General features: G+C 33.0%; 1 protein-coding gene across 1 annotated transcript; it reads left to right on the forward strand.

The window, feature by feature from the left end:
- Nucleotides 1-551: 551 nt before the first annotated feature.
- Nucleotides 552-53874, forward strand: LOC150107418 (gamma-aminobutyric acid receptor subunit beta-like). Its single transcript, XM_090391844.1, has 9 exons — nt 552-562; nt 11902-12005; nt 30572-30639; nt 30875-31095; nt 42551-42633; nt 45873-46004; nt 46282-46434; nt 48801-49024; nt 53506-53874. Exons 1-9 carry the CDS (start codon nt 552-554, stop codon nt 53872-53874), a joined length of 1365 nt encoding a protein of 454 aa, XP_090247970.1.
- Nucleotides 53875-72089: the final 18215 nt, after the last annotated feature.

A 72089-nucleotide genomic window follows, 5' to 3' on the forward strand; every position in this document is an offset into this window, starting at 1 on the left:
ACACACCGGGAGGTATAGGGCCAACCACCCTATTCTCGAGGTCGTTGTGAAGTCCACAGCTAAGAACCTTAATGGTTCGTGGAAGCTTAAGATAAGATTATTAATTTCTTAGGGTGTCGCACATATGAAATAATACCAACTAGATGATACTTTTTTATTGTGTTGAATTTTTGACTTCTTACATAATGAACCTTTTACAAATTTTTGATGCCTTTAACACAAATGTTTGTATTTATAAGTGAAAATCAGTGAGTGATGATGAAAGCAATAATAAAGAAAAAACTGAGCTACGCGGGGGGGGGGGTCGTGATGTAGAATCGATTCGACAAGGTCATCTATTTAAATGTAAAATATCATACTTTAAAAAGAAACCTTATATTACTTATCGGATATTTTTAACTCCTCAAAATTGAGATAACTTTGAGTTCTAAAATCCAGTGTTATTTTCGGAACTGATTATTCACACTGCATAGAAATTACTTTTTTCGAATTTTTAAATCTGAAATTTCAATGAATTTTTAAACAGACCAAGCTTTCCAAATTAGATTGGAATGAAGTCAAGGTAAGTTTAAATAACTTGTGTTAGTCATTTTGATTGCCTTTTATCTGATATGAAATCCGATATTGCACAAAAGAGACATAAAAGATTTGTGAAACGAATGCAATCTCCTTGCTTTTTTATTGGGGGTGGAGCATCAGAATTAGGACACGATTTACCAAACGATGGATTTCTTTTTTTTTGTCTTTACTGCAGTGTGAATGTATAAATAGTGTCTTCCTTTGATGATGATATAATCTGGCGTATCTAGCATATAATATATTTAAGTTTTCTCTGTTATAAAGAATTATTCAATATACTGAATAAGTGAAAAAGGTCATGATTGTTGCTATTTTCATATTGACTACCCATAGGAAAAGTTATAAGCGCTATTCCACATCAAGGGCCGAGAATATGAACCAACTAGCTATAAAATTATTATTTCAAATGATATGTTACGATTTAGCACCGTTGCTTCAGTGATGCAAAATGATGAACCGACAAAATTACGAATTCAAAAGTCTCGGATTTTCCTATAGCATAAATCCAACCATTTGTCAACTTCCGGAGAAATGCAATAATATATAGCAAGATTATAAATTACAGAATAAAATATATTCTTAACAATAAATCCAAATCCAATGCTTCCTCGTCATGAATAGTAACTTAATGTCGGATCGAACTACAAGCTAGTTATTTGGTCACATTGATGCATAACTATTATTTCATTAGGAGTGTGACCAGCTCGAGATGTTCGGTTGTAGTCGAATACTAAGCTATTGGGCGACCACATAATCTGTGATTTATTGTAATGGTTGTAATGGGAGGTCTAACCAATAAACATTGTGACTGATTTTCCTCCCTCAGATTACTTAATCCGCTTTCCCAGTGATATCGCATATCATGCGTCTGAACAATTCGTCATTTATTATTCGATGATTGTGACCATTACTGAAAGTCGGTACTCTGCTGCTAAACGTTGATATTCTTGATATTTGACAAGCAGACATAACATTTATGTGGTGAGGGTTTATACAAATATTGATTTGATATCAATTAAAAACTATTTTAATTCATAGATAATATAAGAATATAGGCTTTAAGAGTAATTTGTACAAGACCAAATTACAAACTATCATTTGTTTTTGGATGTTTCGTGGGAAGAAGAAAACCACCGTCTGCGGAATACAAAAGTGTATATCCGGTGGACTGAAATTCGTATATGACAATCCTGTGATAATAATTCACAATAAACCACAATGCTTCGATTTACTATACGAAAGCATTCTGCTTATTGGAGACCTGAATGGCTTGAAAATGTTTGAAAACATCAAAGTTTCCCTGATATTTAAATTATGGTGAGGAATTCCAGATTTCATCGACTGATATAAAACTCTACACTGATAAAATATCGAATTATGAACTACTTACCTAATATTATGTTAAGATATTGGCCTGTGTCACCGCCATTAGCTATCTAATGGTGCCGATATGGATTTCTGGCTACACAGTTTTCAGTACATCCTGATTGTCCCTGAATGGAGGCATGTATGGTTTATGTCTCACTGAATTTTCTAGAATATCAAATAGTTGTTCAGCTGGATTGCTATCTGATTAATTCACAGGAGATCGAAGATGAGTGATATCTTCCATGTGTTCTTGAAGCAATTCCTCAGCGGGAGGAATTGGGCCAGGGAGATGCCGTGGATGGAGGAAACTGTACACAAGGGAGCCCATTAACCTGTATAGTTTGCATCATAGGATGAGAGTACAATTGCATAGTGTAGTATCTCCGGCTCGCTATTTGCAAATGTAGCTACTGATTATGATTGTCTTCGGTGAGATGACTTTGTCTTGTCAAGCTTTGACTCCCAAACACCAGAAGCATAGCGGTATGCCTTTCTGAAGTTTTGTCAGCGGATAGTAGTTTCTCCTGTTTTGGGTATTCTGTGTATAATTTAATCACTGGGAGCCATTAGCAACTAACGGTTGATATTCGACCATGATGTTATTTTCGAACTCTATGATATTGTTACTTCTTCCTCCCCTCCCCACACAAAAACTCTTTTTTGATGGTTTATAAACATTCGAAAACCTTACCAGTAATGTTTGTTAAATGTTACCTAAACTATCTTTTTTAGCGCTGTTTACAGTTTACCGTAAAAAGATTGAAACCATGCGGAATTTTGTGTGGAATCTTTCAATTTCAGATAGTTTTATTAAATTATTGAACTAATCATTTTGGATGAAATCGTAAACCACTCTTGTAGTGTTTAGTGACGATGTATTTAAATAGTTTAAACTATTTAAATAGTTTAGACCGAAACAAAAAGACACTGTGGTCGAATTTGTACTATTTTGCAAGAACAGGTCAAGGAAATCATATAATACATGAGATATGAGGACATCATATGAGACAAATCCTAGATGTCTCATAATAATTGAGGGGGGATATTCACATAACTTCGATGAGGTCTAGTGATATATCTGAAGGGATGCAACCGCTACAATTTACAGATCTATATTTCAGACTATGCTAATATTACATTGGCTTCATGTCTCGTAAAATGCGACGGATAGTTTCGACATAAATCTGCACCCATGCATTGAGCCAGATATTGTCGCATTATTTAATTAATATCATGGGAAAGTAGTCATATTTCCTTGCTAACCCAGTTTCTTGGATCTCAATTCTTTCCCGCTGCTGAGATTTCTTCACATTTGCAGTCGTTAAACTTCTTTTTCTGGCACCCTAACATGAAAAATTCCCACTAACCAGTTCATAAAACCTACTGGAATGGGTGAAATAATTCATTATAGTTAAGTTTCTTCAATAAACTTTTAAAAGAGAGTGGCTGTGGACATTCTACTTTTATGTTAATTTCCTAATTTTTAATGATTTCTATTCAGCGTTTTCTGGCTTAAGAAAAAGGCTGATGAGTCACTAATCTTGTCCTACCATCTCACGATAATTCTGGTTTCTTGTGTCATATGATGGGTTTGGCATTTCCATTTTTTTTTTTTTTTGATATCGCATACGGGTTATTTTCTAGGCATTTGTTACTGACATAAATGGCCACCTCTTTATTTTACAGAACGATTTTCATGTGACCTCTACGCAGTTTCTCACTTTTATATACCGTTTTGGTTGGTGGAGTGGTTAGCGTATCCGATATCCTGCGAACAAGTCGGGGGGTTGAATCACGCCTTGGGTATGGTTGTTTGTATTTATTTTTAGGTGGGGAGATGAATTTAATTCACCTGATCGTTAGCCTTACTTATAAGTGGATTGATATTAAAAGCAGAGTTTTGCTTTTAAAATTAATATTCGTTTACTAGTTTTAGAACAAAAGAACAATGTTTAATTACGAAGTATCACAAATATTTTTCTCTTGAAATTTAAAAATCGAATACATTTTAAACTGTGTAGTGAGTTTTGTTGTTGAACATAGATTTCATCACTAAATTAGCGCTCAATAAACAGACAAAAACATTTCTTTTATTGAAAAAATTGGAAACGACAATTTACTATCTATTTAAAATATCACTTTCTACTTGACGTGTTTACATTTTAAGGAATAAAAAAAAATATTGTGTTTCGTTTGGGTCGCCTATTTTGTGATTTTGATTCACTGATTGTGCATTTTAAAATATGTTTCATTATTAAATCTCAAGGTAACAGTATATTATACTGCAATTTATGGGCCTGGTTGGCCGAGTGGTTATCGTACTCGCTCTCCAACCAACACGTCGCGGGCATGGATGTTTGTAATTGTCTTTAAGTGGGAGATGAATTGTATTGCCCGGTGAGAGACCACCTACCTGCTTATTGGAGGTCTGAAATGGCTTAAAATGTTCTATGTTTGGTCTCTACAGCACGGTTTCCGAATTATGTAAAATTACAAAAAAAAAAATCTTAATCCACTCACAGTACAAAATGTACTATAGATTTATAATAACCTTTCGTTGGTGGGAACCACACACAAAACATTAAATTAAAAGTTATTTCCACTCGACAGCAAAGATAAATGAACTATTCATCTTAGCTCTTATTGTAAAATCTTTTCGAATCTCAGAAGATTTACGATAGCTTTTTAATTGAAAACACGTTAACTGGTCTCTAAAAGAGGAGATACCAGAGTATCCTCAAAAAACCTGCGCTTCCCTTTCCCCAAAGCAAAACATATAAACCGGCCGAAGAACACACACACACACTTATTGGCAGTTATAATGACTACAGTTCAAAATGACTTTCCCAAGCTAGCGACCTGCTAAAGTGCTACGAATTAACCGTTTACGGATGGAAATTACAGAGGAATCAAGAGCAGAACTGGGCAGTACCAAACTTAGCAAAGAGTTATTTTTTTAAATATTGTCAGGGAGTAGTAAACGTACTGCTATCATTACAGAACTAACAATAAATTTAAAAAATAAACCATAAAGGTTTATGATGAACTGTGCTACTTTGTACATCCATGGAATAATTTCTTTGTGCTTAATAAGTAGCACTATATTATTAGAAATTATTAACAAAGATGATAAAAATTGAAATTGTTTGGTTCCAAGGAATTTTTTTCCAAAGCGTGATCTATGTTTTCTGTTTGAAACAATTGCTTGTTTAATACATATTTTATTTACTTATTTATCTATGTTATACTCTTTTAAGTTTTAATTAAATTTGTAAATTTAACTAATTTAATTTACATAAACAAACAAACTTAATGATTACTTTGAAATATTTCATAAATTTAAAAATCTCTTTTATGTGTTTAATTTTTTTTAAGATATTGCTTAAACACACGTTTAATCTTTAATAATAATTTTATATAAAAATTTATATCCGACGAAATGGATTGATTCAATCGACGTGAAATGCGGTCGATTGATTCATCCAATCCAATACCCTTGGAGGGTAATGGATGGCAATGCTGTAGCCAGTGAAGTTCTAACTGAGGCTTGGCTAATGCTGTTACCCTCCTGCCATGATCAGAGCTTTAATAGCTCAATAACACCTTATCCAGACACTGTCCTCTACAGATAACGGGGAATATGAAAAGCATTCTCGCTTCGCCCCTTTAAACTAGTCCTTATAAGGACTATATAAGGAATGGATTGATTCCAGAGGGTAACAGAAGGAAATGCTGTAGCCAATGAAGTTTTAACTGAGGCTAAGCTACGGCTATTATACCCCGCCATGACCAGAGTTTATAGCCCAATAACACCCTATCCTCTACAGATAACGGGGAATATGAAAAGAATGCTTGCTTTACCCATCTAGTCAAAAAAAAATGTTGTGTTAGAATAACATCATATAATAATGTTATTAACATCTTAATATAACATTAATAATAAACTGACAAATTGAAGCTTTCTTTTCTCTCCTTTTTTGTATCTCACTCTATGTTCTTTTTCTATTTCTTTCTTCTCTGCTGAACTCAGCGCCACCACAACAATGAGAAACTTGTAGCTCAAAAAATCTGAAAAGTCAAGATGTATGATTATTTGTTGTGCGATTTAAAAATAAATCATATTATTTACGATGATTGTACTTGTGTATCTAAACATAAATTTTATTTAAAAATAAATAATAATATTATATAATAAAATCAGGAATTATTATATATTTTTAAACGAATGGAAAAATTTGTTATTCTGTCGTCCATCAGTACAGTGGATGGGCTAAGGATCAGATACTCCCAGAAACCCTAAATTAGCATGGAACTTTCTTAAAGATTCACGGCACCTAATGAGCAGGATCAATGTAATATCTAAGTGAGAAATGAAACTCAATTCATCACCCACTTTACATACAAGGCATACACAAGAATCCCTGCCCGCAGCGAATGCGAATCCTCGACCTATCAGTGGGATAGCAGAGATGATTGTGGAATAGGAGTCGAAGTTGATATATTGTGAAATCTGGCCATTCTTTTTCGATGAGCTCATTGTCAGTAGTGAATCTTATTTAGCAATGCTTCAGAACCTTTTTATTCCCAAATTAAAAAAATTAAATCTTATGAATAAAAACCATTTTCCAACAGGATGGGGCACCCTGTCACTATGCGACACAGCTACGAAAGTTTATGGATGACGCTTTTGCAGACAGATGGATCAGTGCTCTTGCATGGCCACCTGACCTGACTCCGTTACACTTTTTCTTATGAGTTCACATCAAAATAGTTGTGTATGCTTCAAACTCTGCTTCGCTTGATGACCTTAAAACTAAAATTACAAACGCAATCAATGCAGTCACTGCTCAGCAACTACTAAACATTTTCCGGAACTTCGAAAATCACCTACATACACGAATCGCACAAGATGGCGGTCATGTTGAGCATTAATAAGAAACAAATCATTGTAGATAAAACTCAATTATAGACTCTTTAAGTTATCTACCCTATATATATAAAATGATAAGCCTTTATATGTCACGTTTTTTGAAACGTTTTTTAAAACTCAGGGGCTACTCTGAGTTTCGAGTCTTCAAAATTCGAGTCATCAGAATTCAAGGAGAACCGGCCTACCAGTCCGGAACTCGGGGAGTTGGACGCCGTAGGCGCCTAGTTATATACTATAAAACTGTAGCTTTTATAATGTTGGACCTATTAAAGTTTAAAACTGCACTAAGAATTAAGGGACTCCCTGCATATGGAAAATTTCTGGAGGTGGTATAGAAATAAAATTAGACATTAAATATATGAAATAGATTTTATGTATATTGAAAAATAAACTTGTGGATTATAAAATTATATTATATTTTCATGATAGCAGAAAATTCAGCGCATAAAAGTAGTAATCTTCAAAAAAAAAACCTTCAAACACTCCACATGGATGCACGGAATTCAGGTAATATAGAAATTAATCAGTCCAATGACTAAACTACACGATACCACTCGTTTATGATGTCTTCCCTTCTAAGGTCAGTATCTTATGTTTATTAAAAAATTTGTGAAAAATTTTCAAATGAAAATTTTTCCATTTTCATTTGAAATCCATTTACGATATAGAAAATTATCTTTTGAAAGCCAGCAAAAGACTTTTCTGCTTAATTAATAAATATGGATTGTTCGGAAATTTTTACAAAACTCTAGTCAGAGCTGAGTTAATAAGCTTCATGAAAAGAAAAGAATATTTCCGTTATACTTAAAGTCACGCAGTAGCTGTTTGCACGTAAAAGTCCATGCCACCCTACCAGAATTCCACAGTATCACAGTTTTCATTTTTCCGGTTATCTACAGAGGTATCTTAGAATTTCATTACTGCTCAGTATCTGTTATAGAACTTTAAGGTGATTTGAAGTCAACTTCCAAAAAATGGTTAAATGACTGATGTTTAAGACACATAGTTTAATATACAACTCTATTAAATTAAAATTTAATAAAATTTTATAAAATATTAATTCATGTTCTTTTAAAACTTTCATTTTATAAGTATAATTACGATAATCATCTAAAATGTAAATAATGTTGGTGTAGTTCAGTTTATTATGATTTTAAAGATTTGGATTTATGTTTATGTTATGTGTTTAGTGTAATAAACTACTAAATGAAATTATATCGATGACATTTAATTTTATAGATATAATGTAATTTTATAATGAACTATATGTTCATTATAAATGTATATTAAATTATTATTACAAATTAAGTTTTTTTTTTCAAACACAAAATAAGTACATTTGAAAAAAAGCAACAGCTTTGTTGTATGCAATTTGCGCATGCTGTTTATTAATTCATTATATGTAATGCTGATTTTTTTATACTAAAGCAATTTCGACTTCTGTATTCTTAATACATTTTAGGAAGACTTTCATTATATTTGATAGATTGTTTAAATTAAAATCTATAGTTTTTAAATGCTAGTTTCATAATTTAAAACGTGAATGGGCCTCAGCAGTTTTTGATTTTGATTCATTATTCCATGGGCCATTGATGTTTTACTCTACAAAGATAATATTAAACAAGCAGACATTGCATTGCCTAACTTGAAAGCGAAATGCAGTACAGAAATGCCAGAAAATCTGTCTATAGATTCTTTTGATCATCTCTCTCTCTATCCCTCTATATGTGTCTGTGTTTCTTATTTACTGGCATCATTCTTGTCTGTCATGTTTTTTTTTTTTATCTCCACTCCAAAGTGTTTTATGTGGAGGTTCTGAGAGTCTTAATATAGGAATGCGATCTTATTTCGAGAATAAAGAGAATGGCTTAAAAATGGAATGCGTCTATTTTAATTTTTATTAAACATTGAATATATTTTTACGAAAATTTATTTTACAATATCATTTAATATGCTTAAATATTTATCTAATAAAAATAATCGGATAACTTTAAATGGAAAGCAGAAACATCCCCCTCTTACATCAACTAGAAAAATCTTTAAAAAATAAAAAACATAAGATTTCTTATTTAAAAAACTGAAACATAAGGGCTATGATAAAGTCAATAGCTTAATCCTACAACAAATTCAAGTTTTACTAGATTTTAAGATCGAATAAATTGTTTTATTTTCTATTTGGTACATTTCATTCAGACTTCAGGTTTCAATAATAATGATTCAGTTAGATTACAATCTATTATCCTACAGATCGTAATTTATATGTTAAACCATCTCGAAATGACATTTTTTCGGTGAAATATTATATTTTAGGAGTATATAAAACCCCCTAATATAAGTAACCCGAACCACACTCTATCCTAAAACAACATTATCGCACATGATATACGAACCTCATACGTAGACTCTACGACATGTTCTATAATTCCAAATAAGAAAAACCTTAAGGCTTTGAGTACCGATTAAAATTACAGTGTTTTTATTCAGTCGAAGGAGGCGATGTATTTTAGCTATGGCAAATCCGAAGTTATCTTAGAAACAAAACTAATTCAAAACCAGGATTACTCCCATTAATTACCTATAAAAGATTCACACCATAAAATAATATTATGTTTAATCAATAAGATATCTTTCCGGATTTAAACCCGGATATAAAGGTAATAAAGTTGTCATGAAAGTTTTAAATTTAAGTAGCTATTCAAGATTGATTTTTATTTGAACTGTAGGGTGCGAATGTTTTCAAATATTTTATAATGCTACTAGTTTTTCTCTTGTCTATATAAAACTTTCGAAATTCTAAAGATAATTTCCATCTTTTATGATGAAAGAAGAATTAAATTTCCTCAAACAATTGGCAGAATATTTCTTCTCGAAGATAGATAAATTAATCACTCCCACACACTCTACCGTAAATTGCGTCATATAATAATCCCATCATATATAATAAATTCCTATTTTCGGCGGCAAAACGACTGCGTAGAACTAGTAATAGGGTAGCTTTAAACTTTTTATATAATTTCAACACATAAAAGATCACAGAACCAAACACAGCAGTATGAAATGTATAAAAAAGTAGTTAAAGGAAGAAACCCACTTGCGGAAGACACTTTCAGAAAATAGATGGTGCATGGAATGAATGAAAAAGAAGTCTAACAAGTTGATTAAGAAAATTTGATACGTAAACGTCTATGCCAGATCTGGAATAAGGAAGCTGAGTGCTGTTCTTTCAGTCATCTCGAAAACAATGAGAGAAGTGAAAAATATGCCACTGTCATTTTTTTTTCTTTTGGACGGGCAACCAAAAAGTTGCTTCCACGTTATCAGGTAGATTCCAAACATTTTTTAACACTTCACTTTTTAAAGTCTGAGTGTTTTCCTATGATAAAGTTTACATCTAAAATGCCATACTCTGGCAATTTTTACTTGTGGCACTCCAGATATGCCATTTTTCCCTTCAACTGCTTCGGACACTTCTTCGAGAGCCATTCAGATAGTGGTCGGAGTTTTGCGTGTAGTGGGGAGGCCAACCAGAACTGATACAGCAATTTGTACCAATAATTACTAATAGAAAATGCTTCGATGTCTCTTCTCTTTTCAGACTAATCTTGATTAGAAGGAGAAATGATCGAAGGTGAGCCACCCAAATAGCGCTCATCTTCTTAAATGATGTTTAATCTTTAGAAATAAAGAATCAAAGAGGGATAGATATTAGAATTCATTAGATATTAAACTATATATTAGAATTTGCTTCCTGGAAGCAAATTAATAACACAAAGTGTTTCAAAGAAATTTTGTATGAGGCAGTGTGGTTCATAAAGAAGGATGCAAGATTTACCCTTCTGTAACGGGAAATGTTAAATTTTCTAATGATGCACACATGCTGCTTTTTTACCCAACGAATTGTTGTTGAAATTGCCAGTTAAGACCACTTCAAGTCTCCAGTCAGTAAGACAGTTGCGTTTCACTGGGAAACGAAAGTCATCCACCGGTATAATTAATGTTTCCTCCAGCTAGAGAGCGATGCCTTTACGTTGTCTAAACATTTTAAATACTGTGAATGCAGTTTAGATTAATTCACTAACTTGATTTCATTTACATCATGCTCAACCCTCTTTAAATGCATTTTTCATAAATTTTGGAAAACTACTACCGAAATGGAAGTAGAAGTCAGTTTAAATCCAGTCTTCATCCATATTAGTGTTATAAGACAAATGCAAAGCAGATGAATTTATTGGCATTCAGAGGAAAGAGGATGAGGAAAAAAAAAGAACGAAAACGCAGATGACTTCATTATATATCAAAACGATTTAAGGACTGAATTACGCAGGTTTAAATATTAAAATAGTGATCACTGTGGCATACATTTCACGATGTTTTTTCTCAATTTTTCCAACTCATAACCACATTGTTCAAATGCGTTATTTAGTAGCTTTCATGGACATCAACAATAATCAAAATTTTAAATATTGGAAAATCTGAATAAGTTAGAAACATTTAGAAAATTTAAATTTTAAAGTGATTTACATTTTTATGGCACCAATTTCGTTCCGTTTTTTTTAACATTTCGACTATTTCACTACACACCATCAATAATTCCAAATGTCCTACTTTCCACTCTCTGCGATTTTCACCTGTTTCAAACAACCGATAAATTTTTAGCCTGCTACCTTTTCCGTAAATGTGGGACAGAACTGCTAGTGAAATATGACGTCATTCTGAGCATGCGTATCTCAGAGAATTACAGTTTCTTCTTTTCCTAAACGAGGAATTTCCGGAGGATGTGGCACCAGTTGAGAATCTTGACGCTTCGGCAAAGAGAAATCAGAAATGATATCAAACGCTGTGTTTTCATTCCTGTACGTTCTCGGTATCGCTGTGTCTGGGTAAGTATCGATATTCGTCCTTCTGTTCTCTTTGTGGCCGTAGTTGAGATCCCTAAGTCAACGGTGTCCATTTGTGTGTTAGCATCGCTATTATAGCTTATGTACGTAGGCATGTTTTCCCTCACACATTTCCCCTGCTTACAGGTTCTGTCACAGTCCCAAGTCCAGGGACCAACTAGATAATGTTACTGACATTTTGAAGACGATTTTAGACGGATATGATATTCGACTTCGTCCAAATTTTGGAGGTAAGAATTAATTTTATATATATTGCGCTAACATATTAGTTTATAATGTAATTAATATTAATTTATCTTAGATAAATAAACGAATAAATAATCGAAGTTTACGATTTCAAAAGGAAAAAAAATAAGAGAAACTGGATAATAAAACGCAATAGAAACGTCTATGAATTATAACCAAGGTCGCTGCTAGTGCCAAATTAGACGCTACCTTTTAGCCGAGTTGTTATCGGCAGCAGGAAGCGATCGATGTCGGCTCCAATATGGAGACACCGGTACACCAAGCACACAGCGCAGGAATGCATTCACTATCGCTATTAGACACGCAGAAAAAAATCTTTGGTAATATGGAAGCGTTCTCGAGCCGTTTATGTAGGTCAAAACAATCGAAAATTTATAGAATTTATAAAGTCAGTATGTAGTTTAATGTAAATAGGTCGTTCGTTGATACCTGTTCGTATATAGGTGAATTACATAGCTACGGATTGTTTTTATGGCTATCAAATGCACTCTAAACAATATATATATATATATATATATATATATATATATATATATATATAATCAACAAAACTCAAAGAAACTGAAAGTCATTATTCCTTGCCTTGCAAATAAAATACACCATATTTTCTCCTAGATAGTACATTTTTAAAATGATTGTTAGCAAATCCATGTACCATGTATACCATGTACGTATGTGTATTGTAAGGCACATCCTTCTTTACGAAAATAACTCCATTTTTATTCCTTGTTGTAAAAGAATGAATAAATTATTATTTTTTTCTCGTAGCTAATAAATTACTAAATTTGTGTTTTTGCAACAGATAAGGAATCATTAAATTCTATTGGTAGCCAAACCACATTACATGAAACTACAATGAATATTAAATTTGATGTTAACACAATGAATCTTTGATCTACAATGAATTTTTTGCATTGCAGATTTGTCTAGTAACTGATTTGATTGCTGGATAACGATTTATTAAATTTATTCGTAGTAAAATTACATCGAGTACATTGTGTACTCGGCGACTCAATAATAACTACGTGACTAATGATTAATAGACAATTATGATCTGGACATAAGAATTATCTTTTAATTGTCATCATAAAAGTTTTATGATGATGAGAGAAAAAATGAAGGTTTGGATTTTTTTATTGTTTATATACCTTTATATACTTCAGATACACATTATGAATTTCAACAGTTGAGTTTTAATGCTTCGTCTGTTGCTTGGTTTGTTTCATATCAAATGTCTAAAATACATGGTTGTCTTCAAGAAACTTGACAAAACTGCTTTGTTTGAATTTGATAAAGCTTAATAGCAGCAAAAGGAAGCCACAAAGAGCAGCAAACAGAAAGGGAGAACATATGGTAACATAGCGTTTGAAAATAGCTAGGAAATATAATGGTGTGTGCGTGCTGGTGTAAAGCTCATATTCAAATGTAGTGAAGTATTAAACATAGAGGATATCTTAAAGAGTGGAGAAATAGTCGTTTGAGGAAACAACTGCAATGTTTAGTTATAAGAAAATAAGAAGTGTTACAGAAAAAAGGAATATAAGGAAACACATCGAAGTGATCTTCATTAGGATTCAATGATAGACAGATCAGACTAGTTAGATAATATTAAGAAGAAAAATCACAACGAGAAATCAGTGTGGTAAAAAAAAAAGTAAAGAAATATTTTCCTGATCTTTCTCCCATTTAACCGTTACTGTTTATACGGGGAGATAAAACAATAATGAACTAAACAAGAATGATGAACAGAAAGGTAGTAAAAATGGATAAATTGGAGTGATCCGAGAAAATCTGTTAAAACAAAGATGTCATTATATATAGGAAATAAATTTTAAAACTTAATTTATATTTATAAATTATATCTAAAGAAAGTTCAAAAACAATTTAAAATTGATTTGAATGCTTCTTAATGAAATCTTCAAGTCAGTTTACATGGAAATTGTTATCCCAACTGAATTCTTCATTGCGATCTTACACTGACTTTACGATGACGTTTTATGATGATGAAGGTATTATGATAATAATCTGATATTATGGTAACTATAATTTGCAATGCTTCCTTTGTGATTGTCAGATATTGTTCTTTCATTATTGCTCCGTATAATCTTACTCTGGATATGCACGGATATTCGTTGTATGTGCTATTTTTCAATAGCGTTCTTGATAATAAGGACATAATTAGATTCTCTCTTTCTATCTTGTTCGTAGATAGTATAACAGAATGCCTTTTGGCTGGAAATAACTGGGTTCGAATCCCATCTAGTATTCGACAAAGCTTAATAAAATATTTTCATCTGAGGGTGAGTTAGTCCGTCTCATATGGCACTGAAAGAATTTTCCTTCAAGAAATCCCGGTGTTTCTTCTCACAGAAGAACACATGTAATTAATAGACGTAATGCACTGACCTCACACCCTTATATAATTAGGACATAACTTCAGATAGTTAATTTATAAAACAACAACATTATTGAAGTAAACTAGAGGTATGCATGTTTTGTTTTGATTCTTGTACAGCCGGCAGCATATTCGGATGAAAAAAATTCTTGAATCGAATGAATACCTTCAGTTGAAAAGTGTACCCCGTTGTTTCATGGGAAAGTAGCAAGGAGTTTCCTTTCAGAGATGTGCGTATCTTTATCTTTCCGATAAATAAATAAGTCAGACCGAGAAAAAAGGCAATGGCTACACAAACATTCGACTGATCACTAGTTTTCTAGGCGTATTACTGAACGACACCGACGAGGGTTGCTTTCTATGATTAACTGATGTGAAGAAAACACGCTTTCTGTTAATAATACTTTGAAGATGAAACTCACTTACAATAAGAATATTTGCGTAATTTTTGTTTTCATTTTCTTGTTCTATCCTGCTCATTTTTTATATAAAAACCAACATTCAAATGGTCATTTCTGAACTTTCTACAGTAAAACAAGAATTTCATTATTAAAATTCCTCTGTTCAGGAAACTAAGCTTCAGTTTCAAAAAAATATCACTATTTATTCGTTTATGAAAGCAGCATCACTAATATCTTAACTCAGAGTAGACTCTTATGCAATGACCTGAGGTGAAGCCAAACCAGTGAAAAGGAAGTTCCACCCATCTATCATCATTTATATTTTTTATTCTGAGTAGATTTGGTGCAGCAGTTTCACATTTTGCGTGAAACTGCTGCAGCAAATTGCTGATTTTCCTGAACATAAATACGAGTGACTGATTCAATACTCGTAATAATAATAATAATAATAATAATAATAATAATAATAATAATAATAATAATAATAATAATAATAATAATAATAATAATAAATAATAATAATAATAATAATAAGTTATCACAATTGTTTTTGTTGCTCTTCTTAAGTTTATTTAACTAAATGAACTGAATGGACAATATCTATCAATAAACGAAGTTGCGTAAAAGCGGCTTGAAAATTTTTTACCACAGATTTTTAATTAAATGTTGAAAGTTACATTCCATTAAGTGATGGTATAAATGTTTATTCATTAGTTTTGTGTATTTAGAGTAGGGTTGGAAAGAGAACCACAAGCTGCTCAAATCTTTGTATAGACAGTTGATCTATTTGTTAACTGGTCTTATACAGTTAAGATAGCTATTACAATAAAATAGGACAGAAGAGATATTTAACTAGGAATAGCTATAGAACCGAACTTCGTACAATAATAAACAAAACCCTTACATATTCCAAAAAGTTTACATCAGCATGAAAGCAACAGTATTCGAATAGATTGTCAATGATGCTAGTCGGAAATTGCACATATATTATCTAGGTGTTTGAATCAATCATGTTGCACAGATGTACGATTCAATCCAGAAGGATGTTTTCACTGAATAACTTTGGCAAAGATGATGCATCCACACAGCTGTACGCTTAGAGGCTAGAAAAATTATCTTTATCGAGAGAGCTAACTTCACGAGTGGTTTTATTATACTGATATCCGAAAGCTAACGAAGAATTACATTTTTTACCTATATATGAAAATAATTTCATATCTAGAGTCAAACGCGGGCATAAATTTACTGCCAGCATACTAATACATTTTATTACACAAAAATGTGTTATAAATTTCGTACAAATTGAATTGCAATACGTTTTTGGCACAAGCTCCAAATTTCCTAAGGCCGCAGTTAAGTAATTAATGCACAGTGCTTACAGAAAATTATGTGGAGAGACATTTCAGTATGGAATGTCCACCCCAAACTGCGATGTAGCTCTCGCAACGTTGTATCATACTTAGAACGAAGTGATTCAGGAGTTCTTGAGGCAAACTGACTCACTCACTCCTACTTTCGAGAAGGAAAAGGCCTTGTTTGTTTTGCATGCATCTCCCTATTGCGTCCCAAACGTGTTCTATGGGTTGAGATTTGGGCAGCGCGTTGGCCGCTCAATTCTATTAATATTCTCGTTCTCCAGAAGTAACTCCATTGATCGTGTACAATGTGGTGTGACATTTACATCCAATAAAATGAATTTTTCGCCTACAGCACCAAGGAACAATCGAACATGACATTGCTGAACTTCTTTGCAATATCGTTCACCAGTCATAATAATTTTCCTACCACTTTTAGCTCGGTGCGTCCATTAAGCATAATGCCTTCCCACACCATGACCCCAGCATCGCCGTATCTAACCCTTTCAAGAACATTCTCGCGATGGTAACCAGTACCACTTTCATGCCAGATCAAGTGTCGTCTAGAATCGGAGATAAAAGTAAAACGATCCTCATCTGTAAAGCCCATTGGTGTCTTCTCCAATTTTTATGGATGCACCACCACCACTGAAAGCGTGCTTTACGATGATTACAGGCCTCCTAGCGTATAGGCCTACTTTTCGCAGACGTCTTGTCACAGTTTATCAAAATATCCGCATGTCTATGCTTGAATTCAGCCAACTTGAAAGCTGACCTGCGGTGTTGGTTCGACTACATGTAGCTGTTATAACCAAAAATCTGTCTTCATGCTCCGTAGTAGAGTGAGGGCAACCTCTTAACAAAAGTGTGGAACGCATTCAATTGGTTTTGAAACGCTAATAAGAGCCTGGATACAACGCTATATGAGATTCCAAACTCCCTGGAAATATCAGTAATTCTGAGAACTTATCCAAGCTTTCCAATATTTCTTCCCTGCATGAAATTATCCAGATGATATCTTTGAGATATTACAAGGCATCCAAATTTGCGACTTTATTCCTTCACGAAAAGAGCTTATTTCAAACCCAATACGCTTAGCGCAACCGTTTGCTTTTTATCCTGTTGAGTGCTACCACGTGACCCCCTTTGTGCGCGATTCGAAATTTTGAATGTGTACGCTTTTACTCGAAATAGTCAGTTATACAATTTTCCACAGGGGTGATTTGTCTGAATTTGCGATTGTAATCTTCAGAACTAGTGTTCTTCCTAAGGTTTTTGGACACCAGCTTGTATTTTTTCTATAAAGTATAATATATAAAACACAAATCTGACTTCAAAACATACTTTAGCATATTTAGCATAAATTCGTTCAAGTTTTTTTCATCTCTATGTCTGTGAATAAAAACGATTTTTCGATTCCAATTTGGTATTTTATGTCAAATTTCCTAATAATTGTAAAGTACATCCCCGGGAAGATGATTTTTTTCCTTTATTTTTCTTTCCTTCCTTCTTACTTGGTGGTGAAAAAGCCTTTTAATTTTGATTCCCTTTTTGTCAGGACTTAAATATATTTAATCATAACCGGTTGATTTACAGATTACAGATTCTCCTTTAGCGCCGTTTGATCTAAAAATAACTCAAAGTTTATAAATTTTCACTTATGTAATCATTTTTCCTTCGCTGTGTTTCCATGAATTTATCACTGGAGTCCTTCGTTTCTGTACATTCATTATTAGTACAGGAGTGTTAGGAACTGCACTGATATAATGTCGATATTTCGTTGGCCATACTTTCTGTGAAGCAACTGATTGCTTTAGAGTAGATTCCTATCCTATCCTCATCCGTCTAGGACGGGTGAGTCCCCCCTTCCTAATGAATGGTTACTAGCATATTAATGCAGCCGGTTCGCCACTCCTCTGCTGCATCCGTGTGTGTTCACGGGGCCGGTTTGCCTACTTTCAGGATGAAAATCCCCAGATAAACTGGAAGGGGGGGTACCCCTAATGTCCACCCCCAAAACCGGTTAACATGGCTATGGCTGAGGAAGATCCTTAAGCTCCTTACGTCGTCGATGGGAATCGAACCTAGGACACTCCTTCCCCAGGCAATAACTTGGTTATAACAGTAAAATGTAGTCGACCCAACACCGTAGGTCAGCTTGCATGTTGACTGAATTTAAGCACAGACATGCGGATATTTTGGTTGCGAAGCGCATAACTACTAGGCTAACCGCGCGGACTTCAGAGTAGACTGCATCTTAGATAATTTTACATTTGGCATGTGGGACCATGTTGTCTTTGGTTTTTCGTATGAAATTTCTAATTGTCGAGTCCGAAAAACTAACACAAATTATCTGCTATAATAGTAATGGAATAATATGGACGTATATTTGTTGCTTTGTATACTGATCATAAATGCCTGCGTGAAAATTTATGCCAGGCCTTGGAACAGCAACCTACTAATTTCGTAACAAGGAAGTAGTTAAAAATTAAATGAAGTTCATGGATCTTCAAATTTACTACTAAGCGGATAAGTATCGATGCATTTGTTTTTATTCTAGGGACAGATGCATTCATATCAAAACAGTACACAAATAAATACTTAAGATATAAATACGAGTATATAGTAACACTTACCTTTCAAGTTTTGTATGGAAATATCAATTATTTAATATGTCCTGTTTTAAATAACACAAACAAATAACGCAGTTCGTATCTCTACAAAATGACATAATCGAAGGAGAAAGTGATACACACCTAACATTCGAGTGAGAAATATTCGTGTTACGACCCCATAATACGTGATACCGAAGTCACTCTCTCTCTCTATTCAAAATTAAGCTAAAGTCCAAAGCTAAAAATTATTTAGTTCTTCATCGCATGAATAACAAAATACTGGACATGAGTAACAGAGATTAATTTTACATGATTTAAACACAAACCTTATTATTATTATTAATTTGTCAAAGTAAATAAGCTTTCTTTATTTACGTTAACATGGAATTCCACTCACGATAGGAGTTTGTTGAGAAACACTAGTATAGAACTCGGTCGGAAAAGTAACACTTCGAATCAAGATTTAAAGAAGACATTATAATACCCTAAATCATATGGCTAAATATATAGAACGACTTTGTAACAGACAGAATTTAGAAATGTTGGAAATCCATTCCAATTCCTTGGTACGAGTCCTGTGATTAGGAATAAATATTTTTATTCTTACGACCAATGATCAGTCTCCGAATGATAGACAGAAACAATATTCTGAAAATAGAAATTATCCACCGTTAAAACTTCTTACAGAAAGTTATTGTTAATTCTTGTACACTTTCACCAATCTGTTTAAGATATCGGAGTAGGATAAACAGTTTATTCAATATTTATTACTTAAAACGTTCTGTGATTTGCGAAATATTATTTTAATTTTTAAGAAAAGCACAAACTCTTTTTGATGATACAGAAAATTTAAGCCTACATGTGTTCTACCAACATCCACAGCGTACTCTCGCTGAAATAAAGACCTGTATGTTGTTCGATGTTTTGAGAAAATGTACCCTAGATATATATTCTTAGAAAATACACATAATCCTTCTATTATGACTGCAAATGATTTTTAATGGCTTTGCTATCCTGTTTTTGCTGAAGGTGAACTCAGAAAGAAAGTCAAATCATCAAACCATACACTATCTGAAATATTTCTGCTACATTTGTGGATGCTTTATTGTATAGTGGACAGTACATCTGCCCTACAACCCATCAAAGGTCTGCATTCCGATTTGGAATGGATACTTCAGTATATCTTGAGGTGGTCCAGATTAGCTTAATTGCCCCCATGGTGGACCACTACTTCGATTATTGAACAATTGAGCTATGTCTGGTGAAACCTTTATCAAATGGACTAATAAAAGTCGAATATACAGACGCTTGGGCAGCGCCCATGTCTTTTAAGTAGTCCATATTAAGGCAACTTGGGGATGCGAGGATTGTATTCTTGTAAATTATGAGGTCGACTTACGAAACTTTCATAGTTTCTGCAAACATCTGGCTTTGAAATAATGTTGGGTTTAATATACACTTTGTTTATGTAATTTTATATCGCCGAAATGAAGCCCTTTGGCTCTTTCTTTTAGTAATTAACTGTGATTGTTCTTTTAAGCAAAGCTACAGTATTATCTAACTCTCAGTATTTAAATATACTTTGTATTTAAAGTACAATTTGTAACATTTTTGTCTACGTTAATTACTTCAAGCATTAAAGTGTCTTGTAGAACTTTCAAAAATCGTTTCCAAGAAGTTGAAAATGTCTTTGTTACTTGGACTTATCCATCCATTTATATAATTTAATTGCAGGCGTGAAAACAGAGTTTGTTTCATCTAATCAAAAGGAAAATATAAAAAAAGAAAAACAAATTCCTATGCAGACCTAGTAACCCAAGAAAATATGATATTCTTGACATTTAATGTAAGAGAAGAATGTAAACCGTTTGCGAAAAATAATATACAGTGGAGAGAAAGCATACTGTTTGTGCTTAAGATATTCAATACTTAATCACAAAGTTATTTATACCATTTATAAATGTCGATGTTTTTGAACAGATTTTGCACGTTGCGAATTTGAATTAAATCGAAAATTTTATACTAATAGATATATATTTGATATAATATAATAATTCATATTAAAAAGGCTTTGTGAGAGAGTTTTTGATATTATTAATGTACTGGAAATGATGTGTTATGAGAATCAAGAAGCGGTCTTCAGAAGTGAAGATATTCATAATTGCTATATTTCCATAGGCCTTCATAAAATCTTACATAAAATGTCAAAGAAATTTAATTAAAAATTAAAAACCAGAACGAAAATAGTAGCTTTTTTGTGCTCTATTGAACATTTAGCCTCTGTAAGTGAAGTTAAATGATCTGATTTCAGATTGCAGTCGCAAGTATTTATTATTGTTATTATTAGACCTCCATGGAGTAAAGAGACTCATCGCGAGAGGTCCCACTTACAAATACGTAACTATCATATCTCGACTTAAATGTATTCACTGTCTCTGTACTCACCACATTTCCAGGCAATGCATCCAATAACTTACCACTGTCCATGCAAAAAAATCTACTCTTCATCCCCTTGTTCAACCCTCCTTATAGAGCTTCCAGGGATGATCTGTCTTGTTCTTTCCCTGTCTCCAGACATTTTATGAAAAATCTCCTCTACATTAATTTTGTAATTAAGTATGTGTAGACGTAAGTGGATAGAAGGAGTAGGTGGACGCGATCATGACCTCCTCACCCCCTCCTCCTCCTTCTATCCACTAGGCTCTCTAATTTGCATCCTCTCAATCTAGTCTCATACTCCACATTTCAGAGACCAGAAACCAACTTCGTCAATCGTCTCTGAATGATCGACACCCTTACATCCTCTGATTTACCTATCCGAAATTTTTCTTCCACTAAACACACAAATAAACCAGCCTAAGAACGTTTACAGTCGAGTCGATAGGCACAATCCATTTCAAGTTGTATAAAGAAAACTCCATCATAGTAAATAATATTCATGTTTATAAATAATTACCAACAATATATATAAATATCTCCTTAGCTGCAACAAATTAGTAAATCTTCCTTTCCATCTGAATTTTAATTAATGACAGCGAATTCAAAATGAAATATAAAAAACAAATCTGATTATGTTTGATCATTCAACTAAAATGGTCAGTGTTTCAAACGTTAAACTTTTCTAAATTCTTATTATTAAAGCCGATATTCCAATAATTTACCTACATGAAGGTTGAATAGAAGGAAAAGGTGTATTAATATTCTATAAAATATTTCATATACCAAAACGGTAGCAATTCTTAAAATGTAATAACAATTTTTAACTAATAATGTGCGTTAATGATTAATAATATTAAAGAGATAAATATAAAAAAAGTGTGGAAAAATACTAACTCTCATTGCCTATTAAGCATTATATTACCAATGCTGTGGCGTTGTCAGAATGCAAAATTAACCACGCGTACGCACGCACGCACGCACACGCACACACACACACACACACACACGCACACACACACACACACACACACACACACACACACACACACACACACACACACACACACACACACACACACACACACACACACACACACACACACACACACACACACACACACACACACACACACACACACACACACACAAATACAATCTTCATTACGATAGTTCTAGTTTTGCAGGATTCGTGTCTTCATATCTGGCAAAAACAATCTTGGCATTACAGAATATATGTTCTAAATCTTTGACTATATATTCTGGATATGAATAAACTCATACTTTTCCTCTGATGCTATTCTTCTCACCAGTTTTATCATTTTTAACTCGTATTTTGCAAAATAATTTTAATAAAATCATGGTTTTCTTCATAGATCATACGCTTTGAAAACAGATTTAAAAGAATGAAATATATACTGATTTTTTATTGATTTCCTATTTCGCATTAATATATTTAATATATGATATTTATTTTAGACATACCTATTATTCCTCCATAAAGTAATATCTTAAGTATATGTGTGGGGGAGATATTGAATCTAGGGAATGTATACTAGCAATGAAGAAATACCACTGAAGAGCGTAGTATATTATATTTCGTACCCAAAAGTGCGTACCAAATGTCCTGTGAACTATTTAATTTATGTCTGGAATTTTTAAATTATCCTCCTTGTAAATTTAAAACATTACTACCCTAGTGGGTAGAAAGTTGTAAAAAAAATGCATTCCATTGGATTTGAGGGGACACGAGCTATACTCCTTAGAAAACAGATAGGAGTGGAGACTGTTCCGAAAGGGGTTATAGAAGAAGAAATTAATGCAGACGAAGAATTTTTTTTCTGAAGTTTAGAGTAGATTTAAGAAGAGAGTGAATTATTGATTTCGATTGAAATGAACTCTATCCATGGAAATATTTTAGAAACTCAAACAGAAGAAAGTGAACGTCTGAAGGTGAATGGAGTGAGCTGGTGAGAGACAGTTCTTCAGCAGAAATAATTCCCACCCCACTTTATGAAAGTTGCGTTTAAATTCTTTTTCTAGCTTTAAATGACCTGTCTATATCATCGATGAATGTTTTAAGCATGATTATTTAAATTTGTTTGAGATTTTTATTGAGTTAACTATAATTTGCAAGGAAAAAATCTATGACATCGCAATTGGTTGTTAATAATTTTGCAGAAAAACACGAGCTACTCTAAAATTATTTCATTGGTAAAAAAAAGACAATCGTTAACTAATTTAACAAATCAATATTTGTACTATACTTCGTTCTTTAAAATGCACTCTGAATAAGATATTTGGGTTAGTCATCCCAATGATCGCTTGCTTTAGAAATACAAAGTATTGTAAGAAAGCCGAACATTCCATTGAACATGTAGAAAGGCTCATGTGTTTGTCGTACATGTTGACTAATTTTAGCGGTAATATATCAGAACACAGAAAAGATAAGTAAATAATTATTTATTGACTTATTGCTGATTTCGCTGGTGTTATAACCATCTTCACAGCACAAAAGCACAGTTTGTCACAGTACGCGAGACTACAACAACAATGTTTTTTTAACATAGAGGGCGCTTATTTAGGACTTTAGTCTTTGGGTTGTTGCTACGATTTTTCAAACTAGTCCTATTATTAAAACATGTCGTTGTTGTTGTAGTCGCGCGTACCGTGACAAACTGTGTTTTTGTGCTGTGAATATGCTGGTTATAACATCATCGAAATCAGCAATAAGTCAATAAATAATTATTTACTTATCTTTCTGTGTTCTGATATATTATCCTCAATATTTGTCAACCCGAACATTTCATTTCTTATTTATCTGGACAGTGGATCTGCGATTTAACCCCTAATGCTTTTCTTCTTATTTTATGGCGATGTTTTTGGAACAACTACTTATATCCGAAGTAGGTATCCTATCTTTTAACCATTCTTTGCACGCTTCTTCAACAGGACATTCAGTTTCATCTTTCTGTGATTGACCTAGTTGATTCTGGCACTAACGCAACCAGCAACTCAAAATATCAAAGCTTTTTCCCAACTGGAGGGAGACTGAAGGCAATTAGTAGAAGATCGTCATCACACTTAATTTCTAATATGCATAGGTTTTACTTTAAACATTGTGATACAAAAGTGTTAGAATTATAGTCACATATTGTATAGATTTATAGAAGTTAATCAAAGGCTTTTAACAGAGTCCGTACTCATTTACAGGTTAAGTGAACTTTTGACGCTTCTTCAGGAGTGCTTTCATTCATTGTATTTCTTAAATGAGTAAGATATAATGAATTGTTTTTACTTCTAAATATCATCCCAAATTTAGGGACTAAATCACGTCTAGAAAAGAATAGTTTTAGAATCTAGTGAAGTGATTAATAATAATAAAAATGAGTAGATTATATTTCAGATTAACTCAAACAGAAATATGATGATACGCCCCCTTACGGTTTTAAAATATTAGCATCCCCCCATAAAATTTGGACTTTCTTTTCACAAGAATGGACGAATCAGAAGCGGCGCAATGTAGTCTCCTGAGATGAGAGATGAATTATGGGAAACACTAAAGAAAGATGCCAAGTAATGATAATAATAAATATTTTCCCGTCTAAAAATTTAGACTGTATTCGTTTGAAATAATTAACGAGAGAGAGAGCGAGAGAGAGAGAGCGAGAGCGTATTGGGCATAAGTGTTAAAATGAATGAAATAAATAAAGAGATGCTTTAATTTTTAGACGTTCTTTGGAAGCAAAAACGGTAAGGAAATAAAGACTGAGCCTACGCCAGTTTCATATTTACTATTTGAAAAATCATTCCACAGGAAATAAGTTGTAACAACAATAGTTTATTTGAAAATAAGATTACGAACTAAGATTACAAACGCAAGCTGCTTTTATAAAATTTTGATTTGCAATCCGAAATGAAGAAAATCTTGTTTGTTCTTTTAAGATGAATTAAGATGTTCAGAAAAGAACTGATGGAGCATTTTACCCAGAAGAATATGTAATATTCTTAAATAACAGTTTCTAGCATTTTGTGTCCCTTGTTTAAATTCTTGAATTTCCTGCAATACTGACCATGAAATAATTTACTATTTCTATACAAAAACAATAAATTTATAAAAACGTTTTTTTTATATAAATAAAATTCTTTATTTTTGTATTTACATCTCTTACTACAGATGTGATTCGCAAGTATATCTTCACCTGTTTTTTAAATGTTCTTTAAAAAAGTCGAGGATGTTCCATAATATATCTCTCAGTAGGCAGTTAATAAACAAAACGATTAAATTTTTGATTTTAATAAATCAAAGCTTATTTTTTAATGATTGAAAACAGAAAAATTGACTGATTGACTGAGTGGATACTGTCTTTTCTTTGTTGTCAGCTTCTGTGTCTTATTGAAATAGAATCCTACTGCTACTGCAATAAAAGTATGAGAATACTTTTAGACAGTGAATGATTTTCATCTCTTTGTGTGAGTCAACTATCCTTCTTACCTAAGGCCTAAAGTGGCATAAAGCAAGTTTGATTGCTGAAACAGAGTTTATCGTTACTTAGAGATCATGGTTAACTAATACTAATAGCACATGAATGCCATCCATGGCATTCATGTGCTATTAGTTTCCGATCTTTGTCGAAACGACTGTCAGAAAATATGGCAGTTTTGTTGTACTTTTTTTCTTCAAATTATTCCTGTTAAACTATTACTTTTTTCTTAAACTATTCCTGTCAAACTATTATTTTTTTGTTAAACTATTTCAATTAAACTATGGTCACCATTTATGCATAAAACTGTTTCTACCCTACTAAACCCAATCATCAAGTAGACGTTTTTTTCGCTAGTTCAGTTCATGATCCCTCATCTGTCATCTGCTTGTACATACCTTTCATCTGTTGGGAAATTCCATGTAAAAGTTAGGAAAAATTAATAAGCAAAATTCTATGTATTGTCTGTTTAGTCATTGGTTAATTGCTTCCTAACTAGGAATTATTTTGCTCACAAAAACATGTACCTTTGCATTGTATATGATGACAGTTGTTCTTCGAACTCATTGCGTAATGTCATGAATATAAATGTATTCGTTACAGAAAATAACTAATAATTTACAGATGTACTGTTATGGGTGGTGTATTGGTGTAGTAAATTACTATTGGTATGGAGCAAATTTCATTTCTCAAGCCACGTAAGTGTCTATTTATGATCGGGGGAAAGAGAGAGAGAGAGAGAGAGAGAGAGGTTGAAAACTAACTAACTAATAATAAATAATATTTGTATATATTGTTAGATTAGTGAAAGTCTAGAAGATGCAAACTCATACAATTATAATACGTGATCACATGATTCCTCTGGGCGTGGTATGGATTATCTCTGTGTTGACTGAACGCTTCAAAATCAACCCGTACAGTTGAACAGTTTGTTCTGCTTGCATTTTATTTTTAATGTTCTACACGTAGAATAATAATATTCTTTTGTTGTGTAACATCGTTAAGATCAGCGCTCATACATACATACACGAACACATATCGTAAAAATAAATATACGTGTGCCGGCCTGGTTTGCGAGTGGTTAACGTATTTGCTTTCTAACTAACATGCTGTGGGTTCTAGTGTGGTCACAAATATCATTGCCCACCGTGGGCAATGATATTTGTGACTGTCATTAGGTGGGATGAGTTTCACCGTGCGGTGTAAGATCACCGCAATGCTTATTAAAGGCATGAAGGGACTTGGCAAAGTTCCTAACTAGGTGAAAATGAATGAAGCACTAGAAAATTATTAAAGATAATAAAAGTAAGGAAAAATATTTAGCCCAGCTGCAGTACTAATGTATTATAGGTTTAAAACGTTTTGTGGGATGAAATCACATTAATAAATATATATTCGTTGGAACTTTTTCAAAATAAAGGAGAACATACATTCATTCTTAGAATTTTAGGCGATCATCCTTCTATTCTTTTACCCCCTCCCTCTCACTCCTCCCAAAAAAATGTTAATTTTTTATTCCTAGATGAGATAATTTTATGATGAACTAAAGGGTGTTGTCAACAATTTGGGTCGTATATACAGGAGGATGGTAGATTGTTTCGTTGTACTTATTATTATTATTTGATACCTCCAGGGAGTCCAAAGACTCATCGAGGGTGCCAACAGCATTGAACGATTATCCCCCTTCCAACTACAACCGCGCTCAAACTTACTTAACTGAGCCATTAGTAGCAGAGGCTCTACCAATCGACCAACCTTTGCCGGCAAACTTATTCAGATTAAAGATCTAGAAAGTAACAGATAACTAAACAAACAAAGAAACACAGATTCAGAATATAAACGTGTTATTGTATGTAGCTATGTGGAACACAGTATATCAAAGGATGGTAAATAAAAGAGAATTTACACATACTAACTTTAGTTTTAATTGATAAATAGTGTCTAGCATAGCGTGAGGAAATGTTTGGGATAAAATTAATATGGACTGAAGAATGATTTTAAACTGATAATAAATAACAGGCCATTTTAAGATCTGTTCTTTTTTATGTATTTTTTTATGCGATTACTTTATGAGAAACGTTTGACAAATTTTTAGATGCGTAAGACTCCAAAATCTAATAAAATATTTTTTATTAAATTTTGGATTTTGTATCATAGAAGTGCTCTTATCTGCTTACAGTAGTGTTCTGAACGCTTTTGGAGCTATAAAATAGATTTTCTTCTATAACATATATTTTCTTCTTCCATCAGATATTCTACTTACTGACTAACATCGAATCTGATCTCGACACATAGCAACGCGGCATTGATTACAGAGGCTATAGCTAACTGGTTTAATGAAATTATGTGCTTTGCCATTCAAGTAGCTTCTGACATGATTTAGCATTCACATCAAGCCACTGCACACAATTTACAAATAACAATTATATTAATTCATAATTACTCATTGGCAACATTACCTCATCAGTGACGCAGAATTACGTCATTGCAATCCCGTCTATCCATATTTTTTATCTGATCATTCATTCATTCTCACTAACTGGGTTCGAGACCACAAACATGCGCAGATGAAGGAATAGTGCAGTTCAATGTATGCGCACTAATTAATCATTAGGAAGATTCATGATCCTTAAAGTTTCGAATTTTTTTTTGTTCTTATTTCACATTAAATCATTCCATGTTTAATTATACTAGAATAAGAGTATAATTATAAACGGATGAGTGAGCAAACTGTAACGTCTTTGACTTTATCCTAATCTTATTCTACACGCACTTTTATGTCATTTCAAACAGTGCTATTTCGAAGCATATAGAAAATGAAAAGGTGTACTGATATGATCCTTATATTTATCAGAACCGGAGGTGCAACATTGACTTCACTGTAAACTTTAATTTTACTTTACTTTCTTATTGTCGTCTGAATTTTCTATTAGCATAACAACACAACACCTAACTTAACCACCTGAACATTATTTGGACAATTTTAAAAATAAATTAAATTAATGATAGTTATTTCCATGAAAATATTAATCATGATCATGTTCATAGTGAAAATGATAAAAAAATATAAATCTTCTAATGCATTTTTTATTACTGAAAGGAATCAGGCAGCTCTTTTTTTATCTAACTCAAATCTGTAGGCGTTGGTCTTCACCTCTCCCTATTGCCCAGGAGACATCTAGTTTGCACTTCTCACAATTGCCTTGGTTGAAATGCATTTCCACAAGTTCAAAACGTTCCTAATCCTAAATACTGTATTACGTACTTGTATATTACTGAAGTGTGTGTTACATCGTCAGTTTTTTCCTGACTAGAGAATCAGTTGAAGATTAAGGCGTATAAATATTCCTTGGTAAACCGAAGATTTAGCATCAAATAAGTCAACACGAAGCTATGTGTTGACAATCAACGTAGTGTTTTTTTATATAATTATTTTAATTAAAATACTTAAATTACATTTTAAACTCGAAAGTACTAAGTATCTGAATAGTTGTTTAAAATTAACATTCTAGTTTTTTTTTTAATTAAATGGTTTCAACCATCTTTCCCAACGCATATTCGTGTAAGGTAGAGTTTTATTCAAGCTATTCGCTAAACAAAATTGAATAATAATGACTAAACTCATTTACTGTGCTAATTAATAAAGTATCCAATCTTGTTTATGGTGATGATTATTCATACCAAAAGGCTTTTGGTTTGAAGTCACATAATGATCAATATGGGAGTCCCATCTGAATAATACGTTTTCCTCAAACTATCATAAAAAGGCAAACTTCAATTCCTAGACTACGAGAACGTTTTCTATTTATTGATTACCGCTTCCAGCCTGGTGAGCAGCGAATGTTTCACTCATCATTAAACTATCGACAGCACCGAGAAAAGCAAATGAGATCATTAACTCGACATTTAAAATCAAAACTGTTATCTACTTCTTCGTAATTTTGTGTATGAAAGAAAACTATCTTAAAACTTCTCTCTCACTAGTTATAAGATATGCAGATTGATAAAAGAGATTCCTAGTGCAAACTCAGCATTCATCTGCGTGGCGATTATTGAGCCCAAGCACTTTCCACGACACTTTTATGTAGAAATCAAGGTGATTAAATGCCGATGAAAAGGAGAATAAAAAGGTGTTTTTCGACTAACTTGAAATAAACTTGAAGTAACGGGTTTTATTTTTTTAAGTTGTAATTTTTTAATGGAGTGTGTATGGTGATGTATTTTATTAAAATAGGATAGATAAAATCATTTAATTAATGAGAGCATTAATCTATCATATGTATCCTTTGTAAATAAAGGCACATGTCCTATATGAAGAGTAATAGTCTAGAAACAAATCTCAATTTTCAATTACTTTTTAGTGTTTTTTGTATTTTCAAATGGTGGGATGATTTGGTTCTTCAGTAACCAGGGAAGGGCAAGTTATTGTAATTAGAAATTTTAAAGACATTTGACAAAAGTCCGATATTTCAAGACATGTTAGATGAGTTCATTAATATTAGAGTGCTTTATTTCACTTGTTGTTAACTGGTTCTTCACACACACACACACACACACACACACACACACACACACACACACACACACACACACACACACACACACACACACACACACACACACACACACACACACACACACACACACACACACACACACACACACACACACACACACACACACACACACACACACACACACACACACACACACACAGATAGAGAGAGAAAGAGAGAGAGAATTATAGTATTAACATTCATTTAAGATAAAGATTTATTAGTAAGAAAACTAACGAAAACTTGTTCTTTTTTTCCGGAACCTCATTTGATTCGTTCTTCACATGTGTTGTTGTTGTAATGTCAAGGTCCTCCTTTACGTATTGGCATGGATCTTGCGATTGCCAGCTTTGATAGCATCTCTGAAGTGAACATGGTAAGTAACACGTAGTGTTTAAATTGGCAATTATATCATAGAAAAAAATATGTTTTTTATAATCTTATCATTTATATTTTCTCTATCAGTATTTGTCTGCAGAATATATATTCTTTATTGTTTTGATGTCTTCAACATCTAATTGCATTAACAGTGCTATTTGAAGTAAATGTATTCTACAGCATCTTAAATATCCAGAAACATGTTTTTCTGTTTTTGTGTATTTCTCGTGCAGGATTATACCCTCACGTTATACCTGAATCAATATTGGAAAGACGAAAGATTAATCTTCAGCACTGATAACTACGAATTAACTCTTTCTGGAGATTTTGCCGAAAAAATTTGGGTTCCAGATACTTTCTTTGCCAACGATAAGAATTCTTTCTTACATGAAGTGACCGAAAAGAATAAAATGGTTCGTCTTCGATCAGATGGCTCAATATCATATGGTATGAGGTAAGCGTACGGTTGGAATCGTTAACTGTTCGTTCCATCTCAATAATAAATATGAAAACTATATCGCCTAAGTTCAACGTCTTTGTTGAAGGTAGGCGATATGGTTTTAATCAAAAGTTAAATCGATTAATTAAATAAATTTTAAATTGATGAATTTTTGATTATTCGCTTAGGTTTGCTAATTATAATATTAACTCAGTATATAGTATATCCACTAGTATGTGATGAATTCACATAGATAATTTCCACTTGGAATAATTGCCATCTCCCGTGTTTCTAAATATAAATAAATACCGCATCTTTCACACTAAATTGTGTAAATTTATAATATATGTTAAAAGTAGAGTTAAAACGAGTGTAATCTGTAGGAGCTCTAACTCTCACTATTCTAATCTTCCTGGAAGTGGTAAACTAAGCAAAATTATTGTTTTCAATGATTAAATGACGATGGAATAAAATTCTTATATTCTTATAACGTGTAGTTATTTCACAAAATAGAATAACTACACGCTATAACAATATGAAGACAGAAATTAATAAACAGTTTAAATAACTACATTTTAGGTTGCAGCAGTAATTGGTCTACTATATGTTTGGATCTTTAGTCTTGTGGTTTCCTTCTTGAACAGAAAACATGGCATGAGATGAAATATTTTCTATTTTCTTCTAGTGTTCAAATAGGATATTTGGTTCGCAGTATTCGCATGTTTGGAAAAAAATGCTAACGAAGCTTATCTTTGAGACAAGGGGAAACTCTCTCTCTCTCTCTCTCTCTCTCTCTCTCACACACACACACACATACATACAGAGAGAGAGAGAGAGAGAGAGAGAGAGAGAGAGTCGACAGTGACTTCTCTTAATTCAAACACATTTTGTAGATATATTAAAATTTTTCTTTGAATAACTGTACGCTATTTGGTTGAAATTAGTGTAAGGAAAAAAAAAGTAAGTTGATATGTCAGTATCCAAAATCAATAAGATTTATAGGGTCAATCGAAGCATATTTAAAGCTATTTCAAGTTATCAAATTTGATTTTTTTTTCTTTGTTACAAAATTGTGTACCAAATAAGACATCTCTTTCACACATACTCTCTTTTCTTTCAATTATCATATTTATGCATTTCAATTAAAACATCTCGAATATTTTTGTGACAGTTTCTTTTTCAAATATTTCAAGTTTATTTTATTTTTAACATATATTATATATTTAAGGCACAGTATGATAAACTGCGTGGGAGGTATTTATAATAATAATAATTATATTATGATTCGACTGATTTTAAATAATATTTCGATCAGAAATATTGCTCATACAATTTGGGGTATAACTGTTTTATTGGAGTTATTTTTTAAATATTGTTTATTGTTTTGATTTTCACATTAAACATGAATATGAAATTTATCACTCTGTTTGTCACTGTTAACGATAATAATAATAATAATAATAATAATAATAATAATAATAATAATAATAATAATAATAATAATAATAATAATAATAATAATAATAATAATAATAATAATATTTTTTAATTACCTATGATACATACATTACATGCATTTGATTACATATGATACATACTTGATTACATATTTTTCTTTAAAAAAAAATCAATCCTTTTTTATTATTAAAATTATGATTAATATTGTGATAACCTATTTACAACGGGTTTATTTCTTTTTTTTTTTTTGTAACAATGAAATTCGTACAGATTTTTTTCCCTTTCATTTCTTTTTTTCCTGTATAATGCATTAATTTTTTTTCGGGGGGGGGGTAAAATAATAATTAAAAAAACTATAATAACATTTTCTTTATCATCATACAGAACATTTACATATATACAATAAAGCATACTATTACATTTTTTTGTTCAGTATAAAATGTAGAGTACAGTGATTTTTTTTTTAAATGTAAATGTACATAATATTTTTTTACAGTGAATTTCTTAAAAACTTTTTCCGTTTTTTGTACTTGTTAATTAATATAATTAGCACATTAATTAATTAATTATTCATTTAACAACGAGTTATATATATATATATACGTATATATGTACATATATACGTATATATATATATATATATACACATATATACATATACATATATATATATATATACACACACGCACACACATTACATATGTATATATATATATATATATACAATTTTGATTTTTTTTTTTTTTTAGTATATTTAAGCGCTGTAACTACAGCATTGAAATGTGATATATGGGTTTGGTTTTTTTTTTTTTTTTAAATCTTGGATGAGATGCAATTTCTCAACTTTCATCATCGAAGCTTATTTGAAAGCTTATCTGAGGATGACACCAGTTATTTATTATTTATTGGTTTGTTTGCTCTGTTGGGCAGTTACGAAATCGAACCGATGTTTAATAGGTTTGATTTTCAGCCGTTGATTGAGAAATTCACGCACGCACACACGCGCGCGCACACACACACACACACACACACACACACACACACACACACACACACACACACACACACACACACACACACACACACACACACACACACACACACACACACACACACACACACACACACACACAATAACTTGCAATGTATTGATGCGTCGCTGAACTGGAAGCCTGAACGAATATATTGTGTTTCATTAAGTTTGTTGGTATTTTGGGTGCGTGGTTCTTGTTCATAGTATGTCCTTAGAGCTTTTTTTCAGGCTATTTTAGTTTGTAAGGTTTCTGTATTCAAAAGGTAATTTGTTTATCATGTCTGGGATGTAGAAGTTTAGTGTGGCCTCTCCGTAGTGATTATTTTATTTATATGTGATATAATTAGTAGTCTGAGGTCTTGTTATACGGTATGTATTTCTGACTGTCCTGTAGTTGGCATCGAAATAATGTTTTAGCAAAGCTGCATACTGACATAAATGTTTTGGTGTGAGTATTTTGTGTTCAGACATTGCCATGTATATAAGGTCGTTATTGTCTCTTTGTTCCCAAAAGATCAGTTTTATCATTTTGTACTGTAACGACATTAATCTATTTAGTTTGTAGGGTGCACAGAAAGCATACGTTGTTATAGCGTATCTTAGTATATTTTAGCATAGTGCTTTGTATATTAGTGTTTTTATGCGTGCGGGAACTATGTCTTTTAACCTGTAGAGTTTGCCAGTTATTGTTCGGTGTTTGTTGTGTAGTTGGTTTATGTGGCCATTCCAGTTCATCTCTGCATCGAAGTAAATTTCAAGGTATCGTATTGTTTCAATCTGAGTGATTGTAGTGTTTTTTCTGTGCTTTTTATGTTGGAAAGTGGATGCTGAATGGATATATATTGGTTATCAACTGGTTGAGGCAGTGGAATTCTGAATATCATTAATTTTTTCTTATCTTAGGTGTATGGAGGTTTTCTTAAGCCAGTCTGTGATCAGATTTATGTCATGTTTCATATTTATTTGGGCTATGCTTGCGTTATTATGGATGGATGTCATAGCTGTATCATCCGCGTGTTGGAAGATCTTACCTTTGAGAGGCAGCTGATTAATATCGTGCGTGTAAATGTTGAATAGAGTTGGGGAGAGTACAACTCCCTGTGGTACTCCACAGGTTACTGGTAGCTCTCTGCTTCGGTTTTACCCGATACGTGTGATATGCTTTCTATTTTGAAGGTAGTTTGTAAACCACCTGTGCAGAGGCCCATCTATTCCAACATGCCTCAGCTTTTCTAACAAGGTGTGAGTGTATCAAATGCTTTAGGTACATCAATAAAGACTACTATGGCAATTTTCGTTTTGTCTAAGGCGGTATTAATTACGTCTGTAAAGTCTTCCAAGAGAGATGTTGTTCCCTTATTTTTCTGAAAACCGTATTGTATTTTGGGAATAATATGAAAGTTCTCTGTATATGCTGAGAGTTTCTTCAGTATGATCCACTTCATAATTTGATTGATAATTGGTGATGTTGCTATGGGTCTGTAATTGCTGATTAAATTTCTTTTTCCATGTTTGTATATGGGTGTGATTATGTCGGTCTTTACCATACTTGGTATCTGTCCTGTTTTAAATATTTTATTTATTAATTTTAATAGGATAGGGCCTAAGCTAGTTGCATGTTGCTTGATATCCTTAGGTCTTATGCCATCAATTCCTGGGCCTTTGTTTGGTTTAATTTGATGTATTGCAGAGAGAAGTTCTGCTTCTTTTATGGTTGGGAACTATAATATCTGTTTTGATTGTGGTCCAAGTGGAGGATCATGTTTTGTGATTGGGGGAATATTTCTGTATAGTTTTGGTATGGAGTCTGCATAGTATTAGTTAAAGCCATTTTCTAGTTGTTGGATAGGTTTTGAGTCTTTCATGAAGCTGTGTTTTATGGTTTCAGTGGCGGTGGTGTTGGGAGCACAATCTAGCATCTCGTTGATCAGATGCCAGGTTTGTTTCACGTTGTTTTGTGCAGAGCTTAATTTGTCTCTGTAGTAGTTTCTTTTTGCATTTCTTATTTGTGTTGTAAGGCAATTCCTTGTTATCGTATATTCGGTTTTGTAGCTGTGTTATTTGAATATCGCTTTTATTCTTTCCACAGAGCGTCCTTTTTGTGTATTTCTAGAATTAAGTTTTGTGTTATCCAAGGATTTTGGGTTGTTCTTGAACGGATTCTGGCTTTCTTTGCAGCTTTCTTATGTATTTCCTCCAGTGTGAGTTTAATGTTGTTGTATAAGATATCTGCTGAATCTGATGCCATGTGTTCCCAGTCGGTTTTTCTTATTTCGTGGTTGAATATTTCTTTGTCTATGATTGTTTTGTGTTGCTTTTCGTCTGTGGGACATTGCATGGATATTGTCTTGGTGTGCAGGTTTAGAGCCGTGAAGTAATAATTTGCTACTTTGCAGATAATAATAATAATAATAATAATAATAATAATAATAATAATAATAATAATTTTTTTTTTTTTGCAATCTAAATATTATATTTCCTTATTTTCACAAACATACAGTGTAAACTCATGATTTACATTTAAAAGAATTTTTTTTTTACATTGCATACATTTGTTTCAGTTATTATATACATTGCATATTATATACATTGTGATATAACATCACGCGGCATGTTCTAATTTCAACGATCTATTGTTAGTATTCTAGCTTGTATATTTTTTAAACTGTTCTTGTAATACCACCGACGATGGTCTGCTATTTCCAGACCGAAATATTTGGTTAAATAAATATCTTTCTTGTGATTACGTGATTATATCATTCATACATTTATTTACATTACGTACATTTGTTTATATATAATACATACATTACATACATTGGTTTTCATGTGATACGTACATTACACGCATTTGGTTACATATGATACATCTTGGATGAGAACTAATTTCTCTGCTTTCCTCCTAGAAGCTTATATGTAAGCTTATCTGAGGATGACACCAGTTGGTTATTATGTTTTTTAATAATAATAATAATAATAATAATAATAATATGTATGCCCAAAGCGAGGCTACTGTTACACAATTGTACTATGACTGCTCAATAATATTTCTGTTCTCCTATTGATACCTGTTTATTTACATATCGAAGTACACTTAAAACGTTGAAAATATTTGTTTATATAATAATTATTTAAAAAATATTAGGAAATAATATTACTGCTTTGTTTATAATCACATGCATCACAGTATCACGCAGTTTTAAAAATGAAACGTTAAAATTCGACATAGCTTAGAAAAAAGAAAGTTGTTAAATATTTGGAAACCGAGAACGTCTTTGTTGAAATTTATTTCATCAATGCATAGTTTAGAAACGGTTAAGGAACACCAAACTCATCATTTTACTTTACCTTTAGCAAGGAGATAATTTGTGAATCCTGTCCCCTTTCATGACACCGAAACTTTCGGTGAAGATCTTACTAACAAAGTTAGTCTCATTATAGTTAATAAATCATTTCCTTAAAAAATGGACAAATTAATTAACCGTTTGATTAATGACTTAAATCATTAGTTAACTTAATAAAAAACTCAATAACCCAATGTCATATTAACTGAAAAATCCTTTAATACTTAAAATCTTTTAAAATGTCTTAATTTTTATTACCACAATCTCGTAAATAATTATTTATCTGAATTTCTCTGTATGACAATAGAATAATCATTGTGCAGAAAATGTCGAGCGCCATCTATCAATCAGGGAGCACACTTGCATATATTTTCTTAGAACGCCATTTTTGAACGTGTAAAAAGGTGATTCTTTTTTTTTACTCTTGATGACTGATGTTAAATAAAAAATAAATAAAAAAGGTGACTGATGTTAAATACTGAAAAGCGAACCTTAGGATTTCATTCATCGATCAATACTTGCAGCTTTGTTAAAGATTATTCAATTAACCCAAACGAATGTAAATTCAATAACCTATTAATGATATGATTTATGTTCAGTTAAGGTGGTCATCAGAAACATTTTGGTATTCTAAATATAAAAAGATGAGATTAATGGAAATTTCTTATCTACTAGAATAGATTTAGGAGGGGGGGGGTCCTGTAATGAATCAAAAAAAAGGATTTAATAATATAGTCATAAATGTGGCTTCGTTGCATAAGTGAGGTTGTATATTTCAAAAAGGAAACTTACTTAAATATGAAGTGCAGCCCTTCCTGAGAGATAACATTCCTTTAGGTTCCTAACTTTTATGTACGTTAAAAATAGCGCAAAACTTTTGGTTTCTTGGTTTCGTGATCATACACAATATATTACACCAGGAGATCTATGGGACCTTTCTCGAAGTCACAATTTGTATAGCCGTGACAGAATACTTTTGCGAGGAAGTAACTAGTCAGGAAGCCACTGGGAAAAAAATTAGCGGCGAACAGATGTTAATAGACCTGCCTTCCTACATGTTATTAGCTACTGCTCTGTCATTTAAGTTTTATGGTGTGGAGTTCCGTAGCGTGTAAAGACAACGCGCAGTCCGGAAGGCACCAAAGGTTAGAACTGTTCTCTAAACATGAGTATAATAACTCTTTAAAAGAAACCGAGTTCCGTTCTTTCGTTTTTCGGTAATGAAGCAGATAATTACCAGATTTGAATATTGCATGAAAAGTTAAATTATTCAAAGTGCAATGTGTGTTCTGTAACCATGTTTGAATATTAACCATCTTCTTGTGCTTTTGCTATCTTGCCCCCTTTCTGAACGATGCAACTTCAAGAAAATGTTTTTATTGGACCGTGATGATGACGCGCCCTCTACAACTGAACACGAAATGTGAAGCTTAAGTGTAGTGTAGTGTAGTTAAAACTTTGATTTTATTAAAGAGTAGCTGAGCAAAGCCAATGTTGGTTGGATGTTTATAAGTTAGAAAGGAAAAGAATTATATCGAAATTTAATACCTGACAAGAGGTTTGATATTTAGGAATCATAATTTTGGATTGGAACATGATGTACATATTTTCATAATTAAACTTGAATGTCACATAAAATTCAGCTTGTAGTGCAAATTGAGCAATCAGTAATATGCATATCCAAGGAAACAATATTTGGATTACATGTAAGTCGCGCAGGAAAGTTATATTTGCAGGCGTAAATATACATGTTTTTCGCTTTTGATGGGAAATTTTCATTACTATTTGTTACAGTTACAGCTAGAAATTTCTCTCTCTCTCTTTATATATATATATATATATATATATATATATATATATAAATAAATATATATATAATCTGAACAGATAGATAGAATCTTTACATGAAACTTACGAGGGTGGTCTGAAAAGTTCTCGGCTTCGACCATAGATGGCTACACTATCGGCAATTTTTTTTTCTAAGTTGGTACGTCTGTCATAGGCATTCATGTGAAATTGCAAGTCATTCTATCAAGTAGTTTGTTTTATACAGCTGTCTGAAGCAAACGTGTTGTCTATGTCCCTTGAAATATATAAAATTGAGTATCGTGCGGTTATAAAATTCTTTGTAAAAGAAGGTTTAACGCCAAAAAAAATTCATTCGAAGTTCATAAAAGTTTATGGGCACTCTTCTGCTTCGTTTTCGACAATTAAGTAATTAGCTGCCGAGTTTAAACGTGACCGTACTAGCCTTGAAGATGATCCACGTGAAGGACGTCCAAAAAGTGTAACAACAACACCAGAAATCATTGATCAAGTGCACGATGTGTTATTGGATGACCAGCGAGTCAAAGTGCGTGAAATTGCTGAGACTATAGGCATTTCGAAAGAACGTGTAGGGTATATTTTGCATGAAGAATTGCAAATGAAAAAGCTTTGTGCAAGATGGATGCCACGCTTTCTCCGAGCAGATCAAAAACTCACTCGCATGAAAATCTCCGAACAGTGCTTGGAGCGTTTTAAAAAGAATAAAACTGATTTTGTGCATCAATATATGGATGGGGTTTGGATTCACTATTACGCACCAGAATCCAATCAGCAGTCAAAACAGTGGACAGAAGCCGTTATTCAGCGCCAAAGAAGAAAAAGTCGGTTCCATCAGCAGGAAAGGTCATGGCATCGGTGTTTTCGGATGCTAAGGGAGAATATTATTCCGTCTTTTAACCAGATCAGACGAAAAAATTCGTGAGAAATGACTCCGTTTGCAAAAGAAAAAAAATCATTCAAGACAATGCATCTGCCCACAAAGGTGTTTTGGCAATGGGAAAATTAAGGGATCTGCACTATGAATTGTTGGAACATCCTGCCTATTCCCCAGATTTGGCTCCCTCTGGCTTCTGTCTCTTCTCAAAACTAAAATCTCTCTCTCTCTCGCTGGTCAGCGTTTTTCTTCGAATCAAGAATTGATTGCAGCTGTAGAGGGGTATTTTGCAGATCTTACTGTGAACCACTAAAGGTACGGGATGATGGCGCTGGAGCATCGCAGGAATAAATGTATTAGTCTTAACAAAGATTATGTTGAAAAATAAAAATAGTTTTGAAATTATAAATTCGTTTTTTCATTGCTAGGCCGAGAACCTTTCAGACCACCTTTCACACCAAAAAAAGTTAAATTCTAATCGATAATTTCAGCAGATAGTTTTAAACTTAATGATCTAGCGATATTCATTTTTAAAGTCGTATGTTGTTATCGATTTCTTTAGTCCAACACCCAAAATAATTCTAAGCTTTCTAATTTGCATCATTTTGAATTCTAACTCAAAAATGTCTTGAAAGAAATATTTTAGATTAATATACCCTCCCGATCGATGCGTCACTTCGTGATTTACAAAAACTATCTTCGGAAGATCGCTATGTGTGTGTGTGTGTCACATGTTACGACAAAGAAAAAGGAAAAAGAGAATAGCTAGGCGAGTGAGCGAGAAAGAATATTTCTTCTAGTACGGGTATCTCCCATTATCCGTTCATTCCATTAATTCACCTGTCTGTTTCCCGGCACGCGGTCAAGGACACATACGTACCGGTGTCCGGTATGATTTATGACCTACCAGTGCTACGACAACCATTGACCTTTAGAAATGAGCCGCGTTATATTTCCGCTTAAAATAAACGTTAACAGCAGAGTATCGCCATAGCTTGACGGCCAGATGTCAAATAATGATTAAAAAACTTTTATTATAGAATAATAGACAGCTTATACAATATTCAATGGCATTTTAATTGCTCGTGACAAAGTATTTTAATTGAAATTAAAATTTTAATAGTTCGATTAATTTTAATTATCTTATTAGGGAGTGAAAGTTAAGTTGATTTACAGTTTCATTAATTTAAAAATTACGCATCCTGTAAGATACTTTAATAAGATTTTTACGCTAACATGGAAGACATGTTTTAATTGGGAAAAATTAATCATTGACTGGAATAAACTATAAGCGTACCTAGCTTATTAAAGTCCTTGTATGCTTTATACTATAAGTGTTGCTCTGCTATAATGAGGCTGTTGGTCATTAAAGATCTCCAAGCATCATTAATGACTGAATATCTCCTCCTCAACAAAGATCATTAGAGAATGCATTGATTGTTTGATGATATCAATGTCCTCGTTCAAGTTTACTAACTTGTCCAATGAGTCTACAACCTTTCAAGATGTTTCGAAATGGACAAATGTCGGTCAAAAAATTTAATATGTTAATATGATCGATAAAAATGGAACAATACTTCGCTTTTTTTTTTCAAATCTACTTCGAAATGGAGACCTATTGGATCAAAAAGTGATTTTCTTCAGGCAAAACTGTTTTAACATTTTGCGTAACACCATAACTCGCTGAGGGATTTGCAAACAGAAATATTGATCTTCCCATTTCTCCACATTAGCTTGGATAATAAAACTATCCAAAGTAAATATTTTAATGCTAAGCCCAATCATGAACGGTTGACAATCTATAGCACGTTATAAGAAACATAACAGGCTAACATTGCATAAGCTGTCAGCTCATGTATAGAATAAACACGATAATGTTTCGTGATATGTGTTAAAACTAAAGAGTTTTACTCATAGACAATTGGTCTGTGGATTAAAAACCGAGACAATAACTATTGGGTCCGTGAGACTGAATATTATTTAATACTGACAAATATTAAATAGCAGTGAAAATGAAGAATTGAAGGAGTAGACAGTAAAATAAATCAATAGCATTAATTCAAATAGATTTTGAAAAATTATTCGAAATACAACACATTCGAAAAACAAACGGGATATGGTTCAAACGCTTAGCAAATAATGTCACACATAAAGACAAAGCCGTCTTTAAACTTCAAATTTTATTAAAGTAAATACGCAGGATTATCAACGAAATGCTTACGCTATTCATAATTAAAACATACAAACTTTAGCGCGATTCTAGTCACTAACTAGAATCAGATCATTAAGTATGTTGATTGATGAGAAATCAATTCATTATATAAAGTATATAAGCCGGACTAGCCAGATTGGCAGGTGGTTACCTTTTTCAACCAATAGGTCCGAATCCTACCTTGTTATGCATAAATGTGATTGCCTTTAGGCGAGAGATGCATTCCATTCTGGTGTGAGATAACCACTTCGCTTCTTCGGGGATTCCAATAAATAAAGTTTTAAAAAAATACTTAATCTCTCCGCATACTAATACTCCATAGATTTATAATCTTTTATAGTGGGAGTAAAATATTATATTTTGAAATAATTCAGCAACATTTAGGATATTTTATTTAAAATAATGATCGTATTTATTTATAAGTTGATTTATTCTTAATAATAATCTTCTTATATAGATGACATTTATTGTGCCCTTTCGGTAGCGCAGTTATTACAATTAAATCGTTAAATAATGTTAGTGCATCAGTTAGATGCAACATTTCCATAAATATCCCTATGTTCGCTTATTAACTATTGGTTATCTATTTGAATTAGTTAACTATTTATTCGCAGCATTATGTTTTTATTACAGTTGATTATTACACATTCTCATATGTAGTTCTCAACTAGGAATTATTTCGCCTGTATTAAAACTAAAGTATGGTGTTGCTTCATCTTTAGGTTCACAACAACCTTGGCTTGTATGATGGATCTTCATTATTATCCTTTAGACTCACAAAACTGCACAGTAGAAATAGAAAGTTGTAAGTATTTTCAGCTATTTACATACGATAGATATTACAGAGGAATTATTAAATTTGTCATTATCTAAAAACATAAACTGAACGACGGTCATCGAAATTGTCTGAGAACTCTTTAATCTCATTCGTTATAAACTATTAAGCAACTTTATTATCTAGCAAAGATAAATGCAAAATATGTCATTAAGCAACAAGGTATTTAACCGTAAGTCTGTGTAGGTGTGTAGCTGTACATAAGCGTCATATAAATGAAGAATTTATATTAAATTATATTTATATTTATATAATTTATATTTATATTTATATAATTTATATTTATATTATATATTTATAATATATATTAGATATTCGATACATTAAAATATTATGCAAATAAAGTGTAAAGAAATTATGTACGACCTACAATAAAACTGAAAAAACTGTGAGACTAGATTATTTCCTTTTGAGAAAAACGAAACTTTCACACAAAATTTGGATTCCTTCGATATTCCGAAAACAGCAGGAGATCCATATGAGCCATGTTTTGATGAAGCACCAATAAGGACCCGAGATGCTGGAAGAATGAAGAGTAGATAAGATTTTCCGTTTAATGAGGGAAAGTAATCTGCTCTGTTTATTCAATTCAGCATATACAAACTCTGATGCTCCATGAATATGCCTGATTTATGTAGAGAATCGAGCCTTTAGTGACTATCTCAGAGAGAGAGAGAGGGAGAGGTTACATGGCTATAAAGCTGTTCTTGATGATAAGTATAAATTTGCATTCGAGAGGAGCTCTAATACAGAATAAAAATATTACTTAAAATGGGCAAATTTCTTCAGAAATGTGAGATATTTTGAGATCAACATACAAGGACGAATCTATGATTAAATTAGACTTTGAGAATGGCACACAAAATTAAATATGGTTTGGAACATACTAAGAATTCCAAACCGTCTGTTGGTTCTTCATTCGTGATCATATTTTAGGGACTTCACTTCGTTCTGATAGAGGAAATACTGATTTGGTCAGCTGGAAAGTCTTTCTAGAAATTAAAAGATCCTGGCAAAAAGATTTGAAACATGCAGCAGGAGCACGTTTTAGTGAGAAACAACAGATAAATGGAATTGATGCTTACTATAAATGAAATGAACACCCGGTCAAAAAATGAGTGACATTTTGCTCCTCAAAATGACTGAGAAAAACTTTCTTAGATTCATAATTGTATTTCTGCATAGTGAAAAAACTCCCATTTCTCATTGCTGATGTGAATTCGGTAAATAAGATTGCTATTGAAACAAACTCATTATTTTTTTTTCGAAGTGGAAGAGATTGTTTACACGGAATTTATGCTGCAAGATCATACTCGTACCAAAGGGTTTTAAAATTCGTTTTTAGATAGTCAGAAGATGACATAAGACGAAAAGGAACGTAAAAATGGAATAACGAAATTGTCTTCTCCACAATGACTCGCTCTACCTTGTCTGACAGAAATTGCATAAAATAAGTAAATAAATAAATCCTCCAACGCATTCTTTTCCCAAAGGAGTAGGCATTTCTCCTTCATATCTAAGTTTTGAACCCAAGTAGACAGCCACTCACTCTTCATCCTTCAAGCATTTGCAGATAATTCTCTATATTAATATCATTTACACGAACTTTTTTTTGTTCCAAAGAATTAAAATCATTTGGCAATTTGACAATCATTGAACGATTGTCACTTTAAGTATGAGGAAGTAATTCAACGGAATCAAGAATATCAATCTGTGTGCCAACTCCTTCATTGAAACCTGCATTCATGCAAAATTACAGCTTCGTAAAACCCACAGAAAGTAGTTAATTTGATTGGCAGCTTAATCATTTAGACGCATACATGCATATAAGAAATTGTATTCTCTTCGTTCTTTAGTTTTATAGAGACGTCAGCACAAAGGAAGAACAGAATCTCATCGGTTGGGTCATATTGTTTGGAATAATTGATTAAACAATTAAAATATGAGGGATTAGAGAATCCAATTCGCATTAAAGACTAGATAGTATTTAATTTCTATAAATTACGTTTTTCGGCTGGATTTTCTGTTTATCAGAGCAAAATTTCTACTTTTCTGGATACAACCTGCTCTGTCATTTAACTGCCTAATTCACCACCAGCTGAATAGTTCTCATAAATGTTCACTAAGGCGCTAGGTGGGTCCTTTGTAAAATACAGTCGGTATAATTTTTGGAAAGCAAAAGCCAATGGCATCTGAGATTAATTTAGTATCCACTGAAACGGTCCAGACCTTGACTATGTTCTTATCATGTCAGCTAGAAATCCTAGTTCATAAAAACTACCTTCTTGCCTCTAATTGTACGAGAAACTAAATCGTAATCATATTCTGAATAACAAAGTAATGTACTGTTAGTTACTTTTCTGTGATTTCCTTATAGTCCTTATAAGGACTGGCTTAAAGGGGCGAAGCAAGTATGCATTTCATTTTCCCCGTTATCTGTAGAGGACAGTGTAGGGATAAGGTGTTATTAAGCTATTAAAGCTCTGATCATGGCAGGAGAGTAACAGCAATAGCCGAGCCTCAGTTAGAACTTCATTGGCGACAGCTTTGCCATCCATTACCCTTCAAGGGCAATCCACCTTTTGTGATTTCGCATCATATCAATAGTATTAATTATTCCTCAATATAGAAAACAAACAGTGTATTTTTGAGCTTATTTTAATAAATGTCTGATTTTGTCAATTTCTCAATTATTGTTCAATGCTTTGGAAGTATATTATTATGCAAATAGATTATAATTCTATTTTCAAGTTTATGCAAATTTTTGTTTGAAATAGGCTTCTGTATAATGTGATTGAACAAAACAATATAATTTTCTGTATGTTATCATCCTTTAACAATTGACGTTTCTACCGCTGTTTTTGCATAGTAGCGATAACTATTTATTTAAGTAAGCGAATTATACGACAATATTATCTTTTGTAATATTTTATATTATCAAAAAATTTACAAGAATTTTTATATATTATGACAATTACTATTATTTCATCGAATAATAAAATAATATCGAAGTGTTCCTTTCTTCATTATTTTAGCATTCTTTTAATCACAGCGCCTCTTCTTGTACCATAGAAATGCATGGTATCGACTTCTATGAACTCGATATGTGAACTTCTATAGCTAATATATTTGAATATTTAATTGCAGTGCTTTTTTATCATTGAAATCACGCTTGTAGAGGATTTTTTAATCTCGACATCTTTTAACAGATGGATACACAGTCTCAGATGTCCTCATGCATTGGATGGATACTCCTGTGATTGGCGTGGAAGAAGCAGAATTGCCACAATTTTCCATTGTGCATTTCGAGACAACAGACCGACAAGAAAATCTAGCTACGGGTAAGTGAAAATACACATTGAAATAATTCGAATTTAGAGTCACTGGTGTTGCTTTACATCAGAACAGTATCTGTACCGAAAAATCTTTCCCAATCAAAGGCTTTGTTTTGTTTATTTTAAAAGGAATTTATTTAATGATTTTTAGCGAAATAAAAATGCTCGAGTAACGTGTTTATTTAATTTGAATTGCAATTTTACTTTATTTTTATATTGCAGTTGGTAGTTGGTTTTATGTCACTGTAATCTCTCTCTCTCTCTCTCTCCCCTCCCGCTGTAGGAACATACCAGAGATTATCCCTAAGCTTCGAACTGAAGAGGAACATCGGATATTTTATTTTCCAGACCTATCTCCCGTCCATTCTGATAGTCATGCTTTCTTGGGTATCTTTTTGGATTAATCACGAAGCTACTTCTGCCAGAGTTGCTTTGGGTGAGTGAGAGTTTTGAAATTTCATTCACAGTACCGAACTTGATTGATTACTATATGTGTTACTTATAAACGTAAACATACTTATAAACATATAGTGTTTTATGTGACTCATCGTATAATATCGAACTATATTATTTTTAGATATAAAGCTATAAATTGATTTATCAAATGATAAAGTAATCAAATAAAGAATCAAATGATACAAAAAATAACATCATGCACCTCAAAACGTAAAAGAAAAATAAATAAATAAACCCTGTAATGTCTTTCCTTCTCTAAAGTGGAGCTTTTTTAGCCGTCACTTTTTAGAGACAGGCGAACAGCCAATATCCATCCTTCAACCTTCACCAATAGTTAGCTCAAGCTATCAGTGAAGCGTCTTTTGTAAGAGAGGGAACGACAGAAAACTACCGCCATATTGTGATCCTAAATCCCAATAGTCAAAGAACTGTCTGTAATAATGCTAGTCATAAGGTTGATTCTTAAGATACGTGAACTAATTTAAGGGAGCAAAAAAGAATCCCTATTTCCTCGTGCCAAATACTGACTAAACAGACCCGGAAGGAGAAAGAATTAGTAAAAGTTATCCTAGTCGGAGACTAGAATTGAAGTTATTACGGTGTTTCTTCGAGCCTCCTGGCTATGTAAGCAAATGCCATTTCAGCAGGACTACAGAGACACGCATTATGTAAAAGCAATGTTATAAAGTATAATTTATTTACATGCTAAGTTTGGATTTTTCACAGTAGATAAAATTATCTTCTATGCTTATGGAAAAAAAATGTTTACAAAGCCTTCATAAGTGCTTTTCAGCTGAAAAGGAGTCTCATATGAAGATAAAGACGTTTTCATCCTGTAAGTCAAAGTGATCTGAGAATATTATTTCAAGACATACTACACTCTTATCATACCATACTATCTTCATTGTATCAAATGATACAATGAAGATAGTTATAGAAATTAAACCATAAGACAAATTTTTACAAAGATTTTTTAAAATTTTTTATAAAGCTTATAAATAAATCAGTATGAATACATCACGTATATCTCAAAACTGACGACTTGATCACATTCAGTAATTTGCCTACATAATAAATATATACGAATTATATACGAAATGTACATATATTATTCAAGAAAAAAATATAAGCAAGGGAAATAATATGTGAAGGTAGTTAAAGAAGCGTAATGGACAATTTTAGTAAGAACATAGAAGATAAATATCATGAAGGCAGTAAAGGTTTTCTAGATTTTATTGAAAATGCTTAGAAATAGAGAAATAAGTACTATAAAAAGTTTCAGCGGTTATATTAAAACTGAAGATATTCTGGAAGTCTGATGTAATTATTTTCGAAGATTGCTAAATGAAACAAGAAGGGATAGTATAGCAAAGATCTCTGTATGAGTTTTGTAGATCTGAGAAAGACATAATAAAGAATATGATGTTAGATTATATCGAAAATAAATTGTCTATATTTGCTTTGTAATTCAGAAGAGGAATAAAGGAAGATGGTTTGATGTAAAATCAGGTGTGAGACAATCGTTCACACTATTTCTGTTGTTATTCATCGTAATGTTATCCATCTCTATGGATTATACGACATAAAATGAGGATGTTAGGAAAGAACTAGACATTGTCAGCATTCAAGAATGTGTAAGCAGAGCTAATCTTAGAATGAGAGGATATCAAAGAGTTATCAAACAGGTCTTTGTGGTCAGGATGGTGAGAAAAGTCTCATAGGAAGATCAAAACACAAGTGGATTGATGCAGTTAAAATTGCCTAAGAACACAAATATAAGATCATATAATATGTGCATTTTTACAGTGCATTAAGAAAAACTGAAATATAAAAATCAATTACGGGTGTCATAAAATGTTTTAATATTTGTCCATTTTCTTTGTAATCCATGGGTACACACTGTCACATTTTCAAGTTAAATATTTTCACTATTACTCCGATATTTGGGACTGTTGTTTTCTTTTTGAAGCTAACACCATAACTGAAGATGCCATCGACGGACGTTGTGTGCTGTGTTTAGAGGATTCGGTTGGTTTAATTCTAGTTCTGTCATAGTAATTGCTTACTCCAGCCCATTTAGTAAATTTGTGTCTCATAAAACCAGTTAACGATTCGTTATTTCTTAAAGAGAGTGATATCATCTGCAAACCTGGTTGATTGAGTTGTTAGCGTGGTGCGGTTTCAAGTCCCGCCATGTCCATGGTGGGATATATATATATATATATACATACTTTTAAAGTATATATAAGGTCGTAAACCTTAGTATCTTAGTACTGTGATTTCTTGTAATTGACAACCAGTTGTAATGACAAGAATAAATATTTTGCTTTCATATTGTGTTTACAGGTATTACCACTGTTCTTACGATGACTACAATTAGCACAGGGGTTCGATCATCGCTTCCCCGTATTTCCTATGTGAAAGCTATAGACATCTATCTAGTAATGTGTTTCGTATTTGTGTTTGCTGCTCTTTTGGAATACGCTGCTGTTAACTACACGTATTGGGGAGCAAGAGCGAAAAAAAAGTCCAAAAAAACAAAAGATAATAAAGCAGATGGAGTTTATCTAGTAAGTATTTTATATAGATAAATAGATAGGGATTATTATTTTATACGGTAGTTAATGAAATGTATATTCTAATTTTAGGTCCCAGTCATCAATCAAATGTCTTGGAAATAAGAATGATCACATATGTTTCTCCAAATCTTTCCATGGCCTGTATCCAAAAGTGATACCGTTAGGGAGGAAGCCTGCTGTACAATAATAATGACGGAATCCATAATAGTGATATCTATTTAACCAATGATTCGCTAGGTAGCGAAGAAACTGATTATTGATGCCCTTGTTTGATAATATTGAGGTGAAGGAAATAAAACGATAGTTTGATGACTGACGTTTATGTTATTTTTTTATAAACAGGTGTTAGATAGATATCAAATGTGTACAAAGGCTGGTTAAGTCGAAATAAAATGGGTATTGCTGTTAGTTCTGCAGTATAGGCGTTTAATGTAACTGAAGGAACAAAATCTGAGCCACACGATTATTAGTGCCAAGGTTATTGAGTAATTTACAGGTGACCTTCTGAAGAAAGATCAAGTGAGGTCTTTGCCTTGTTCGTCTAAACAAGAGTTGGAGGAGGAGGACTGATCCCAAGAGGTATTCTTGTCTTTCAGAAAGGTTGCCATTATTCCAGCAGGATGAAAGAACTTTTCCCAACAATCTTGAAATGGGACAAGAAGGCTCGACTGGTATTTGAGTAGGATGCAAACTTAGCATATTCAGTCCTTAAGCAGTTTGATTTTGATTTGCTGATTATTGCAGTTGTTACGGACTGTAGTGTAAGCTGAATGGAAGGCTGGAGGTTTGAGCTTGAGCTATTGAGTATAGGCTGTATTTTACATTGGACTGCTTTGGCTTTGATACATTTGTTGAGAAACCAAGGGTTAGATATGGATCGGTAAGTTTGAGTGGAAATTGCAATAAAAGTACTCATCTCAGCAGTAATAAATTCAGGTTTTAGCTCGCTCGGAGCAAATACTTGGATCAGAAGAGCCAATGCAATAAACAGATCGTGGAAAAAACACGAACAGAAGCCACGTTCATTCTAAATGATGAAACCACTGAAGTGTCATAGACTGAGGTTGGCTGGAAGAAAGGCGATCTTTAATAAAGAAACGTGGATCAGGTTATGGACTGAGTTGCCGAGAGAGCTAACTTCATTAGTATATTTAGAGGAAGATGGTAAAGAAAAAGCGTAGAGCATTGGGAGAAGACTGATGAGGATTATCTGGAATTCACGGGATAGGTAAATAATTTGCGTATTTACAATGAATAAAAAAAATCTGACAGCATAAGGAATTCAGCCACTTAGCTTATCTGCCAGCTTGGTCTGTTGAAGTAGAGAAGTGTAGGCAGTTGAAATTTCCAAGGGAGGTCATCTATCAGTTTGAATAATTGCTACCATACTACTTTTCAGAGCATCCTATAGTCCCTTGGCGTATATTTGTTTTATAGAACGTCACGTGCTTTTCTTGTCTGATGTGCAATTTCACTTTTACCTTGGTTAATAACGTCCACAGTTTATTTTGAATACTGCAGTCATTTATTATTAAAGTGAATGTATCGGTATCTGATCCTATGGTAATATAACGTTTGAGATTAGTAAGTTCTTCACTTACCATTGACGGTATTGTAATGTGTACTTGATCAGCAGGGTATATCCCTTGACCAGTATCAACAATAAAGTCATATGAGGACAGGAATATGTATATCATATTCCTGTGCTCATATTTCTTTCAGTATGGCCACTATGATAATAGCATACGACTATCTATGACATTTTAATACTGTCATTATGATATTTTGTTTTTAATATCATTGTGAATAATATGATGCACTGATATTAAAGTTTTGACTACAGTACAACACTACGAAAATGATGCGTGAAGTTTAATTTAGTAGATTTGTGTTTCTCATTTCCGACGCATCTGAGGATATCTGATCCTGAAAGTTTTTTTCAGACAATGTTTTCCTGTATCCAATAAACAAGCAACCTCTAACAGAAGTTGCTTGTTTATTGAATAAACAAGCAACGAACAAATGTTGCTTGTGGCTGCAACTTCTATCCTAAGATCAATATCAAACTTAACATAAATTACTAAGTTTAATCATAGATGAAGAAAGACAATATGAATGACATCATTCTCTCTCTCTCTCTCTCTCTCTCTCTCTCTCTCTCTCTCTCAAAGCGACCACTGTTAACTAATTACTGCAAGTTAGAGACTTCACATCAAAACAAACATTCCTATGGAGGCGATGTAGGTGAATTACTTCATTAAATATTTATTTAGTCAGGCACCAAATAAAATTAGTTATCCGTCTAAGGGGAAAAACATCGTAGAATTATCGTATTATTTCAAACACAGAAAACAGGGGTTAGAATTTAAATAATTAGTATATGGAAAATACAAAAAATGTTAATTATATGAAAATTGTTCGAAAATTATACGAATAGATTTGTTTATTGTTATAGAAGTTCTCTTTCAGTAACTAGTAAAATATATAAATTTAGTACGAAATCTGTGGCATTTCGTTTTATTTATTCGTAGTGAAGAATTTATGGAGACACAACACACGTGTTAGAATCATTACTTTACTTAACATTAAGCAAGTAACTTAAATACAACATCAAGACAACCTTCAAACCCCCGCAAAATTAAGAAATTTACTTAGCTCCTCCAAAGATCCTCTTCCATACATTGTCCACCCAGGGGTTGACAAACTTTAGTGTACCTGTAACCTACCCAATTCATCCCAATCTGAAAAGATGAACACAAACGCCACATTAAATACCTCCACTATGCTAAAACAGGCCTATCGGGCACGCACTCCAAATATTCCACAGAATTGATTGGAAAGGCACCAAGTCCTTACACCGTACCAAAACATGGTTTGAAAGAAAATTCAATGAGGCTTGTGAAATGCTGAAATATCATCCAAATCTGAACAAAAATGAAGGATTGATTATTCCAAGAATGTGGAAGACCCATATTAAACCCACATAGCAACCAGAACAACCCCAGACAGAAGAAAATCTCAATATGAAAGGACTGTAGAAATTGTTTATTGTAGTTCTTTTTTTCTCACCAGAGGTCAGGCTAGGATAAATGATTAACAAACATTTAGATTCATTTTGTTTTGTATAGTGCAGCAGCATGTAGCTTGTAAATAGTACATATGTATGCTTCCTGATAATGACCTCATTACAGAGGCCAAACCATCGATTGTTACTTGCTTAATGCTAAGTAAAGTAATTATTCTAATACGTGTGTTGTGTCTCCAAATTTCTTCACTATGAATTCGGACCACCGTGTAACCTTAAAAGAAAGAATCGTTTTATTTATTGTGCTGCTACGTAGTTTTAATATCCAAGTGGATTTTAAAATCGAATCAGACTCTTACTAAACATCCATTCATTTATTAAAAATATACGCTTATACAGAATTATTTATAGCAATTAATTAAAATCTTGATAAACATAAATAAATCAAAAATTTACAGCAGACAGTTAACTTGTAATAGAGTTATAAAACAGTCATAAAAGCCGCAAGCAAACACTTCTCAAGGGATGGCGCTGGTGCAACAATTTTGTTTTACTTTTTGCGCACGTGCTGCGATGACTAATCACGTGAAATGCATCTCATTTAAAAGATATACCCAATGAACTCTGATACATTTCTGAGTTCAAATAAGCTACGGCAACCACGTCTTTCATTTTAGTTTAACTTATAGATTATAAATGAAGTAAGTTGTGAATGAGTAACTGGGCGATATTTAGTTGTTTGCTGCGTTGTAAAGTGGAGGAGAAGAACAGACTCGAATTATAAACAGATGAATAAGTAAACCAGTTTAAGTTTTGAATAACTGAAATTATTGTCACAATAAAATATCTGATGGAAATATTCAGATTTTATATTCGGTTTTCCGGTCATGTCGTATGATGAATCAAATATATCAAATATTTAGATTACATGGAAATTATTTCGGACTTGAGATTTCCCGCGAGATATTTCGAGATTTGATGCACAAGTATTTGGTAGTTGTAACAAAAATACGTTCATTCCAGTAAGTCTCTCTTCTTTTTTTTTTATTTTGTTTCACGTAATCAATGTGTTCCATATGAATCCTATGATCAACGAGAGAGAGAGAGAGAGAGAGAGAGAGAGAGAGAGAGAGAGATTAGTTTCCTTCTGCATTTTTCCTGTCATCTCGAAGACAACCATACCATATTTGTATATGATGGAGATAATAATAATGAAAACAAATCAAAACTGCAATAAGTGATACCTATTTCAGTTTTCATTTGTTTTATTTGATTGTCTAATTGTTTTATCTATTTGTCTAATTGTTTGTTTTATTCATTTATTTAAATCTTCCACCTCGTATGTGACTTAAATTGTGGAGAGTAAGATCTATACTGATCTTATTATAATTAAAGAAAATTTAAATTTTAAAATCAAATGTTTAAGCTGTCTCTTATATTTTGACAGAATGAAGAAATCATTGAGCTCCAAGATGTCCGAATGTCTCCTATTCCTTGTCTACGAAAACGTCACAAATCCTTTAGCAATTCAGCAACAGACAATGAGGCAATTTTCCCGCCTTCGTTTCGTATGAGTAATCCAGCCCATCGTATTCCATATTCACCAAGAGTTGTTGGAGGGTTTGGAAGAAGACCGCGAGCCGAGTTCGGTCGTAAACCGAAAGTGCTACAAAGCATTAAACGAGGTGCCAACGCCATCAAAGAATCCATGCCGAAAATCAAAGACGTGAACAAAATAGATAAATACTCTCGTCTGGTGTTTCCAGTATCGTATTTAATATTTAACGCCATCTATTGGTCTTTTTATGTACTCTAGAATTCAATATAAAATGCACGGTGAGCATTTGTTGATGGACATCGTTCAGTCTTAATCACTTTCTCTCAATGACATTCTAGATGCCAGAGGCAGGAGTACGTTCCACCACGAAACTATCTTCCCGAGCTACTCTGGTAACCAATCTAGCAAAAGACAAGGATTACGGGTTTTCTTCTGACTATATATAAAAGACAAACAGGTCATCATATACTGTAGGTATCTAAGAGATATTTTGTCTAAGATATCCGCTAGAAAAGCTAGTTCATTATTCCTCGCAAGATACAGTGAAGTGTGTGGTTGGACAGACGCTTTTAACTGACTTCTCAAATGCCAACGTCATGAGAGGATATGAGGATGACAAATTTGTGTTCATGTACTTCTCACTCATATTTTACGAAGACATACTCGAGAACATAAGAATTCTTTATTGTGAATAGGTGTACATAATTATTTATGGATCTCGTTGGAAAAGATATCGAGGGCTTTCATGTAATAACTGGAATTCATAAATGAAACAATTTTGTTCGGACTGTCCAAAACAGTCCTTTTGTAGAATAATAACTGTTATTCAAAATAAAAACGACAACAGAGGAAGTGTCCAACGATAGAAGAATATGGAGAATGATATTCTGGGTGAAAAAATAATCTTGTATTTAAGTATTTGCCAAGTTCATGCATTTACTGGTGGAAAAAAACAAACATTGTAAGATTTTTATAAGATTGTACAGTAACCATATGTTAACCAATATACACATGTTTATTTTCCCATAAAATTCAGTAATAATATTTATTTAAGTAAATGATTTGTTTTGAAATTTTTATGTAATAATAGTGCTATCATGGGATAACACTCTCATATCTACAAGGAAACTAGATATGGCTATTACGATTCATAAAAATATAGCTTCGTTACTATATGTGCACCCCGAAGTATATGTGTAAGTGATCCTTCTCCTATCTATAATATGTCTCACTGACTCTCGATGTTTCTGAATTTTTCAGCCAACAAACACCCATTATATCCATAGAAAATCAAGAACTCAGACAATAGTTTAGATTATGATACCATGTTATCTTTCTTATGTATTGGTGGTAGGTTAGGGTAGGCTTTTCGTAAACAACACGACAGTGCAGAAAGTTCATCCACACTGTTGAGAGATATCTATCAGCCGATCACGGACAAGATGTGACAATCTAAGTCAAGCTACTTTGTTAAGTACTGTGTTGATGTCAGTTTTATTCCTATGTATACATTTGCCTATTGAACTGAAGCGGGTTTTAAAGGATAGTGTTGTATTTGCTTGATCATGCTTCTGTATTACTACACTTAAATTCTATTGACTAATTTAAGGACAACTATCACTTTTAAACTAACAACTTTTTCTTATAAATTATTCTAATTATTTAAGCACAGCAATTCGATTATTTAGTTAAATGTTGAATTTCAATAATCGATCTCCATTTTAGAAAAAAAGATTAAAATTTACATCATTTATCTCGAACATCCAGAAAATGTCATTATGTTAACATAAATTATGTATGCTTTTCTTTTCAATATTTTATTAAAAAGTGGACAACGCTGTCATTTTGCCAGCGCATCTTGTGAGTTTGAATTCTAATTAAGCATGAAGGTTTGTGGATGTCTTTATCCTAAAGCAAATGATCTTTATCCTTCGGTAAGATACTGCAGTCAACTCTTATTGGAGGCATGAAAGAACCATGTTTAGTCTCCACGGCAGGTTTTCCAGCTTACCTAACCCTTGATCCAGCACAATTCACATTTCTGCCAATCTTAATGAACATATACTCATCCCATGATCACCAACACTTAAATAATACTTTGCACGAAGCTGTAATTTATATGCACTATTTATTTATTTAATTAAGTTACTCTAGTGGATACTTGGAGGAAGATTTTAGCCTTATGTTTACTTATATCTAAATTTATTTATTTATTTTAATATTTGCAACTTTTAATAAAACTAAAACTGAAGGACCAAGTCATTTATGGACCAAAGTTGTTCCAATCAGAAAAGTCTACAGAGTCCTACTATAATAGCAAAGAATTATTAAAGATGTGGACCTATTTTTGATAGATCTAAGCGATATACCTGTTCATGAGCAAAGGGAAGAAAAATAGAAAGTACGTTATACTACTAATACATATAAACTCCACACATCTGAAAATATGTTGTAATTATATACAAAGATGGTCAAAGAAGAGTATTATTACGATTGTAAGGGATTTCGTTTTGGTGATGAGGTAATATGAATAAAACATTGCAATCTATGAAGTGGTTTTGTAAATGATTTCGATCACACAAACAAAAATACTGTAATATGTGAGACCACTTCGGTTATTTGTACAAAGGATGATTGTAAAATTTAAGTGAGTCTAATTTTGAGAAACATTCAAATTACACATTGGAAATTTAAAAAAAAATTACAATTTGCTCTGTAACGTTGCCAATTGTTAAACTTAAATTTGATTTGAGAATTAAAATGTAATAATTAAATGACATTATTTAAGCATCCAAGTTTTCTAAATTACATTTTGTCAAATTTACATTTTTCATTTGATAAATATTATAAAAATGGAAAATTAAACTTGCTTATACATCTAAGAAACACTAATAAAATATTCACCTTATTATTTCTAGGAATAAACCTCATTAATTTAAAATCTTATTGCTATAATCTATTTATTTATAGTGTGCGCCATATGAAGATAGAAATACCTTTTGTTACATTAATGATCACCTTGCCATCCTTTCGCAGCAATTTTGGAATACAAAGAGCGCATAGTTCACATTCCAAGAACACTTCAGACATCGAAGTTTGCCATATATAGTGCAGTTGAGTTGCCAGCGATGATGCTCTTCCATCGGAACTCGCTTGTGAGTGATTCCCATTGTAGTATAAAACAAATATTTATAAAGGGTTTTCGAATGAAGGTGAGCTAGCCTTGCTCAAATGCAGAGATGGTGGATTTTTCATTCTCAAATTAAACAAACCTGCCCGATAAAATACGGAGTTCACATGCACAATATGATGCTGCTCATATAGTGGTAGTTGCTTTGACCATAATTACAAACAAAAACAGCAAAGAAATTTAAAGTAAAGAAGATTGAAACTATACCAATGGTATGTGATAATTCTGGCTTCTGACAGAGCACATCCGACTTGATTTCAATTGTTTTCAGACTGCATCTACCAGTACAAGAACACATTATATGTGTTAACTATTAAAAATAGTGAATAACACTTATTCTCCTTATCGTCTCTGTAGCGCAGTCGATAAACGATAATCTCTGGTTTGAAAACTCTGGTTTTGAATGCCGTTTTGGAGGCGAAGACCTCTTTTAAGAACTTTTCAACTTAACATAAGTTACTTGGTTTCATAAGGATGCTGCAGGACAGCATTCCGGTAAATCAAGTTTTTCGCTCAATTAAGACAACCCTATCAGAAGAACACACTATCGAATGACCTCGTATTTTACAACAATTATCATAAATAATAATAACTAACAATGTATTTTCCATTTTTCCGTACATATTTACAATTATTCATTTCATCTGTTAAGAGAGAGAGATTTTTCATATTAACGAGATTAATATACATAATTTTTTTTCAGCATTTTCTCATTTACATTTATGTTTTCATCTGCAGTTCAAGTAATTGCCAAATTATATTCATAGTTTCTTTTTTAGTATCAGCAGGGAATGCTGAATAGATTCGTTTCACTTTTTCACAATGCTCTTTTTAAATTGAAAATAATATTAATAATATACTAAGATAATAAGCCGAAAGGCTATTTTACCGGCGAATTTGTTAATTCAAAGGGAGTTGGTAAATCCCGTTTTATTTTATATCCGGGTACGAAACTCTGGTCGAAATCCATCGACATCCATAGAGTTTCACTGCCGAAAAAATTATAGGTGGAACGAATTATGGATGTCGATGGATTTCGACCAGTTTCGTACCCGGCTATAAAATAAAACGAGATTTACCAACTCCCATTCAATTATCATTAATAATATTTTTTTTTATTAATATAAACACTCTATTTTAGGTTTTTCACATGCATATTTACACTTATTAGTATAATATGCTAAGAGTGATCTTTTTCATTTTGACAGTATTGGTTATGGATTAAATTTGCATAAATATATATACTAGTTTTTCTTCTAAATTTTATCTATTACATTTCTATTTCAAAATTAACAACAACAACAACAACAACAACAAATAATAATAATAATAATAATAATAATAATAATAATAATAATAATAATAATAATAATAATAATAATAATAATAATAATAATATATATATATATATATATATTATATTGTTTCATTAAGTTTGTATGGTATTTTGGATGCGTGTTTCTTGTTCATAGTATGTCCTTAGAGCTCTTTTCAGGCTATTGTAGTTTGTAAGGTTTCTATGTTTAAAAGGTAATTTGTTTATCATGTCTGGGATGTAGAAGCTTCATGAGGCCTCTCCGTAGTGATTATTTATATGTGACATAATTAGTTGTCTGGGGTCTTGTTATACGGTATGTATTTCTGACTGTCCTGTAGTTGGCATCGAAATAATGTTTTAGCAAAGCTGCATAGTGACATAAATGTTTTCCTGTCAGTATTTTGTGTTCTGACATTGCAATGTATATAAGGTCGTTATTGTCTCTTTATTCCCAAAAGATCAGTTTTATCATTTTGTACTGTAACGACATTAATCTATTTAGTTTGTAGGATGCACAGAAAGCATACGTTGTTATAGTGTATCTTAGTATATTTTGGTATAGTGCTTTGTATATTAGTGTTTTTAGGCGTGTGGATACTATGTCTTTTAACCTGTAGAGTTTGCCAGTTATTGTTCGGAGTTTGTTGTGTAGTTGGTTTATGTGGCCATTCCAGTTCATATCTGCATCGAAGTAAATTCCAAGGTATCGTATTATTTCAATCTGAGTGGTTTTCTGTGTGTTTTTTATGTTGGAAAGTGGATGTTGGATGGTTATATATTTGTTATCAACTGGTCGAGTCAGTGGATTTCTGAATATCATTAATTTTGTCTTATCTGAGTTTAGGTGTATGGAGTTTTTCGTAAGCCAGTCTGTGATCAGATTTATTTCATGTTGCATATTTGTTTGGGCTATGCTTGCGTTATTATGGATGGATGTGATGTCATAGCTGTATCATCTGAGTGTTGGAAGATCTTACCTTTGAGAGGCAGCTGATTAATATCGTGCGTGTAAATGTTGAATAGAGCTGGGGAGAGTACAGCTCCCTGTGGCACTCCACAGGTTACTGATGGCTCTCTACTTCGGTTTGACCCGATACGTGTGATATGCTTTCTATTTTGAAGGTAGTTTGTAAACCACCTGTGCAGAAGCCCATCTATTCCAACATGCCTCAGCTTTTCTAACAAGGTTTGATGTGTGAGTGTATCGAATGCTTTAGTTAGATCAATAAAGACTACTATGGCAATTTTCGTTTTGTCTAAGGCGGTATTAATTACGTCTGTAAAGTCTTCCAAGAGAGATGTTGTTCCCTTATTTTTCTGAAAACCTTATTGTGTTTGGGGAATAATATAAAAGTTCTCTGTATATGCTGTGAGTTTCTTCAGTATGAACCGCTCCATAATTTGATTGATAATTGGTAATATTGCTATGGGTCTATAATTGCTGATTAAATTTCTTTTAATGTTTGTATATGGATGCAATTATGTCGGTCTTTAGTATACTTGGTATCTGTCCTGTTTTAAATATTTTATTTATTAAGTTTAGTAGGATAGGACCTAAGCAAGTTGCATGTTTCTTAATATCCTTAGGTCTCATACCATCAAATCCTGGACCTTTGTTTGGTTTGATTTGAAGTATTACAGAGAGAAGTTCTGCTTCTTTTATGGTTGGGAACCATAATGTCTGTTTTGATTGTGGTCCAATCGAAGGATCATATTTTGTGACTGGGGGAATATTTCTGTATAGTTCTGGTATGGAGTCTGCAAAGTATTGGTTAAAGCCATTTGCTACTTGTTGGATAGGTTTTGAGTCTTTCATTAAGCTGTGTTTTATGGTTTCGGAGGCAGTGGTGTTGGGAACACAATCTAGCATTTCGTTGATCAGATGCCAGGTTTGTTTCATGTTGTTTTGTGCAGAGGCTAGTTTGCCTCTGTAGTAGCTTCTTTTTGCATTTATTATTTGTGTTGTAAGACGATTCCTTGTTATCGTATATTCGGTTTTTGTAGCTGTGTTATTTGGATATCGCTTTTATTCTTTCCATAGAGCGTCCTTTCTGTGTATTTCTAGAATTAAATTTTGTGTTATAGGATTTTGGATTGTTTTTGAGAGGATTCTGATTTTCTTAGCAGCTTTCTTATATATTTCCTCCAGTGTAAGTTTAATGTTGTTGTATAAGATATCTGCTGAATCTGATGTTATGTGTTGTCATTTGGTTTTTCTTATTTTGTGGAGATTGTCTTAGTGTGCAGGTTTAAAGCGGTGAAATAATGGTCTGCTACTTTGCACTTTATGACTGATGCAGTGTGACTGTTTTGTGGTGCTCGGACGTTTATATGATCTAGACAGAAGGCAGTGATAGTATTTCCGAATATTTCTTCTCTAGTACATGATGTTATTGTTGGTATTAGGTTATACATGGATAGCGTGTCTAGGTATTGTTCAGTGTTGTTCTGGTTTTCGTTTGCAATATTTATGTTATGTCGCCAATTATCATTAGGTGTTCGGTTGAGCATATTTCTTGGCGTGAAAGCCAGCAATTGAGTTCGTGCAAGAATTTTATCCTGTTTAGGTTTGGTGGCCTGTAAATTGCATTTAGTATTATGGGATGCTGTGTATTAGTGGTATTAGTGATTTCGAGGCAAAGGGTTTCAGCATGCTCGAACTGATAGGCTGTTTCTTTTGCTATTAATTTTTGTTTGATAAATATTAATAATACACCCCCTCTTTTTGTTTGGCGGCATGATCTATGTTGTTGGAAGCCTGGAATTTGGAAAGTAGTCGCTTCGTCATTAGTTATGGATACCCCTGTAAGAATCAATATATCAATAATATCAGTGTAATTCCTCAGATAAGCCTGTAATAATAACCAATGTTTTCGGATGCTTCTGATGTTAATATGCAAGATTGAGAGACCTCTCGCTTGTACTGTGTGTTGTTTCCATGCATCAAGCCAGTCGAACGTACAATTGCTGATTTATTCTGGTGTAATTACATCTATCTGATGGTTTACATTCATTTTTGTTGTGTGTTGAGGTCTTCTTTTTGAACTAAATTGGAGTCTTTTGTTTCACTCTGGCAGCCTATCTATGTCTTCCGAGCTTTTTATTTGTATAGACTTTGAAGTCTGTGACTTTCTCAAGAACATTTTGCCGTCTTGAATCCATAAAAATTGGTACTTTTTTTCTTTTTTTTTTTTCTTTTCTTGCTTGGTTCAAAAGATTTTGATTAAAAGGTGTTAAATACTCAGATAGAAAGAGTAGAGTATTATCTTGCGTTGCGTTGCGTTTAAGTCCTTGATAACTGTTTTTTTCAGACTACTGTCTTTTATGAGATTGTCTCTTGTAGCCTTCCTTGTCAGACGAACTATGACTGGTGCGGGTCGTGGCGAGCCTTGTTTTTTTGTTCTTCCTGGGGATAATAATAATAATAATAATAATAATAATAATAATAATAATAATAATAATAATAATAATAATTTTTTTTTTATTATGTGTCTGAGATAAATTTGAACACTAGATACAATAATAATTATACATACACGTGTATATATATATATATATATATATATAATATTTATAATACATTACAATTGTGAATAACAGATACTTGCAAGTTAATATTTTTAAATAATAATAATAATTATAATAATAATAACAATAATTTTTTAATTAAAATTTATGATTACATGTGATACATACATTGCGTACGTACATATATTTGATTACGCATGATACATACATTACGTGCGTTTGATTCCATATGATATATACATTGATTACATTAAAAAATAATAATAGAAACGAATACTAAATATCCCACCACACGCTGAATCCGCTAATTTTGGTTGCAATTTGGAATTTGAAATTGTTACAAAATCTGATAATCTGATTGACAATATTTTGGCATTTATAAGAAATGATTTTAAAACAGTTCTTCTGGTGGAATCTTATTACATTTCTGGTTCCATAATGCTATATCATCAGAAGATAGATTCATTTCTAGTCGTAGGCTAGAAGACTTATTTTGTCTCTTTTTTAAAATGTGATTGCAGAATTTAATGTTGAAGCTGGCAAGTAGGAATTTGTCCTTTCTGGAAAATTAGGTTTTTAACCTCACGCCTTAGAACAATTGACCGTAGAACTCTCACACAATTTCACAGAGTAATATGCGATTTAGGATTTAGGATCAGGAAATACCGACAATTAGCAACGTTACTTTATCTTCCTTAAGTCTTCTGTATCACCAGCAGCCATGAACTCAACTATTATTGAGGAGTAAGGATGGAGATCAACCCTCTACCGATATTTAATGCTAAAAGAGTTTTGTAAACTGTGATTGGGATATATAAAATGAGTTTGGGGAATTATTTGTTTTATTTTATTTAAGATAATCGATATGAAAACATATATACCTAATGCCTACTTTAATAAGAATAACCCAGGATTAAAAGAACGCATACCGTGGCTAGCAAAATCATCGTGTAATACGAAACGAATATGATTTAAAAACGGGCGCAAATCATGAGATCAGAGGAACATATACGAGAATCATCACATCACCAGCCATTTATATGCTGATGCTGAGATAATTCTCTCTCTCTCTCTCTCTCTCTCTCTATATATATATATATATATATATATATATATGTGTGTAAAAATTTTTAACTTAATATATTGTCTATTCAAGATACCAAGTAATTTTATATAAACTTGGTTTTTAATCCTATTTCCAAAGTAAGCAAGCAGACAAATATGTCAAGTTTGCGTCTGAGACAACTCCTGCAGGTAATGCAGGACCAGGCAACTCGTGGTAAAGGTGGATTAATCTCCGATGGGATGTGCTTTGTATTAGGGGAAAAATACTGAGGAAAGTGATAGGAGCTTAATCCACCTTTACCACGAGTTGCCTGGTCCTGCTACTTGCAGGAGTTGCCTCAGTCTTGTACTACGTGCAGGCGCAAACTTGACATACTTGTCTGTTTGCTTACTTGGGAAATAGGATTAAAAACCAAGTTTATATAAAATTACTTGGTATCTTGAATATATATATATATATATATATATATACGTGGGCTGTTCAATAAGTAATAAGACTAATTTTACTGTGGCGAAACCACTCATCACAATATTAATTTCTGTGGAATAAAGAAATGTTGCTGTCTGTATTAACAAAAGAGGTTGATAGATGGCGTATACGGGCTGATGTGCCAGAGTGTCACGTTACTAAACGCAAGCTTGTTTCGGCGCGCCTACGCGTTTGTGTGCATTTGCAAAAATCGGCATCGGACACTTTTAACATGATACGTGAAGCTTTCCCCAATGAAGAAATGTCGAGGGCAAGTGTTTTTCGGTGGCATAAAACTTTTAAGGAAGGAAGGCAAAATATGGAAGATCTTGAATGTGAGGGAAGACCTTCAACGTCCATCACAGAGACAATGATCAACACAGCAGCGATTATCATCAAGCAGATCAAAAGGAAGTGTCCATTGCCGAAGAATGGCTTCTTATTGCACCACGATAATGCAAGGCCACATATTGCTGGTTGTGTAGTGGACGTTTTGCAGAAGAACAACACAGATATTCTACCACACCTTCCATACAGTCCTGATCTCGCACCGTGCGATTTCTGGCTGTTTCCTCAGCTCATAAAAAGAATGGAGCCAGGGATAAATGAATAAACTAATGACTAATGACCGGAAACTGCAAATCAGTTCGTCCTTTAAAGAAACTGTTTCCGGTCATACTATCCTTCCTTCAATCCTTTATACCGAGTAGTAATATATAGGAACAGAAGGAAGACGCGACCTGGATATATAAATTCACAAATTTATCATTTGTGAACTGTTGCAGACCTACAAAAGTTAGTGTAGTGATCGTTAATAAGCTTTACTGAAATTACACTTGACCTGATTCTTACCACTCATTCAGAGTATGACATTTCTGCTTTTGTCATTCAAACATTATAAATAACTTGGGGAAGCCTTCAACTCTTGCAAGCTAATCCTAGATATTTCCCAAATCCTATTTCCGCTCATACTTTTTTCTATTAAAATAATTCCATAGTCATTCATCTTCACATATTATTTAATTGATCTGGAATGTTAGATATTTACCGCGAGGAAGTCCAAGCTTCGTTACATTTCTTAATACATTATTGAGTGGATGATGATAACTGCAAAAATGACTGTTTGTATTGCCTCTTTATCAGAAGTTTAGAAACTCGTTTTAAACAAGCTTTCTTCGATAGAATTGTCATTAATAAATAAAAATGAAAATTCTCCAAGTATGGAGTTCCTCCTTTACTGACTGCACACACACATACGACAGAGGCCTGTTCTGATAAGTTTGCCAACGCAGAGGGTTTAAAAGATGGTTTAAAAACGTGCTTCCCACTGTACACACGAAAAATCTCATACGAGAATTTTTAATTTCTGTTTTAGTTCTGTTTTTATACGTTCTAAAGAAGTGATTTACGTGTTTTAAAAGGTTCGGAGTAATTGGGAATAATAATAACAACGGCTAAGTAATCAGAGGCATACAGAATCAAATTTGATCAAATACATTATGAGTAGATGTTGTGAAGTTTCCATTGCTTAGTTTACGGAGGCAATCTTTTTGATTGGAAACACACGTGATCGAATCCCATCTACGGAGTGAACAACCTTTATCTGGGCTTTTGAATCAAATGGATCAAATGGTGGGTTAGGCAGTCTCATACGGAGGTAGATTTTTTTTCCCTCTAGGAAACTCAGGTTTTTCGTTCCTCAACCCGACTCCGTGAATACATAAATCTGCAGGCGTAAATACTTTCCCCTTAGTGGATGCAAAAAATCACTACGGCTTATTAATTCACTATGACCGGTAATCAGGGACTTTACCATCCTTAATAGAAGGTTGGGTTGAAGAAGAAGAAGAAGAGGACGTTAGGAAGCTGAGACCAAGAAAACACGGACTCGTCGTCGTTTTTTTATAGATACTCCGAAATATTTTCGTAATATGTAAAACAGAATTTAGATATTAATAGAAAATTAACTGCGTTACGAAAAATTAGGAAAGTTGAATTTATTCCCACTTTCTCATGATGCTCACAAACCCTGCGAAATCACGATCTTTTGATATGAATATCCCTAGTGAGCACACCAAGTTATAAATATTCTTGAATATATATTTGATATGAATTCTTGATATTTATTTGGTACGAATATTTTTGGCGTGTACTCCATGAATATTTCTACTGACGAATATAAGGAAATCAACCTCATCAAGTATCAATGTGACACAGTCGAGGATCTGCGCCATGTACACTTTAATTAATATCATTCAAAAGTACAGTACATTAAACAAGTCTATCTATCATTGTCTGTTATCTGAAACACTTATCACGGATAAAAAGTTAGAAAACAGTGCCATATCTTTCTAAAACTAACACGATTTTAAGGCATCAAATTAGATTTATAGCGTTGTTTTAGCGATAAGATTTTAACTCAGATTTTACTCTCTAATTTTAAGCAGGATTTGCATCAGTATTGATTATAGAATCAATGTAGGAAATGTTGCCAACTCTGAAAATCCTAGATTTTATTTCAAGTAATTTTACACTCCTCTGTCCAAAAAGAAACCGAACTTTTCGAAAATAGAAGAAACTAGTGGCGCCACCTATTGTATCTTTTTGTTATCGAAAGCGGCAATCTTCATTAGTATTGTGTCAACTGTTTATGACATTTGTTTCATTAGAAGCCGAGTTATAGTGCTAAGAGTGACAATGTGTTTTGACGAACGGTCGGTCGTCATGATATTCATGCCGTACGCGAGAATTCTCGCTATCAATCGCTTCAAAACTTCGACATAAAACTCACCATTGACCGTTTGGCCAGGCGGAAGGAATTCTTTGTGGATAATGCTCTTCGAATCGTAGAAACAAATTACCATTGTGTTTACTTTTGACTTCTCCAAGCGACTTTTTTTTTCGGATGCCCCTCTTCTGGTGGTCTCCACTCAGCACTCTGGCGCTTTGTTTCGGCCTCATACTCAAAGCACCACATTTCGTCACCAGTAATGATCATTTAAAGGAAGTCTGAGACTTTACGAGCGTTTTAATGAGGTCCTTGCATTCTTCAATTCGATACTTTTTTGGTCGTCGGTCAACTTGCTGGGAACAAATCGCGAATTCAATTTACGAAGGCCCAAACTCTCGATGAAAATGTTGTGAACAGTTGATTTTGGAATCCCCAATTCATCTTCAATCAATCTCACGGACTATTTAGGGTTTTCTTTGATGAAATCACGCACTGTTTGGATGTTAACTTCGCTCAGTCCAGTTTTAGAACGGCCCGGCTTTTCGTCGACCTCAAGCATCTCACGATCACTTTGAAATCGCTTAAACCACTCGTAAACTTGAGTACAGGATAAGCATTCATCACCGTATGCTTTTTGAAGCATTTGATGCGTTTCGGTAAAACTTTTACCAGGTTTAACACAAAAATCAATCGCAACTCTCTGTTGGAAATACATTTTCCAACCGTTCATCAAAACACACTGTCACTCTTGGCACTATTACTCAGCTTCTAATGAAACAAATGTCATAAACAGTTGACACAATACTAATGAAGGTTGCAGCTTTCGAAAACAAAAAGATACAACAGATGGCGTCACTAGTTTCTTCTATTTTCGAAAAGTTCGGTTTCGTTTTGGACAGAGGGTGTATGCCTGGGACTCCCTTCTCTTACAATTTTCTTTACCACTAGTAACTTCATCAAATACACTCCTTTTTTCAGTACTATTTTGTGGAATTTAAGAGTAAACATAAAAATAACAAATATGGTGATGGTAGCGAAAAACTGTTCAACAAATTTTAATTTCTATTTCATTATATTTCTCATGAATTGGCCATATGTAAGCATACATTTTACTAATAAAGATCCCATTACAATTCCCAATTTTCACTTCGCGGATTTTAGTGCCATTCATTATTATCGATTTTCAGTTAACGAATACGTCACAATGATGGTTGATATTTAAAAGACTATCAACATTTGCTCATAATGACGAACATAATTTTTTTAATTAAAAACCCAGCAAAGTTACTTATATATAGTTTGTCACCATACTAAAGCGCATAATTAAATTATTATTATTATTATTTATTTATTTTTTTTTTATAATTAATAATAATAATATTATTATTATTTATTGTTTATTTTATTAAATATGTTTATTGTGTGATTATATATATGTTTGTGTAACATAATAATAAATCATAATTTTAGGATAAGTTTTAGTTGCGGGATGGAAAAGTTCATCGAATTCTAGAAGAGTTCGCATCCCGTACAGAAGATACTTGATATATCACAGCTGATAAAATGCAACAGCTTTTTTATTCAGCATGCAACTCTCTGGTGCTAATCAGGTTTGAAATCACTTTCAGTTATTGAAAAATAAATATTAGAAATTACGATCGACATATCAAATATCGCTAGTTCCAAATATCATCAGTAGATGGCAGCACATTCATAGTCTTGTTGCACGTATTATTCAGAAAGCTGGCAGATGCAGAAAATTTCACTCACAGGATTTCATTGAGCATTGGGACGGTCACTATAACAGCAGTATTATAACATCCTTAATGTTAGCACCAAATTACGTTCTTTTTGATCGATTGTTGAAAAATATGCTTCTAAAAGTAGACAAAACGAATAAATGAATGAAGTATAATAAAAAATAATGAAATAAGAAAAAATTAGAAGAAAGTTTATGACATATGAAAAGAACAACACAAAATAAGAATATCTTCCAAAATGAACGTGGGTACACGCTTCACTTCGGATAAAGGAATGTGTTGTGTTGAATACAACTGAACATAGCAAAATTACGCGCAATTTATCTTTTTTTTTATTATATTTTAAACAACTTAAATATCTAAATTCAGCAAAAATAATGCAGGGCAATGAATCTTAAGCCGTTCAAGTTCCTTGTATCATTACCACATACGCATACATGCAGTACAAATATTGAGACGAGACGGTAAAAACCGATTGATGGGAGATGCACAAGGGAGAGTCATAGTATCGTGAAGCCCAAAATAAGTTGGACAATCAGTCAGATAGCGATGCATGGTACAAAGAATTATTGTATGTAAACTCAGCAATAACGGCACCTGATTACTGACTGCATCACCGCTCTTTAAAGAGAAAAAAAATGAGAGAGAATCCGAGATTGTCATGGCAGGCGAACTTATGATCTTTTTTACGCGAATTGAACCCGAACTGTGTTTTGATAGCATTTGAGTTGATAAGGTTATACTCAACCCACTGGAATACGGAAGTTAATACACAATTAAGACATTGATTCGAGTGGATCTTGAAGCCTTAATAACTATTTCATCCATTATTTCAGAACTTATTCATGAAGAGAAGGAATAAAGTGTATTGGTATGAGCAAAATTGTCTATAAGATTACAGGTTACAGAGAGAAAGACATCGATATATATATATAGAAGGAATAATATGAGATATAGCACAGAGCAATAGGAGACTTTAGCATTGGTAGAGGAACCTGAAGATAGGAAACATCTTAAAAGAGAAGTAGTGGACAGTTGGTGAGAAAATTGGCAACGTACAGATTAGAAAAGCCACCATAACGTGGATGGAAGTTTGAAAAATAAGTCGTTGTGTTAGTCCTGATTAAATGCCTAGGAGTATCGAGGAGCGCGTGTTCAACAATTTTCATGGTTTGTGTCCAAAGGTGGGCGATATTCGCTGAGAGACCCGCTGAGGATTGAAAGTGCAAAATGAATATTAGTGGTACTGTTTACTTGGTGAACATTAGATGGAGAAGAATTGTAATTATAATCGTCTTCATTATTTTGGAGAGAACTGACGTGAGGGAAATGAGAAGAGAGATAATTTGATAAGAATGGGGATAAAAAGTCACTTTTTATTTCTAATGTTTTTCTGATGGACTCAATATAGACATCCTAACATGCTGCCGAGTAGATGCGAGACGAATATGAAGTCTTGTGCAGATAATTTTCATCCCACACATTTTCGAAACACTTTGCGGGAGACCATCAAAGCTAGCTAAATACCAACTTGTTGGTGTCTAGTTCAAATGATTCCTTATCAGAAAATCAGAAGATTAGAGGACTCCTGAAGAGCTAGATGCCAACAAGTTGGTATCTAGCTCTTCAGGAATTTTCTGATGTCCTAATGGCGAAAGACCAGAAGAACTATGCAGTGAGCTAGTTTTGGTTGAGTGGGAAGTGCCTTGTCTTAGTCATCTCGGCAGCAGTTGGAGGAGAAGAGGATGCACCTTGACACTGGGTGATTTCATTATAGTGCCTGAGTGTGAGAGGGAGGGAGGGGTAGACGCACGGGAAAGCAGAAGTTACACCCAATGGCCTTGGCAAAGGTACAGGGTGCTCGACTGCCATTTCTGCAGAATACTCAGTTTGTGAACTTCTCCCTTTGAAAGTTGCGTTTGTAATTGTCGATGGATTTTTGCAGATGTTGTGAGTTTGTTTCTGAAGACTGCGATGCAAAATAACATATCACAAGTCTTGAGCGACTTGTGATATGTCATTTTCATGGACTGTTTTGGCACATTTATTAGAGAACCAAGGCTGATAGAAGTCAAAAAGTTCAGAGTTGACATACCTTCAGTATATTTTGATTTAAAACCAGTTAAAACGATATCAAGGATGCTGAGAGGTGGTAAGGATAATGCAGTATATTCTGAATTTGTGTTACGTCATTATTAAGAGCGAGGTGGAAATGGAAAAGAGAGCTGGTTTACATTTCAGTGATTGAAGTTAACAACGAAGACGATCTCACAGCTTAAGCATGCGGATTTCAGAAAATTGAGTTTCATAGAGAAATAATCAACAGCGGTTATTTCGAATTAGAAGAGAGAAAGAGAACAAAACCTCTTAACGAGGTTTTGTTCTTTTAATTTGATTTTTTAAATTACTGTTTGGTAATTTCTGGAAGAAATTTTTCTATTGGTTATTTCACTTTGTTTCTTATTGACTGGATTCTTGCTGTTTGTTTTATCAACTTTGATAACATTTTGAGGATCTCTTGTTTCACTCTGTTTATTTATGGTAACTTTCATGGTTAGTGATGTTAAAAAATTGCAAAGGGTAAAGTGTGCGGCTGATAGATGAACACGTATTCCAGTCAGGATCCCAATATCCTGTCCATGATATCCTTGACAGTGTCCTACACATTCCGATATACTTGGAATCCTTCCAGAAGTGATTCGGCAACGTGAGTAGGAACATGATAATCCTATTTAGCTCTGTGCTTGTAGCTTCCTGATTTGTTACAATCCCATGCACTGCCTGTTGCTGGTCTGTCAAACAGCGTCACTTCCGTGTAGAAGGAAGTGTGGGGAACAGAAATCAGAGAGACATTGTTTTCCAATAAGCAAGATAGTGGAATTTCTCAGTGAGGAAGTAAACTACATGTAGAGTTCTAATTCTATTTTCTTAAATAGAAGTGCATTTATGGCACCAATACTCGTCTGATTCTACGGATTCAAGTTCGGAAACGTGGTCAAATTAAACGAAGATGAGTCCCGACTGGCTGAAAGAGGCGATATGGTCCGCATCGTTGACTATTAGTATAACTCTGTTTTTCTTGTCAGAATAAAATTCAAATACCAAAGTAAAATATAAAATGGGTACTTTATTACTTTGTAGAGTATTCGATAATACAGCACACTGTAAGTGATTTTTCTATTGTATATTTTATTACTATATAACATAATATATTATGATTATATTACTAATTATGTTCTAGAAACAGGATGTTATGTCATGAGAAGCATAGTGATATGTTGCTTTGTTGGGGCACTTCGTAAATCCTCGAAGAAATATAGCACTTCTAGTGATCCTATCAAAATGTAATCTTGTATGGAAATAATACATTATGCTTTGAGTTAGAGTTTTAGTACTTTCTAGGCTTTCTTGATAGCACTGCAGTATAGTTTTCTTGGTAGAACAGTACAGTTAGTTCTTAGCTCGCTTATTTTGAGAGAAAGCGTAAGCAGGAACATACAAAGAGTGTTTTAATGAATACGAACTTTGATCCTTGAAAGACTTCTAATCAACGAACAGTCATGACGTAACTGGTATATCCTCTAACTCAGCCTTGATAATAAATAGAATAGGGTGTAATTTTCATCCTGAGCATTACTGTCTCTCTCTCTCTCTCTCTCTCTCTTCAATCTTTTTCAATAAATTAGAAGAATCAAAAGTCTCGAAAACGATTCCGATTGCCATCTTTCTTCATTCTATCCCTCTTTCTCGTGTTCTTAATTTTAGATTTTGTCATTTTACAAGCCCCTTCTATTTTAATTCTAATTTATTTAAAATAATTATATTCAGTTTTATTGAAAATTATTTTAATGAACACTTTATTTTTGTTTTAACTTTTTTAATTTTTTAGAAATATTGAGAGATTTAATGATCATGGGTGATGTAAAACATTGAGATTTGAGAGAGCGAGATCACGAAGTATGATCATGACTCTTGTCTACGTTTATTATCTCTTTTTACTACTGTCGGTTATCACACTTTGTCACTTGGCATGGTCTGTTTCTTCATTTGTTTCAGAAAGACTACACAACGTATACAAATAAAATGTACTGGTTAAGTTTTAAATCTTAATGCTTTAAAATGTAATTTTACTGAAGAATAAAATCTGTTGGTTTTATTATTATTACACATCCATGAAATCAAGAGAATCAACAGGGGAGGTCCCATCGTCACATACATAGATGATCAAACTATTACTGCCTTGAACTCATTCACTGTTTCCGCACTCACCACATTCTCAGCCAAACATTTCGATCCCAGCACAAAACACCCACTCCTCAATCTCTTGCTCACACCCTCTTATATAATGCTTTCAGAATACTCTACTTTCTCCCTCCTCCCTCTCTCCCATTTTGTTAAATGAGTACGTTCAT

Source organism: Typopeltis vanoorti, chromosome 4 (genome assembly GCF_054136105.1).
Source record: "Typopeltis vanoorti isolate ZY-2024b chromosome 4, IOZ_Tvanoo_1.0, whole genome shotgun sequence".
NCBI classification, from domain to species: Eukaryota; Metazoa; Arthropoda; class Arachnida; order Uropygi; family Thelyphonidae; genus Typopeltis; species Typopeltis vanoorti.

What these genes read in the sequence shown, in the direction of transcription:
- LOC150107418 (XM_090391844.1), top strand. An exon ending in GCATCTCTGAAGTGAACATG is followed by an intron (nt 30,640 to 30,874) that starts GTAAGTAACACG and finishes TTTCTCGTGCAG; the next exon opens with GATTATACCCTCACGTTATA. An exon ending in TCAATATCATATGGTATGAG is followed by an intron (nt 31,096 to 42,550) that starts GTAAGCGTACGG and finishes CTTCATCTTTAG; the next exon opens with GTTCACAACAACCTTGGCTT.